The sequence below is a fragment of the Strongylocentrotus purpuratus genome, unplaced genomic scaffold (assembly GCF_000002235.5).
Source record: "Strongylocentrotus purpuratus isolate Spur 01 unplaced genomic scaffold, Spur_5.0 spur5_scaffold_12, whole genome shotgun sequence".
NCBI classification, from domain to species: Eukaryota; Metazoa; Echinodermata; class Echinoidea; order Camarodonta; family Strongylocentrotidae; genus Strongylocentrotus; species Strongylocentrotus purpuratus.
The window spans coordinates 8,933,342-9,005,430 of NW_022145597.1; the positions used below are offsets into that span (position 1 = coordinate 8,933,342).

Genomic DNA, 72,089 nt, shown 5'->3' on the forward strand with positions numbered 1-72,089 from the left:
AGGGCACACTTGTGATAGCTCATTGTCTCAGCTACAACATATCCGAAGCTCAGCGAAAACGAAGCTAAAACAACGTAGATTTTGCTCGCGAAAGACAGGAGTGTAGAATCCAGTTTTGAGAAAAAGTCATGTCCCATAGAGAATACACGCAAAATGCGAAAAATTGACATGCCTCCTTTAATCGCAAAAATACACCATGATACTTTTGTCAAAAATAAAAATTGTGAACATTACATTTGTAGAAAATTGTCTCAGCTAAAACATATCAAAATTAAAAAGAAAATTGATCCATATTTACAGAGATACAATCAATTTTCCAAAAATATGCTGACGTCATAATATGCAAATTAAAATTTTGAGTTTGGAGGCCATTATGATGACGTCATGAGTTAATTGAGGATCAAATGAGACATGAAATCATATCTCCGACTCATAATCTATCAAAATATGACAAAATATTAGGAGTTTCTATCTATTCTAAAGAGTTACAATGGATTTTATATAGGCATGTTTTTGCCCATGTATTGTGGATAAAGATAACGCAAATCCGCGCGTGCTGTCAACTTTGACGGACGCTCATTGCGTTAATAAACGGTGAACAAATTATCAAAATGCTTGGAAAAATGTACCGAATATGATGACAGAAAAAAATCGGCGATTCTATGTTGCAAAATGCCAGTACGCGCGAAAAACGCGCGCGCATGCGCGTGTGCGTAATTTTTTTATCAAATGCTCCATATGGCCTGAAACGTATGCAAAAAAAAATTGGGATGATTTAGAGCATTTTAAACTTTTGCGCGCGCGTAAACGCGCGGACGAGCGCGCACGCGCGCATTTACGCACGTTTATTGACCTCAACTTGACCGGACGGATATTGATCTTAATCATGATAAATATGAATGAAAAATTATTATTCGTTATAAAGATATGATCATTAGTTGATTTTCACAAAATGGCGCCTGGATGACGTCACGATGACTTTGAGTCTTTGAAAAGTCACGCAGTTCTAAGTTAGACTAAGATCTATCATCATTGAAAGATTCATAACAATGGCTTTGTTCAGTCTTGAGATATCCTGCGAACAAATTCGAGGAAGAATAATAATAAATAAATAAATAATAATAAAAATCTTGACGAAATCAAAAGGTGATACGTCTACGTACGTATCACCTAATAATAAACTAGAGTGTACCTGCCAAAACTGTCTACTAGCGTATACATTTCCTTGATCCTTTTATTTATGATCTTATTGATATTTGAATAATGGAAATTAATAATCTAACTTAAGTCGTAAAAGACCGCTCCATGACAAATTAAGTTGAGAATGATAGTACACGTAGTTTCAAGCTCTTTTCTTATATACACTCTAAAAATTGATAGTTAAAGCAATAATGATAGTGGTGATGTTAATGATAATAATTGTAATAGTAACAATAATTTCTGGATTGATGAAGTAACACCCATAGAATAGTGTTTCTTAATATTGTAAAATAAATTTGATAGTCAAGTTTGGGGCTTGCAAATATGGAGGTTATTAAGTAAGCAGTTCTGCCAATATTGTGTTTTTACTTTGCCCGAAGACATATACACTGTAGCTGGGAAAATAGCATTGAGTATTGTGTCGATAACACAAGTTTCGGGGTTGAAATTACCGATATTGTATATACATTGTATATACACTTTTCTCACAGAATATGACATATTCTAAATCAATTTACACAAAAATGTATCAATATATGCTCTAGTTCTGTTGGAGAGGCACCATTACATATATATTTGACCATTGCATATAATGAAATACGCTGCAAACTTCTGGATAAGAATTTCTGTTAATAGTTTCAAACAACAGACCGAGTATATCTGGTCAAAATAAAGTTCGAATCCAGTTTATTCAATAAGGACATGTTTTATGTAAATAGTTGGTTAAGTCAAGGCCTAACCAATCACTACTCTCATAAATAGTTATAAGTAAAGTAATAACAGGTACATGTACATAGAAAAATATACCTACCTATACATGTAGGTTAATTCACACATGACAAATTGTCGTGGACAGAACAAGTGTTATGTTACAACGGGGAAAAGCACAGGAAAGAATGTATTTCCTACAAAAAATGGATAGGGGATATAGGACGATTTTGAGTTTGTTTTATGTTTCGATAGTACAGAGTGCTATTTTATTTAATTATATTGTATGATTTGCAGGTTGTAGAAAATGATTGAAATTCGAAATTTCAAACACCATTTTCCCAACGATCTTTTTTATAACACAACAGTCTATTAGGAAAAATGAGTATGGTAAACCGGTCACTCAAAGATTTTTTACTTTTTTAAGGCACTTGATGATCATTTTGAAGCGCAATTTTTTAAGGGCTTCAATATTACACCATATCACAGATGCTGATAAACGTAGGGCCATGCATCTCAGATTTGGCATTGTTAAACAATTAATGCCTTTAATGGTAAAGCGCTATATATATATATATATATATAAATACAAAAAAACTAGTATTATTATTACCATTATTGTTGTAGTTTAGATTCAAGATTCAAGATTCAAGATAATTTATTGTCTGATTTAAAAAATACAGAAATTCGTCCTTCACTGCATAGTGACATACATATAAACAACATAAACAATATATAAATACATTCGAGGATACAAAGAAAATACAACAATAATAATAACAATAATGGAATAAGAAAACTGACATGTAAATTAGAAAACTGGCAATATAAGATGATAAAGCGGACCCTAATCAAATAATTAGTTGAGAGCGTACAAGTGACCAGGCATCTATTTTTCCAAACACGTAATTTACTAATGACTGGTCATTAGTGAATATTCATGACCGGTCATTAGTAAAATCATGTTATTAAACATTATTCTATAACACAAATAAAACATCATCTTATAAAACAAATAAAACATCATCTTAGAAAACAAATAATACACATCATCTTGTTCGGGCATTAGTAAAAGTACTAATGCCCTCACTGCTGTGTATTATTTGTATAATATAGTAACTTACTTTGTGGAGGTGTCATTCGTGCATCTAGCCTTCTTAAAAATCCTGCGTTAGTTCTACAAAAAACAAAATGTGATATGAAGAAAAAAAAGTTGACAAAAATAAAAACTCTCCCCCGCTCTATCTCTCTTTCTAATCCTCTCTTATCTCTACTCAACTCCTCTTGAAAAAATATTTGGATATAATTCGGACTAACAATTTAACAGCTGTTAATAATTTGCCCGTGATAGCATTTGGTTGAAATTGAATTATTAAAGCTCCAGGGCTATGAATGAAATACAATTTGTTGATAATAAGAATGAAATTATGACTTTTCCATTAGGCGAAGAAAATGAACGAATCTAATGTTTCTCCTGAGGAAACGTAAGAAACGATTTAAAGCTCATAGAAATAGAAAACCAAACATAAATGTAAACAAGAACAAAACCAAGATAACTGCATGGGCTTTTTGCATATTTGTCATCCTTCCCTTTTATTAATTTACGGTAGGACAGATTGTTATTTAATAACCTCCGAGTCTGAAGAACAGGTTTCTCAAAATCACTATTGTCTAAATGAGTGACATAATAGGCTACTGGCTAAGTATTTTGATATTCTTCAAGAGCCAAGCAAATCATGTTAAACGAGTTATGTACGAAGCCCGAAATAGCTTGGGGAGAAACCGATAGGAAATGCCCTACGAGTATGACAAGCAGGGGCGGATCTAGCTTTTTGCCAAGGGTGGGGGGAGTTTGACCCAGTGGCGGATCCAGGATTTTCCAAAAATCGCGCCGTTTTCCTTTTCCCCCTTTTCCCTTTCTTTTTTCCCTCTTTTTTCTCACTTGGCCGCCCAAGGGGGGGGGGGGGAGGGGGTTAAACCACCGAACCCCCCCCTAGATCCGCCCCTGACTTAAAGGTAAAGACCAGTATTGGTAACGCCCCAATTTCAAAAAATGAAATGGAAGCTCTCATTACCAATCATGTGAAAGAATATGTTTTGACTAATACACGATGATAAAAAATTTGCCGGGAAACCGCCTACTAATTCATATATTTGGTAAATTTATTTCTCTCATGGTCGTGTGAGAGAGATAGGGTAGTTCCATATACATCTTTCTGTGTATAGTGCTTGTAACTTTACGAAGAATGGGCCAAATTTCTTATCATTTTGATGATTCCAGAACCTTGCAGATGCTAGGTGCTAGATGATCAACCTTTTCTGATCGATTCCACAACGTTTCTTTCACAATGCAATCGCATGACCATTACTGGTCTTTACCTTTAAGCTGTATAATCATGTTACAACAGAATGTATCCCTAACCTTTCACCCTGTGGCTGCTGCGATGGTCCAGGTTCTCCCTGCTTTTGATGAGTATCTTCTCCCTCTTCATCTGGAGGTCTATGGCCAACTTGACGAGGCGGGTTGGCCGAGTACAAGCTACTGCGGGTGTATATGTTGGTGTATGCCATGCCGTGCCGCCTCTAGGTGAACCTCTGCCTCTGGAACCTCTTCCTCGACCTGGCGATCTTTGACTTGAAGAAGTTTTAATGCTATAAACGTCTGGTCCATTAATGTATTTGAAGTTCTGTTCACATTGGGTGTCTTCTTCTTTGCTTCTTCTTTGTTGATTCTTCAAGCCTGAAAGCCTGACATGTGTTGAGTTTTTTTTATTGATGTACCTGCTGCATGTACCTGCTAGCTGTGGACTAGATTTTGCTCCAGCCCTACGATTACTACCGGCCTGTTCTTCCGTTAGGTTGCGCTTACCTCCCGGTCGAGCAGTTCCCAGCGATTTCGTTGACGATAATGTTGAATTTTCAGCCCGATTTGACGCTCCTTTCTGTTGATCTTGTCCCCGATTTCTTTACTGTGCTGTGTGTGAGTTAGGGATTCCCACCGTGCACCCACCGTATACGAGAAACTCCTGACTGAAAATGTCAAAAGATCTAAAAATAGACATTGGTTTTCCTCAGCTGTGTCGACATCGACAATGTTTTAGTAGTTATTTTTAGCAGATTACGAAAGCCATGAAGCTCTTCAGTATTTTACTGTGTAAGACCAAACCCTGTGTCAATAGACCTTTTAAACTTATTTTAAAGAAAAAAAAGATGGATACGTTAATTTTACCTTTAATTATATTAAAAAAACGGACCCCACCCCTGACCTCCCTCCACAAAAGTAACACTTTTTTCTTTCTGTTTTGGCTCAAAGGGGCCGGCCGGCCGGGGGGGGGGGGTAGGCAGTGGCGGATCCCGGGGCCCGGGTCCCCTCCCCTGGGAGAAAAACAGGTAAAAACACGTTAATTTTACCCTTTTCTGGAGATGGGCCCCCTCCCCTGGCGCTCAAGGGGGGGGGGGGGGGGGGGTGCGATTTTTCAATTTTTCGAGGGCCCCAAAAAAAAATTGTGCTCAATTTCCGGACATAACAACAAGTCATACAAATACATATACATATAATAATAATAATAGTGGATTCTTGTATAGCGCTCATGTTAGTCAGATTTGACCCTCCTGGCGCTCCCGATTATTACCCTGGCTTTAGCACGGCTGCCATACGGCGCTCTAGCATTTAAAGGAATAAATTCCTACCAGGTACCCATTTACTTCACCTGGGTGGGTGCCAAAGGACATTAGTGCGGGCGGCGGGACTCGAGCCGCGAACCTTGTGATCGACAGTCCGGCGACGTATCCACTCGACCACAACACCTCTACAGTCTGGATTCCGAGTATTGTAGTTCATTCTGTGCCAACAGGTTAATATAATAACTCGTCACTATATAGGTCCCGAGGAAAGAAACATCATATAATAAATTTAAATATATTTGTAAACCGGTCTATTGACCGTGTTTATAAGGTAAACAAATCTATGCCTAAGAGCCTCGATACGCATTATTTCATTCACATGGTACGAATGATTGTTTTTCAATACCGGTAAGCGAGTTCGTAAAGAAAAGAAATTGTGCTCTGGACCGCATGACCCCAAAATATCCACAGATCTTAGACACGATGGATACTTCCCACCTGTGCATTTTAGAATAACCATTGCCAAAGTGATGGAGGTGCTTCATGAATACCTTTTGTTTGCCTCTTGAGAAGAATACTTCCACCTGTGTATCAGATAAATGTACTGTTGGTGCATAAATGAATACTGATTGCATAACTTTCATGAGCACGATCCGAGTATTCGTCTCAATGGTTTTACATTTAGGGTACGAATGACCTATATCTGCCCAGGCACAAATCCAAATTACGAACTGTATAGTCAGAATGCAAATTGCATGTATTACTTGTTATAGGCAGAGCATGCATAATGGCGGATCGGTCCCTTTGCTGTTCTTGTCCATGAAGTCGGATCTCGTCGAAGGAAAAACTCGCAAGATAGAATAATGGGAAGAGATAATACGACCCACGCAAGAATGAGTTAGGTAAACATTCCCCTTTCACTGGTATTCAGCAGTCTCGAAAGAGCTTTGAAGAACCCACACAACTGTACACAAACACCCCTTACACTTAAAAATCGAAAGTATACATACCACCAGCACTGACGATCAGTGAAAAGAGAGCATGAAGTTAGCAATTGTCTTGAGTTGGCCTATTCCACGTCATCAATTTGTGTACCGGCTCTATTTAAATGGTAAGATCATTATAATAGATTTTTATTTGTTTTGAGCTGCATAACTTATCATGACAACAAACCAATATATAGGAATGAAAATTAAGACGATCGCGTAGATAGATGTTTGAAAATCAACCTACGGCGATTTCAATAGCGTTGTCCATCACCAATAGGCCAATTTAATGCACAAATCTTTGTTAATTCACTTGTTTTTGATAGCTTCCTCACATTTTATCCGTGTATAACCTACCATTTAATACAATCATTTTCGACGTCTTTACAAAGACTTGATTATATAATGTCATACTTTGCCGGGGTACATTTCATATTATGTTCTAATTTCTTCATTTTTGTGAATTCTGTTTTGTGAAACGTGAGACAAATACACTTGAAAGTTAAAACTTGAATGTTACGAGCAATTATTGTATTTCAATAAGGGAGTTTAAAGATAGCAGATGGTACAAATGACCCCAAATATCAACAGATCTTTTACACATGGAGAAGTTTCACTTTGAGCATATTAGAATAATAACTGCCAAAGTCCTAGATGTGCTTCATGAATACCTTTTGTTTGCCCTCTTAAAAAGAATACTTCCACCTGCTTATAATAGAATGTACCGTTGGTGCATAAATGAATAATGTTACATAACTTTCATGAGCGCATATCCAGTATTCATCTCTGTGGGTTTTTACCTTTGGGTACAAAATGACCTTTATCTGCCCATGCGCAGATTATATCTGTAAACTCCCTTATAGTCAGAATACGAATCGCATACATTAATTGCTAGTGGACAACCATTATGCTCTTTTGATCTAATTCATGATCTTCTGAAGGAATGAGGATCTTAATTCTTACATAGATTATGCACAAATGCATGAATTTACATTTACATATTTTATACTTAACTCGTTGTATGTACATTTGCATTGTGTTTCGAGGAACAGATCAAAATGGAGATACATAATGTATCCCGTGCCATCTGTATATTTTGATGTAAACTGGTTATAATATATATATTCTTTCATGACGTTGAATTACAGTCGGCTGTATACCAAATAACAGCAATCACATCTATCGTGTTGTATATATTTTTGTTAATATAACCATTAATATAGATAATGATTATGAATAATACCCATGTATATAATTGACAGGTAGACAGACTTCTATATTACGGTATAGTCATGCTTTGGCAAATGTCATTTGAAAATGAGAAATTTATTGTGTTTATAATAATAATAATAAATGATAGTGGGTTCTTGTATAGCGCTCATGTCAGTCAGATTTGACCCTCCTGGCGCTCCCGATTATTACCCTGGCTTTAGCACGGCTACCATACGGCGCTCTAGCATTTCAAAGAATAAATTCCTACCAGGTACCCATTTATATGGATCTAATTATTTTTTTATTACCACTATTTTCTTTTTTGTCTCATTTTCTGTCTGAAACTCATCCAGATCACAACCATTTAACAACATGCGGGGTATCAGGAAACTGGTATGCAGCAAAGCCTTTGCTCTAGGTGTACTCTGCGCCTATGGCAGTGTGGCTGCGGTCTTCTTGGCGATTGGAAGGACGACACTTTCTTGTGGATATGGTGGGAGCAACATCCATATCCAGGAGGCAGCCAGAACGTCGTTGTTCATGACCACAATAGATGATGATGGGGGTGATAAGAACGAAGGGACTTCTTCTGAGTTGAACAGCGAGTCTATGTTTATGGATGATGTCGAGGAAACCGAATGGCTAGAAGAAGGTCTTGATGATGTCACAGATGACAGTACGGGATCAGTGAGTTCCATAGGGGAAGGGCGGTCAGTGATAGATTATCAAGATACAACTGCTGTGAAAGATGAAAGTGGTGATGCTAATGCAACCAATAGAACAGATGATATGGTTAGCGAGGCACTGCTATTGGCAGCGGTCATTGAAAAGAATACCACTTTGGTGAAAGAGTGGCTGGAATACACCTCAAACATGACTACAAGATCAAGGCAAGTGATGGATGATTCCAATCCGACAACAGTCAAGGTCGCAGAAGCCACTCCTGCGAAAGAACGACTCGCCAATGGTGTAACTACGACTGAGGCATATGTGCGTGTGGTGGACAATTCGGTGGTAGAACCCACTGTGCCGATAGAACTGCGAACAGAAAAGGCGGTGACGATAGAAACGCATAACGGTTTAAACACTAGATGCGGGAGGGAAAACCCTGTGACTCAACACCGACTAGACTGTAAAAGACGTATCCCCAAGGTCATAGGTATCGGGATGGAGAGGTGCGGGACAACCGCTCTTTCGTTCTTGCTTCGGATACATCCAGACATCGTCCATACCAAACCAAAGGACGTCTATTACTGGAACCACTTCCCCGACCGTAGTCTAGATTGGTACCGCGACCGCATGCCGATATCCTCCAAGTACCAGGTCACCATGGAGTACACCCCTTCTTACATCCTCAGCCACGAGGTACCGCATTTGATCAATGAGGCGTTTCCTGATATGAAGTTCATCGTCATGATTCGGGACCCATTGAGCGTGCCATGTCGTCTTACCTGTACATGAAACACAGCAGACGTCTAGAATACCTCACCTACATATCACCACAGCCAGGTGATCCCGCCAACCCTTTCCTCGGCCTTTCCTTCGAGGCGACCGTCCTCAAGCAAAACGGGGATGTCTTTGAGGACAATGCAGTAATTGAGAACGCCCTCTACGAGAGCCATCTTCGACGATGGTTTGATGTCTTTCCAAGAAAGCAGTTTCTCATCATTGACGAAGGTGTATTCAGCAGGGACCCTGTGTCCATTTTGCAACAGGTGGAAGACTTCATTGGCATTTCCAAGTTCTTCACCAAGTATTATTTTTATTTCGACCATGATCGGGGAGTTTTCTGTCAGAGAGTACCAACGAAACGTTGCTCCAAAAGATCCATAAAGAATAATCATCCGCCTATTCAGGAAAATGTTCTGAAGAAACTCAAAGACTATTATCAGCCTTACAACAGCCGGCTGGAAAAACTATTAAATCAGACATTTCCTTGGACATAATATGTGTAAATAGAACACTGAATAATAGTGAATGTACCACATAATTTTGGTACATGATCTGAGACGAACTTCTAGACGCTCTTAATTAAACGCTAAAACAAAAATAAAGAGTTGTTCAATAGTACATGGAGACTTTAATACATTTTGGTGGACAGACTAAATGTATCCGGCTTAAGAATGACGATGAGACATTTGCTAGATGCATTTTATTTTCAAAGATTAATAAATGTTTTTGCAAATTGGATCACTAAAACTATACGCTTAGTGAGTAGTTTCCCTTTAACATGTGACTTTGCCCATAACTCGTTTAAACTGTGTATTGTGAGAATAACGTTTTTGTTATACCATAAACATATCAAACGATCAAGACCTTTGATGAAGTAGGACAAGGACCAAAACAAATTGATTGGAATTTCACTAGATTTTATGTTTTTATGATGTTGAACACTCGTAAAATGATTCCAAAGAGATAACCATTGCCAGTCAGAGGCATGACCATGCAGGACGCGTACTCTGAATTAAAACAGTATTTTGTAAATTCATGATGATGATCATTATTGTTAGATGAACAAAGGGTAAATTTGCGCATTAAAAAAAGAATTATTGGAGGGAGAAACGACCATTTTATAACACTTGAACATAAATATTGGCACGTAAAGAGACAGTGAGTGTGAGAGAAAGAGAGAGAGAGAGAGAGAGAGAGGGAGGGGGAGAGAGAGAGAGAGAGAGAGAGGGGTAAGAGAGGGAGAGAGAGAGATAGAGAGGCAGATATATAAAGGGAAATAAAGACTACGGAGAAGAGAAAGGGGAAAAGGTTGTGGAGGGGGGGGGGGGGGGGGGGGGGGGGGGGGGGGGGGGGGGGGGGGGGGGGGGGGGGGGGGTGGGGGGGGGGGGGGGGGGGGGGGGGGGGGGGGGGGGGGGGGGGGGGGGGGGGGGGGGGGGGGGGGGGGGGGGGGGGGGGGGGGGGGGGGGGGTGGGGGGGGGGGGGGGGGGTGGGGGGGGGGGGGGGGGGGGGGGGGGGGGGGGGGGGGGGGGGGGGGGGGGGGGTGGGGGGGGGGGGGGGGGGGGGAGGAGGGGGGGGGCACCAGTCTTACTATTTGGATGACTGCCATTGTTTAAGAAGGGCGTGGGGTTGGGGCTATTCATCTTCTTCCTTTTTGTTTCCTTTCCTTTCCACCATTCCTTTAATTTTTTCTCTCTTATTCCTTTTTGCACCATTCGATGGGGGAAGGGGTAGGACCTACTTGCCTTTTGGACCTACGACACAGGGATGAGAGAGATAGAAATATAGATAGAGAAAGAGATAGGGATACATATATTTAAAAGAGAGATAGAGAGAGAGAGAGAGAGAGAGAGAGAAAGAGAAAGGTAGAAATATAGATAGAGGTAAAGATAAATATATATTATAGAGAGAGAGAGAGAGAGAGAGAGAAAAGAGAAAGCAAGCAAGAAATCTGCTTTATTGCTTTATTACAGGGGTGGATGCGTCTAATCCTATTACCTCTCACCAATGCTGTGTCGTTGGCCCAATTAAAAGGTCAAGGAATATAGGATTGGTTGGAGCAAAGTCCTACTACATTGTATTTTCCAACTTCGGCAGCACTGGGCTTATATCTTTCCTCTGCATTGCACTGCGTAGAGGACAACACAACACGACACAAACCAAGATGGAGTTCGGGAACAAGGTCATCCTTTTCTTGCTGGCGGCCATCCTTTTCATCGGCATCGGGTTGGGGCTTGGTCTCGGTCTCGGTCTCAGTAGAAGGGCGCCAAATGACTTGGCGGGCGTACCTGAGCCTACAGAAGGGCCTGAAGAGCCCGTTCAAGAGGCCTTGCAGAGGATTGATTGTTACCCCGATCCCGGAGCCACCGAGGAGACGTGCGAGGCTCGAGGGTGTCGATGGAGCTTTACCGACGTAGAGGGTGCCCCGTGGTGCTACTACCCGAAGCAGGTGGACGTACCGGGTACACCATGGTGAGGCTACTCTGCATCATCACTCTTTCCATTTTTTCCTTCTCCTCCAACTCTTTCTCTCTCTCTCTCTCTCTCTCTCTCTCTCTCTCTCTCTCTTGTTTTGTCTCACTGTCTCTTTCACTTGATCTCCCCCTCTCTCTTCTTCTCTCACTCTCTTCCTCCTCTCCCTAGGGATCGAGAGGGGAAGAGAGAATTCTTAGGGACCCCACTGGAAATAAGCTCTCGAGCTTTCGTGGGTTATCCTGTTCAAGCTGACTTATTTTTGATTTGTTATTATTGTATATTGTTGTATGTTGGAAGCTTGTAGAATAAAATTCAGTCAATCAATCCCTCAATTATATCTTTATCTTATGACGTCTTTCTGTCTCATCGCTCTTTGCTTATCTATCCAATCATTATCTGTTTCTTTCTCTGAAATCTGTGTCTGTCTCCCCCCCCCCCCACTCAGTGTTATTTAGGGTACGCATATGCTCGTACCCTCTTTTTGAAAGCACCCCTATCTGAGGACTGCCAACATTTCCGAACCCCCCCCCCCCCTTCGCGGGCTTTTCGCGGGCTTTTCCTGCCTTGGAGACCCCCCTAAATCAGGAAAAATGCTCAATGTACCCCCCCCCCCCCTAAATTCGGAATAATTTCTCAGGAGTCCAAAGAGATGAGAGAAAAAAAGAAAGAAAAACACCCCCTTTTTAAAGAAATCTCCGGGTGAAAAGTCAAATACACCCCTTTTTTTTACAATTCTCGGGCCGGACTTTATTGCACGAAAAGTACCCCTTTACCGGACATTTTGGCAACACGCATGCGGTCATTCCGACCTCTGAGTGGGGGGGGGGGGGGGCGTGTCTGTCTGTCACATCTCGAGCATGGTTTGTCGAGCTGTCTCTGTCTCCCATCCCTTCTCTGTCTTTCTTCCTTCTTCTCTCTCTCTCTCTCTCTTTCTACCTCTCTTTCTTTCTCTGACATAATAATAGACGTACGTGGTGTAATCTAACCCAGAATGATTAAGGGCCAGCTTAAAAATGCTTAATGCCGTGATTTCAACTAGATACAGTCATCATAAATGTTTCTTTCAGTGGATGAAGATCTACAGACTATCCTGAAAGGTAATGAAAGATTATACATCTTTTTAATTAAAAGTAATGGTGATTAATATGTTTATAATGAAAGTGCTCTTCTTTAATACCCGCCATGATCCATAGCATTCTTCATACTTAAAAAAAAAGTACAGTTCCCGCTAGTCCAAACTATATTCGCCATATTCTAGGTTTCAGCTGTTGTCCGGAACAGTTTGGGCTTTGAAGCGGTTCTCCAGCGAAGGGCTACACCAGTCCGCTATGGCAGACCAGTCGTGAGGCTCTTGTTCCAAGTCGAGCTTCAGACAGACAAACGCGTCCGTTTCAAGGTTGGTGGAAAATTCGAAGCAAGATACATTAATGACCCTTTTTGGAAATGAAAAAAAAAAAGAAATAGATGAAATATATATCAACGGAAAGCTTATAACCCATAGATAACAGTAATTTCAATTATATGCTATTTTCGTGTCTGTTAGGGGAGTAACAGCTCTCTGAAAACTCGAAATCCTGAGCTTTGAAAATGTGAAGTTGTCGACATCAATACTAGCCATAGCTATCGACTTGATATTCACAATGACTTTGTATTAATCAAGCACTGCTCCTCACCTCGCTATAGTCAAACAATAAAAATAAAAACATATGAACAAACAAAATATAAACATATTTAAAGAGCAGTCATAAAATATAACTCATGTGCAAAAAGTAACAAAGCAGCGGTCACATTACGGCAAAAATGAAAGAAAAAAAAAAGGTCAAGTTGTTTCAATTTGAAATTGTAATTGTTGATGAATGTAAATATAATGTCAATATTGTAACTGTCTTTAAAGACCTACTCGTCATTTTATAGCCGTTGTCACTTTTATTGTAACTGTAATTGTTATTTTACAATTATATCTCCTTGTTCTCGATATCGCAAATTATACTGATGTACAGCATTGACTTACTTTAAAAAAAAAATTGGTCTCGGATGACGATATACAATAGTGGATAAAGACTAAATTCCTTTAATGAAATTTGCTTATTTACAATTTCTTACATGTTTGCAACCCTTGCATGACGTCATAGCTCACCGATATGGACAATGAAAGGTACGAAGTTCCGGTGATCGACTTCGAGGGCCCTGATCAACCCGCCGACGATCTCGACTACGAGTTTATCTACGCACCTGATCCATTCAGTTTTAAGATAAGGAGGAAGAGCAATGGGGCTATCATGTAAGATTTTTTTGTATTCCCTACTACTATTACTACTACTACTACTACTACTACTACTACTACTACTATTACTACTACTACTACTACTACTACTACTACTACTACTATTACTATTACTACTACTACTAATACTACTACTTCTACTACTACTACTACTACTACTACTACTATTACTACTACTACTACTACTACTACTACTACTACTACTGCTACTATTACTACTACTATTACTGCTACTACTACTACTACTTCTACTACTACTTCTACTACTACTACTACTACTACTACTACTACTACTACTATTACTACTACTATTACTACTACTACTACTACTACTACTTCTACTACTACTTCTACTACTACTACTACTACTACTACTACTACTAGTACTATTGATAATATAATGATAATAATAATAATTATGATAATAATAGTAATAATAATAATAGTGGGTTCTTGTGAAGCTCTCATGTCTGTCAGATTTGTCACTCCTTGCGCTCCACAATTATTACCTCGGCTTCAGTATGGCCGCCATTATTAGTTGGAGAATTTCAAGGAATTACTTCCTGCCAGGTACCAATTTATCTCACCTGGGGCAAGTTTGGCAAATGTAGATTTTTTCATTTTATTCCATTCATTTTTATTGAATTCTATTGGGGTCGTTCCATAATACCGAAAGCCCAAGGACCGACGACCCACGAAACCGACACACACGAGACCAATGTTTCAAAAAGGCCAAAAGACCGACATCCCAGGAGACTGACAAAAGATTGAATATATATGACTGTTTGTATGTTTGTATGTTTGTTTTACCTGATTGCAAAGAAAGCATGCGTATGCTTGTAAGTAAGCAACAGGGGACCGACGGCTTTTAGTCCTCTCCGAGGGACTTAGTAAAGAGGATTAATACCTTACCAAAGGGCACGAGCGCATCGACTTGGTTTCGACCTCCCGGTTAATGACGGAAAAAACTATCAAAACAACTACCAACAAAAGACGCCCCCATAAAAAGAGCAAAGCAATAACGACAAAGTTTAAAAGTCTTGTTAGTTTTAAAGAGGTAAAACAAGTTGGCAACTTGTGATATCTCGTGTCGTGATATCGGGGGGGGGGGGGGGGAAGTGGGCAAGTGCCGTAAGTGTTGTGTGAATGTTTGTCGTAGTAATTACATGCATAATAACCACACGATTTAAGCGCCCTTTTGTGTGTACTTGGTAGGATTCCTCCAAAAGAAGCCGTGTATATAGTAATGCAAACAAAACGCCTACCACAAACTCCAGTCGTTAAACTCAATAAAGGGCTATATCTTACGAGCCGATGGCGTTCTATTATTTCAGGATTATGTATTTGAATTGTCAGTCGAGTTTGTCAGAATTATGCGTTTGACTATACAAGACGATTGCAAAGACCTTCGAAAACTTTTCCAACAACCAGTAACATCAATAGTCTTGTGCATCACACTTTGAAATGTGCAACGAGGCATTACGTAATCGACCATAATGCCGACGGTAAATGCTATCGGGTATTGAATTTTTCCTGAAGAAAATTTTCAATCATACATGCACCCTAAATAAAACTACTGCAAATATGTTTCTACACATCCTCTGCATGGTAACAAATGTATTCCGTCATCAATAACGAGGAAAATAAATTTTTTATGTACAGAGCAAATAAATTGAAAAGGAGCTCGCAAGATACGTCACAGTGTTGCCAATTTGTGTCTGATTGATCATACGACTATACAAGCATAACTTTCTTGTTTTTAATCGGAATTTGCTCAAACTTTTACTGACCTGTTCTTCTCATTTTCTGCTTTTATATAAGCCAACTTGATATCAGGGTTCGACTTCCCATTTCAGTTGTTTTGTAGAAAATCATTGCGATCATGTAAGTGATATGTCTGGTATTGATAGCTAATAATATCCATAGTCATTTGGAAGCGCATCGAGACGTTATATTATCATAATGTGATGTGCGCTATACAAGAACGGTATACTAAATTATCATTATTACATATATTGTCTTTAATTAGAATAAACGATATTAGTTCTCAAGAACAGAAACGCACTTCCAAGACTGACTAATATAATCATAACGTATTGCAACCTCTTGTAGTATACATTATAGAAGCTACTATAATATCATTGGACTTTATCTCTCTTTACCTCTTTCATAATAAAAATGCTATTATTATATCCTGTCTTATAAAGATAACTTTTGACCGTGTTTATCAAAACCATTATCAACAAATGATGAAAGGTCTCGTAAGAAAGAGGAGACCTTTTTACCCCAACCGCAATTTATTACGATATGGCTTATCATGCAAATATCTAAAGTGCAAGTTTGATAAGGAACCAAATATTTCGTACCCCCCCCCCCCCGACCCACCCCCATGATTGGCCACTGATGCGATGGGATATCCTTATTCCCTTAGAAGCATTTTCATGTTTTTTTTTGTTTCATGAAACACCTCAACCAGTAGTAGATCATCGTTATCGTCATCGTCGTCACCTTCACGATCATCATTATCATTATCATCATTATCATCACTATTAGTATCATCAACACATGAGCGATCGTGATACATCGTATACCCCCCCCCCCCCCCCCACACACACACATACACCAGTTTAATCCAATTATTAACTCTAGTAAGTTTATTCTCCCTCTTTCTTAAAGATTCGACACATTAATAGGAGTGTGGGTATATGAGGACCAGTTCCTCCAGATCTCCACCCATCTTCATCTTACTGTGTATGGCTTTGGAGAGCACAGCCGTCACCACCTCCTCCTCCACCTTCTCCTCCCCGCACCTCATCCTCCTATCGTCCTCTCCTACGACGACGACCACCGCCACCATTACCAACTCTTCTTCCCCCTCCTACTCCCTCTTTCATAATCACCACCACCGTCATCATCATCACCATCACATCGTCACCACAGTCAGTATCATCGACAGATAAACCGTCGCTACCATATCCTCTAATCCACCCCTCCAATATAAATTGCGAATTCCCATGGTTCTTTAAGCGCATTAACCATATTCTCACTCTTTCTTAAAGATTCGACACATCAATAGGGGTGCTGGTATATGAGGACCAGTTCCTCCAGATCTCCACCCTCCTCCCATCTTCCAACGTGTATGGCTTCGGGGAGCACAGCCACCGTCGCTTCAGACATGACCTCAACTGGAAGACATGGGGCATCTTTACTCGAGATCTCGGCGTAGGGGTGAGTGGTCTAATGGTTCAATTACTTGACTGTATTAAATCAAGAGGTTGAAGGTTCAAATCCAAGCTAGGCATTAATTATGTTGTTCGGAAAAACATTAGTCCACATTTGCCACTCCCTACCCAGGCGTAAATAGGTCCAACACGAGCGCTACATAGTCTTGGTCGCCGGCCATGACCGGGTTAGCCTTAGAGGCCCGAAATCACAAAGGAGGTTTGTCGACAAACCTAGGTTTATGTGCGTCATAATTGTTTCATGAAGCGTTTTGACACGTTTCAAACCTTGGTCTGAAACCCATCGAAACACGTCATATGACGCACATAAACCTAGGTTTGTCGACAAACCTCCTTTGTGAATTCGGGCCATACCAACAGGCAACGATTAGGCATTGTTTGCTATATAGAGGGCACAAGTAGCTAAAAGTAGTGCAGTGGGGCTAAAAACCTATGCTTGAATACTAAAATAGTGTCTATTTTTGAAGTTCACGAGACCCCAATCATGCTATTTGTAAAAAATAAATAGCTTTTCTTAATGGAAGCGTATACTAAGACAGTACTCGTTGCAACGTTTGACATTTAATATTCTAAAAATATCGAATTCGAGCCATTTTGCTGTTCCTCATTTGCAGTATCAAAAGCTTTACCACGACAAGGTGACTGTTTGCAATACCAAAATGTAGACAAAGTATGGACTTGACTTTGTACACGGAAATGACACGATACCTAAAATATTGGACTTCAACAAAACACCCCAAGGATAGAAAACACTTTGTATTGTTGATGCATAAAATGTTACAACACCTATTTTACAATATCTTTGTCAAGGAGTCCAGGATCTATTATGATTTTATAGGCCCATGTATTTACACGGGCCTATAAAGTAGACCTATCAAAGTATAACCGATTCTTAGGTAGAAACATTAATTAAGGAATGAAACAAATACAAATATGTGTGGACTCAATGATGGGGTGGATTGGGGAATTAGCATTAAAATACACGTCTTGCCCTTTCGTTTTGATAATGATAATGATAATAGCCTAATAGTCCACTCCAAATTTTATTAAACCGAAACGGAAATTCTTTTTGCCCAATTGATCGTGAGCCCGGCAGCCACTGAGCAGCGCCAGATCGACGTTGCTCTCTCCTTTATTGTTGGACGACAAACAAGGTAGCAACAACTCCCATCTTTTAACGTCTTTTGGTATGACGCGGCCGGGGTTCGAACCCACGACCTCCCGGTTGTGAGGCGGACGCTCTACTGACTGAGCCAACACTCCGGTTTTCTTTCGGGAATAAATAATTTGTTTATATGATCAGCAGTCACGCAATAATAATTACAGCCAATAATTACAGTCCATTTACATTTCGTGCTGGTACGTATATATCAACTACATTTGCAAACTTGTGATAGTAATGAATAGAGGCTATTCTATACCTGTGATATTTAAGAACAATGAAAATGAATATATCATTCCTATAAAATTGTGACTAAAGAAAGCGAACTTTCATAATGTACCCAAATGTAATGCATATGTCTTAGTAAAGTACCTCGATATAAACTATTCAATTCACCTGTTACAAGTTATTGTCCCAATAGCCAGAATGCGAATTGCATACAGTATTTGTTGCTAGGTAGGACAATCATTGTGGTTTTCTCTGCCTGACAATACATAATATATGCAGTTTGCATTATGACTATATGACTGCAAATATGTGTCATTTATTAATTATAACTGTGATTAAGTTATGATAAAACTCTCGGTTTCGTTTTTTCTGGGACGCACTATACATTACCGTATACCCGGATCCATTTGTGTTATTGTACCCTCGTTTAACTATGTTCTATTATGACGTCATAATTGGCAGGGAGATGATAACTTGTACGGAGCGCATCCGTTCCACATGGTGGTAGAGGAGGATGGAATACACACGGAGTTTTTTTCGTCAATAGCAACGCCATGGGTAATATCAATATCTGATTTGACTTTATTCGATTTGATATGATATGATTTGATTTGATTTGATTTGATTTGATTTGATTTGATATGATATGATATGATTTGATTTGATTTGATTTGATTTGATTTGATTTGATATGATATGATATGATTTGATTTGATTTGATTTGATTTGATTTGATTTGATTTGATTTGATTTGATTTGATTTGTTTTGATTTGATTTGATTATGATTTGATTTGATTTGATTTGATTTGATTGATACCGTTTGTATGATTCTGATTTGATATTATATGATTATGATTAACATTTGTTGCCATGCGATTTAACATGATTTAATAAAATATAAGAGCTTAAGTTCATTACATCAATCGAATGGATCTGACGTGATCACGCTCGATTTAATTAGATCTGATTTCATTTTGATGTCATGTTACACCAGGCGCGGATCCATGGGCCGATTCTACCGCCCCCTAGCCTCCCAAACCGGTAAAAAATAGGATAGTAACGTAAATTTTACCTTTAAGAAAACACCAAAAAACGCCCCCCCCCCCTGCGGCATCAAAATATTTGTGCTTCTCTGACCGTAATTAAATGCCTAAAACTCCTGAGCTTCCGGGGTTTCCGCCCCCTGAACCCCCCACACCAATTTACGCTCGCTACCCTCTTCCTGATCGTAATTACTTTAGCCCCCCACTTTGATAAACGTTCCGCGGGGCCTGTGTATATAATATATACGCATACAACGCTGATCTTGCTGATGTCTTTACCGTGACATATCTTCTTCTCCCCTTGCAAACGAGAAAGAAAACAAGGTCATTAAAAGGGATTAAGCGACAAATAATGATTGTGATTCAAATTGATGCGTTTATTTGTTTGAATAAGCACTGCTATTCACCAGAATCTTCTTTGTAAAAACAACTTTTATAAATCTCAGCCATACTTACTGAGATGAGACGCTCCATTCAATTTAAAATACTCATTAAAGAATACACTTCTCCTAATCTGAAAGTGATCTTACAACACAATGGCAGAATTGCATGGCTGAGATTTGTAAAAGTCGTTTTTACAAAGAAGATTCTGGGGAAAAGCATTGCTTATTCAAAAAAAAAATCCTTGCATCCATTTGAATCACAATGATCATTTCGTCGCATGAGCCTTTTATTAAATAACCTTGTTTTCTTTTTTGTTTGCAGGGGGAGAAGAAGCTATGTCACGTTAAGAAATCATAAAGATCAGTTGTATTATGCGTACATGTATATTACATATGATAACAGAACAAAATGTTGATTATCAGAATGTCATTTTGGAATACCTCTACACAAATACCAGATCTTACTGTGCCGATACCACATTATCTTTAGCCCATATCAGTATTAGTAAGAGCCAATATAAAGTTATTATTCTTTATTCAGTTCAGTATAATGCTTTTCCTCAAAAATAGTTTCGCTATTTTTTTTAGGGTTGAGACGCTAAGAAATGGTTTCAAAATGTACATTATACAAACCCTGAACCATTGCATAATGATGGTGGTTTTCTCTCTGTATTTATTTTAATCATACATTATCAACTACATATAAAAGCAGCAACAAAAAAATTAGGGTTATCTGAGGTAGGTGAAAGTGAGAGTTAAAAAGATAGTCATGCTAAAACGGAGCTTCACCCCCCCCCCGAAAAAAAAAAAATTAGTGGTCCCCCTCTCCATCATCCCCCCCCCCCCCCCGCTTTAATATTCACCGGCCGGCTGAGTAGGCGCAAAAATATTCCAAAAAAACTGGACCTCCCCCCAAAAACAATATATGTGCTCTTATCCACCCCCCCCCGCTCATTCGCCGTTCGCCGGCTGGCTGATTCGCCGCTAAATATTTTCTCAAGATTTGGGCCCCCCCCCCCCCCTCTTGCCGCCGGCTGGATCCGCCCCTGTGTTACACGGTCATTTGACATGATCTAATTTGAAATTTTTACCGAAGAAATATACAAAATTCGATTTTGTATGATATGTACTTACTTCATATGATTTGGAAAGTATGATCAGAGGGATTTTGTGATATACAATCAATATGATTTTATTTAAAATGTCGCAAGGGAAAAGGGTTGACGTGGTTCTTTTGAAGACGAAATATTCTTTGAACATATTCTCATTCTGTAATCAAGCAGTCTTCTAGATTGGTGAAACCTTTTCATGTTCTTGTACTTTCATTTGATTTACTTTTTGGTTTAATTTGTTTTAATTATCTTTTTACAGAGGTTGCCCTTCAACCCACACCTGCTTTGACATACCGAACAATAGGCGGCGTCCTTGATTTCTACGTGTTTTTAGGCCCCACCCCTGAAAATGTCATTAGTCAATATGGAGAGGTATTTCAAGTTATAAACACATTATCTTAAAGGTACTATGTCCCATTTGCAGGCCCAAAAAATGAAAAAAGTTAAATACCAACTGCATTTGAAAGATAATACTAATTTAGAACTTCCCTAAAAAAGGTGGGGCTTGAAAATGTCTTCAAGTGGAAAAATAACGACTATTAGTTGTCAAATCGACTTTAGGGCTATAGAGCCCCAAAGTAATAGTCTTGATTTTCAGACAATTGTTCCGAATGGTCATACGTTTTATACTGCGCAAAGATTCAATCACTTTAATCTTTGCCATCACAAGAAGTGGGTTATTGATGTAGACAAATGCTCATGTACCCTTTACAACTCTTTTCATGTATGTTATTACCAAAGAAGAAAAAAGCCAGTCAGTCACTCAATAGTGTCTGACAGTGAAGTCTAGCAAGTTAACGGGTTTCCTTGCATAATTTGAATATGAGGACACTGCTAACGTTTAAATTTCACAGATAGGACATACATGACATATTCATAATTCCTGCAAAGTTCTACAGCATTTGAGGTTGGCTGCAAAAGGGACACAGTACCTTTAACGGACGACTGAAAAGACCTTTGATAAGTTACATAATAACTACGAGCGAGTGTAGTAACTGAGGTTTGGGGGAAATTGCTCCTAGTCGCCTGAAATTAGGGGCACGTTTAATGATGAGAGGAAAAGGGGACACTTCTCGAGAGGGATAAGACACTTATTAAAAAAAGGAGCACTTAATTGAGAGGTAAAAAGTAAAAGGGGCACCTTTTCTATGTAAAAATGGGCACTTCTTACAAAGTTAAAGGGGCACTTATCGGAGATGAAAAGGGAAAGGGGCACTTGTCAAAACAAAAGGGGCACTTTTTCGATGTAAAAAATGAGCACTTCTTACAAAGTTAAAGGGGCACTTCTCCTATGTAAAAAGAGCTACTTTTGGGATACTTGAAAAAGTACATGTAGGGGGCTGTGCCCCCCCCCCCCCTGCCCCCAGGAGGGCCGCCTTTGCCGTGCCCCCATATCTACGCCACTGATTTCTTATCCTATCTCTGTTGGTAAAGGTAATTGGACGGCCTGTAATGGTACCGTACTGGTCACTCGGGTTCCAGCTTTGTCGATGGGATTACGGATCGCTGGACAGGGTCAAGACTGTATGGTCAGAAATGATCGAGTCGCAGATCCCTTATGTAAGTTATTTGATTCTTCTTCTGTTTTTTGATAATACACTGCAGCTGCCCTTAAAGTTGGACTAATTTTTCTTATCTCTTTTCATGAATGTCTTGTAACAATTATGATTTATCCTTGATATGAATAGTTTATATCTTCTCAGAACTTTATTGATACAAAAGAACAAGAAGAAGAAGAAGAGGAAGAAGATGCTGACGATAAAGGAGGAAAGAAAGTGGGAATTATGAAAATATAATAAAATGAAATTAAATAATTATTGGTCTGGGTCATGAATCCGTTTTCTCGCTACAGGACATCCAATATGGCGACATCGACTACATGTTGGATAAGAAAGACTTCACCTACGACAAGGATGGCGCTTACGCTGGTCTTCCTGAGTTCATCCAGCAGGTCCACGATCATGGTCAACATTACATCATCATTCTCGTGAGTAATGGTCAAGTCCGACATAATTGGTCATTAGGCACTTTTAGATTTACACGACGAGAACGTGGACCTCTACGTGTGACATCCTAATAAGGCACTGGCAGCGACGTCACATTGCCTTAAAAGGATGTCACACGTAGAGGTCCACGTTCTCGTCGTGTAAATCTAAAAGTCCCTATTATTTTGATGCCCTATCCGTGATGGTTTGATGGTTTGTTTTAATATAGGTGACTGCTAAGAAAGCATGTGTATGCTTGTGAGCAGCCAGGGGACTCGTTCCCTCTCACACCCTCTCTCTCTCTTACTCTCACCCTTTCTTTCTCTCGGTTTTCTCTCCCCGTTACCTGCCCATCCCTCAATCCCTTCTCGCTGTCTGCCTATTTCTTCATTCTCTCTCGCCCCTCACTATAATTTTCTCCACCTCCTTATTTCTCGCTCCCTCCACTACGCCTCTCCACCAACCCTTCTCTCTCTCTGTCTCTGTATCTCTCTCTCCCCCTCTCTCTTTCTCTCTCCCCCTCACTCTCTCTCTCTCTCTCTCTCATTCTCTTAAAGAATAACAATCTGTCTTTATTATAGCGCTTAATACGAAATACCGTCTCTAAGCGCTTTACATACTGTATATTATTACCCTGGTAATCTGATGCATTCACGCGCAATTTGCACCATCCCCACTCCCTGGTAAATATTCATATCATTGTGATCAGCGTGAGGGCACTATTGCAATTAATAACACCGCATTTCATACCAGGTCCCCATTTCTCTCCTGGGTATGGAGTGGCAAATGTAGATTAATGCCTTGCCAAAGAACATTAGTGCCGTGTCGGTGATCGAACCCACGGGCTTTGTATTTCAAGTCTAGAGCTTAAACCACTCGACTACGACACCTCTAAGAAGAGTTTTGATGTATTATTTCAACATTATATTTCCCCCATCCAGGATCATATCATAAAGAAGGAAGCGGGATACCACGCCTATGACCGTGGTCTCGACCCCAACGTATATGTGCTGAATCCAAACAGATCTGCCCCTATCGTCGGAAACGTAAGGATTTGTTGGTGTTGTTGTTGCTATATTAGTTATTGATGCGGTTGTTGTCGTCATCGCTGACAGTCTTTTCGCTCTGTTTTATAACAAAGAAAAGGTTAACGTAGACGTTGATGTGTCGAGTCCCTACCTTTTCACCATTTATCATCACAATTTAAAAGATCAGGGTATGGCAAACAGTTTGCCTTGTAAGATACAATTGATAGTACATGTCATAAAAAACGCCTAAGTCCGCCGATTAAAATTGTTACATGACATTATTATATCGATTATCGAACCCATTGCAATTATATCAACAGCGAAGAAAAAGAATAAGAATAATGAGGAAAGTAAAGAAGAAGGAAAAGAAGAAAAAGAAAGAGAATAAGTAGGAGGAGGAGGATAAGAAGAAGAAGAAATATGAGGAGAAGGAGGAGGAGGAGAACAAGAAGAACAAGAACAAAAACAAGAACAAGAAGTAGGAGGAGGAGGAGGAAAAGAAGAAGAAGAAGAAGAAGAAGAAGAAGAAGAAGGAGGAGAAGGAGAAGAAGAAGAAGAAGAAGAAGAAGGAGGAGAAGGAGAAGAAGAAGAAGAAGAAGAAGAAGAAGAAGAAGGAGGAGAAGGAGAAGAAGAAGAAGAAGAAGGAGGAGAAGGAGAAGAAGAAGAAGAAGAAAAAAGCAAAGAAATTGTCAATCATTCACTTGTGTGTTTTTTATGCACAGGTGTGGCCAGGAGATAGCGTTTATCCCGATTTCTTTAACGAGAATTCTCAGAAATATTGGACGGACCTCTGCAAAGATTTTCACGACGAAATTGAATATGATGCGCTCTGGATCGTAAGTCTCCATTAAGATAATTCCCATGCTTTTCTCCAGCTATGAAATCAATGATTATAACATCATTATTCTGGAGACGAAACTCGTCTACCGCTAGGATGCTCTTATAAATCATAACATTATGACGAAAATTGTATTCCATGTAAACAATAAAACCACAAGAGGAACTGCTTTTGAAAAATCGGCCTTAGGCAATTTCAATAGCCTTGTACGTTACCGATTGAAATGTGCGAACATGACAATGAATTATTACGTAATCTGAACATGATTTCTCTGGGATGTACGATAGGATATTGAAATTGCTCTTGAGTTGATCGTTCGAAAATAGTTGCGAAAGGAAAGCAGACTCACATGGGTATGTTATACCGTAATACCGTAGTTGTAAGATTAAACTATAATTATAAATATGATGAAAGATTAGTTTTTGATAATAATCCCACTCATAATCATTTGTGGAAAAATGCTGTAGCTTTAGCGTGGAAAACAGTCTCCCTACATATTTTTGGCTAAAATAATCTGTAAAAATGAGTACAGTCGGGGGGGGGGGGGGGGGTACAAAATGGATTTATTTCATAGATGGCCTCAGGGAGTGCATTTTAAAAACTCAACTCTGTCCATGTTCAAATATACCACTTTGTTTATTTTTCTTTGCCATGACTGAGAAAAATAATTTCATAAGCTATAATTTTTACACGAATATTTCCTTGTTATCTTGATCGTTACAAATGAATTCCTATCCTTATTTTTGAACCTCCTCTAGGACATGAACGAGCCTTCAAATTTCGTAAAGGGATCCATAGATGGATGTGATAATAATAGATGGAACTATCCCCCTTATTTACCAAGTGAGTAAATGATATTTGAAACAAAACATTTGTTGATAAAAAAAAATATTAAAAAAGAAGATAAATTACACGATAATGGATGAATAGATTAGTTTTAATTTCTTTCTATACCATTACTTTATGATTACTCATTTAATGATGCATACTTGATTTGAATAATATTAACCTATGGTAGAACCCAGCATAGGATACAGCGTACCGTTTGAAAGCTTAAAGAGAAGGTTGAGTTCTGGGAAGAGGTGAAAAATAATTTGTGAGCATTACTCATTCTTATTATGCAAGTTTGGAAGAACATCAGTTAAGACATGTTCCCTGAAAAGCATGGCTCTTCAAATGCCTTCATATTCTAAATATGCATGTAACATCGTAAAAATCGGGGGGCCGGCTTTTTATGCCACGTGTTTGTGTAGTCCCATATACACCTTTCTGTGCAAGTGTTTGTAACTTTACCAAGACTTGGCCAAATTTCTTATCATTTTGATGATTCCAGAACCTTGCAATACACACAAATTCTTATATGCTAGATGATCAACCTTTTCTGGTCGGTTCCACACCGTTTCTTTCACAATGCAATCGCATGACCAGAACTCAACTTCATCTTTAAGAAGAAGAAAAAGAGTCCCAATAAATTTCTGACAAAACAGATTATCAGAATTCTGGGTTACTTGTGTACATCAAAGATCAAGAGAGAGAGAGAGAGAGAGAGAGGGAGAGAGAGAGAGGGGGTGGGGCTATCGGGACCCCGTGACCCCCTCTTAATCCCCCTGTGCCCCCCCCCCCCATTTTCATGAATATTCCTTCATACGCTCATGGTAACCACCCGCCGCAAGTTTAAATAAAACTAATGTCTTTAAATGAAATAAACATCGATATCAATATGACATTTTTGTTTTGCAGAAATCACGATCGATGAAGGTAAAATATTTACCAAGACTCTATGTATGGATGCACGACATGGCACGGGTGACCATTACAACCTACACAGCCTCTATGGTCACACGATGGGAGTAGGAACATACGAGTAAGCCTTCACTGTTCCATATTGGGTTTTTTGTCGTTGATGTTTTGTTTTGTTTTTGTTTTCTTTGTTTTTTTGTTTGTTCATTGGTTGAATTAAATCATAATTCTCTATCTTCAGGGCAAGGAATATGTTTTATTCAAAGATTATTATCATTATCATTTAATGAACAGCATTGTTTGAGTTTTAAAAAAAGAAGACAATTTTGTTTGAATAATTTGAATGAATGGTGGTGGTTATTTTACCTGACTGCTAAGAAAACATAAATGCTTGTAAGTATTAAAGCGTTCTTATGTATACTGCTTTGGATGAAAAAAGTAAATGTACGAATTTAGTTTTGACTTGTAACTAATTCAACTTCTGGATGATGTAACTGTATTAAAGTTTATCTGTACTAGTTTATAAGAGGGATTAGACCGCCCGGCAAGGTCACTGGACAGATGGTTGATGATCTCATCAACTCAGCCCTTAATTAACATAAGAAAAAGAGGATCATGGGGGACTAATGGTCACCGATTAGCATCGTTTTCTATATAGAGGGAGCAAGTAGCTACAAGTAGGACAGTGTGGCTTTAACTGTGTTTTGATTTGTACTACTTCTGTTTTGATTTAAAAAAAAAATAATGCACACAAATGGTAAAAGGGGAGTGACATAGCCAGGGGATGCCCCAACACATTTTTGTTCCCTACTCATCATTCTGTCAAGAATTAAAACAATCCATAATTGAAGGCAAACTTTAAAAAATAAAGATTTTTACAGATTACAAATTGCGTGTCTTTCTTTCCTTCAAGAGCGCTGAAAACGGTTTTCCCTGAGAAGCGTAGTCTGGTGTTCAGCCGCTCTACATTTGCTGGTACTGGCAAGGCCGCCCATCATTGGCTTGGAGATAACCAGAGTGTCTGGGGCCATCTGCATTGGGGTATTACAGGTAAAGAAGTGACATAGGCGTGCTGGTTTATTGCCGTTTGGTCCATATGGGTTAATAATCATTTAATCATGAAGAATAATAACCATTAAATGATTATTAAACCTTATTGATAGTAGACAAATGGGCATGAGAAAAAATAGGAATTAAACCGACTGGAAATTAGACTAAATGAGCAATATACCAAATGGTTATTAGCCTAAATGGTCATGAGACCAAATGATAAGTCGTCGAAATGGTTATTTGACCTTGTGGGTAGTATACGGGCTGGGTGTGGACCAAATGGGAATAGACCAATTGGGTAGTAGACGAACTGGCTGTAGACCAAACGGCAAACATTATGGCCCGAATTCACAAAGGAGCTTTGTCGACAAACCTTGGTTTTCGTACGTCATATGACGCGTTTTACGCGTTTTTTTCAAACCTGGTTTGTAAAGAACAAAAGGAGGTTTGGCGAAACAAAAGGAGGTTTGAGCTCAAACCTTGGTCTGAGCTCAAACCTTGCTTTGTGAATTCGGGCCTATGTAACAATTCATACCTTAGATGCTGCTTGTAAGTGTCGGCTTGCATGGTGATGTAGATATACAGTAGGCTTGCGGGTGCACCATGTGAGAGAGAGAGAGAAAGAGAGAGAGAGAGAGAGAGAGAGAGAGAGAGAGAGAGGATTGAGGAGTCCTGAAAAGGACTCTGACTCGGTAATCTTTCTTGGGGGTGTGTAGTCCTGAAAAGGACTGTTTGTTATCTTTCTTAGCTTATAGTTCTAAGGAGAACTATAGCGCTTGGAGAGGATGAGTGGCTCGACGTTTCGAACAGGTTGACTATCTTGACTATCCTCTCTCTCACATGGTGCACCCGCAAGCCTACTGTATAAATTCATACCTTGACTTTTTAAAATATTAATTTACTCCAAAGTAGGCAGTAAGTAAGCACTGCAATTTTTAAAAATAATTGCCAATGGAGGCAAATTTTAAGTGGACTTAAAGATTTTGATTCATCACGATTTCGCATGTTGAACGTGCTCTTCTGTCGATAACTGAAAAATTACTATTTCTTCTCGAAACACATAACCAGAGCTATGATAACAGAAACTAGCATATCCATAACTATCACAGATAATGAGTACAAAAAGAGCAAGAAAATGCTATTAAATGCATCTTTAAATAAAATTCACTTCTTAATCATGAAGGTGATAGACAGTAACCATAAAAAATGTAAAAATCTAATGACTGTAATCGCAATGTTCTTTTACACTGTATGACTTGAAATATGAAACAAGCACAATACACCATTGTTATCATTGCCAACATTTGAAAGTGGTATATCAACAAGACAAAGGAAATATGTATTTTATATCTACATTTTAATTTTCTTGGTCAGGTATGCTGGAGTTCAACATGTTTGGAATGCCATACGTGAGTAATTTTTATGTTTTTTTTTTCCTTCGCTATCTTACTTCCTAAACAATGTAGTTAAACCTGCGTGTAAGTCATGTCTTTCGGTACCTGTACTAATCTATCTCTGAAAAGGATAACAACTATGTTCTTGGGTCAACAATTTGTTAGTGTTCAAATCTCTCGGATGATATCGTTAATGAATATGATTTAAAGCTTATCTGCCATAGTTTACAGGAGGGATTAGAGCGCTCTGCAAGGTCACTGGACAGGTGATTATCTCATGAACTCAGCTCTCAGTTAACATAAGAAAAAGAGGATCATGGGGGACCAATGGTCACCGATTAGGCATTGGTTGTTATATAGAGGGCGCAAGTAGCTACAAGTAGTGCAGTGGGCCTTTAAGGCGGTTCTACGATACACGGACCATCGACAAAATAATAATGCTCTGCGGTCAAAGCCATACATCAACCGAATTCCTAAATTCAACCCTGTACCGAAAGCTATATCTCACACTACACTATACTAACATTTACTCGAAACTAACTTCAAATTGTTACCCTAACCGTATATCATTGACGAAAATAATGCCAGGGGTATTCGTCGGAGGAAATGTCGGATTACTTAGGAGTAGCTGCTGCTAAAAATATAAAGACAGTTGGTCCTCCCAAACTGTAAAGTATTGTTTATAATAATTTTGGTGAAGAAAAAAATATCCCATGTAACATTTGTATGTTTTTAAATTAGACGAATAAAAAAAAAATGGAATTGAATTGAATTTCGGGTTTTATTATTCGACGCTACGTGACTGTAATGAAATCTGAAATCTGAATCTGAAATAAGCTCAGTTCAGAGACAGAAGGGCACTAAGTTTGTGTTCAGAAGTAATGACTTAACTTATAAGGTAACTCCTACTGGCTCTATCAAACGGTTTTTTATCACGTTCTGTTGATCACGTATGAATATCAGCGTTTTAAATTATGTTCTTCATAAATAAAGCATATATTATTCTTGCCTTAATTAGATTTCTATAACTTAGATGTGACCACCGTAAACGAAGAATATTTTGAATTGAATTGAATTTATTTTCTTCAGCAACATTTTCTTCAAATTCCATTTTAGCGATACAACACATACAAAATATAACAATAAATTGTATGAACGTGTACACAATAATAATGATAATAAAAATGTTGACATTAAAACAAAATGTAACTCCCGCCACTCATCCTCTCCAAGCGCTATAGTTCTCCTCAGAACTATAAGCTAAGAAAGATAACCAACACTCTTTTTCAAGACCATACCAAACAGTCCTTTTCAGGACTACAAACCCTCAAGAAAGATTACCGAGAGTTCTTTTCAGGACTCCTCAATCCTCCCTCTCTCTCACATGGTGCACCCGCAAGCCTGCTGTATAAAATGTAACTGAGAACACCCTACCACGAATTATTTATTAAGAAATCATTTTTGTTGCCTTATTCAGAGTGGTGCGGACATCTGCGGTTTCTGGGGTAACACGACCTATGAGATGTGCTGGAGATGGACCCAGTTAGGAGCGTTCTACCCTTATTCTAGGAATCATAATGCTATGGGGTGGTATGTAAGTAAAATGATTAACGATTAATAAATTTAAATCTAATTTCTCCTCTTTCTCTTCCTCCTCCTCCTTCCTCCTCCTCCTTCCTCCTCCTCCTGCTCCTCCTTCTTGTCACCATACTCTATCCAGGTTCCCAGCCGATACCATGGTTTAGGATGTTGACCGTAACAAAACAACAACATCTGGTTAACACTTAAATTTGAAATGTCATGAATTATTTTAAATATAGTTTAATCAATATGAATCTGTTTACGAATATTAACGGTTTGTGATGTTAAATTTTCAGAAAAAGAGTCTATGAATGAATGAATGAAAGGCTGCTATCGACTTAAGCATTCTTGCTTATTTTTACTTACCTCCATACTTTCAAGCTTTCAATTATGCATTTGTATTTGTGTGCATTTAAGTTTTCACTCTTTTTGTAAAAAAAAAATGAGTTTGAATTCCAACCCCAAAAATTGTCTTAATAATGACTGTGACCATTCATTAATGCTATGCCATTATCATTCTAGTTCCCTCTAGAGCTATCCATTTCTCGCCCACTCCATCTCACCTCTTTCTTTCTTCCTCTCTCTCTCTCTCTCTCTCTCCTCTTTCTCTCTTTTTTTTGTACGTGTAGTAACAGAACACGCAGTCAAGTTTTATTTAAATTGTTATCATAATAACAATGTTTAAAGAAACATCTCCATCTCACCTCTTTTTTTCTCTCTCTTTTTCTCTTTCTCTCTCTCTCTCTCTCTCGCTCCCTCCCTCCACTCGCTCAATCTTTCCAGTCAATTGAAGCTATACTGTAAAACCCTTTTGTCTCCAAAACGAGTACTGGTCAATTTGTCTTAAACTGAATTCTCTCTCATTTTCGATATCATCGACCTCCACAGCCCCAGCATCCTCCTGTCTTCGGCGAGGAGTTCGTTGAGATGACGAAGAACATCCTATCAGAAAGATACCGGCTTCTACCATTCCTCTACACCCTGTTCTACCAGGCTCATGTTGACAGCTCTACTGTAGTGAGGGCGCTCGTCAACGAGTAGGTTTTTTTTCCCCCTTAAAGGGAGTGTATCATGGCAAATACTGGTTAACGCCGTCTACGTCTTCTTTTGGACAACTGCACGCAAACGAATGGACTTTATTAACTGGGTCAGCGCGCGCTAAACTTGGTCAGTGCGCGCTAGCGTTGGCGAAACAGACCGAAGTTCTCATCACGCTTGGGTTTCGCATATGTTGCACGCACGCGGATGATGCGGTCGCATCGTCTGTAGTCGTATTATATCCGGTTGACCCCGGGTAGGGCCACGGGAAAGACACATAGTCTCGTCATGACAAACTCCCTTTATATTTATGTTAGACGTGTGTCATTATACAAATAACGCACGTCCCAGAGTGCAATAGTATAGTATTAATGACTGCTTTGAGAGAAATAGTTGTTTTATTACGCTCAAGGGAAGGTTAGAATTGTGCTATTCCCCGAGGCTTGCCGAGGGGAATAGCCCAATTGTAACCTTCCCGAGAGCGTATGAAAACAACTATTTCTCGAATATTAAAGCAGTCATTAATACTTTTATATGCCGAAAAAAAATAGACTAAAAAATAAAAAATAAAAAATACTTTTTTTTTTGGTCGAAGATGAGATTCGAACTCTTGCGTACAAAAGGTGATGTATCTAAAGTCAGCGCCTCAGACCTCTCGGCCATCGCGCGCTATTCACATGCTCGGTAGTTTTGTACAATATATACATTAAAATGGATTGAAACCGGCTTCGCGTGTGATGAATGCTTCGCAAAAGCTCCATATACGGACTCTTCTTTTACTTTTGCAATGCATATTGGCACGAACTTAGATCAAGATCTATCGGCAGATGTTGTTTTTTTGTTTTTGGAAGTTTATTTTCGTCTTCATGTCAACAATGCAAGATAAAATTGTCGGTAAGATCGATCGAGATTCAATTGTATTGAAATTACCGACCAATCCTTCGCACACATTACGGTATCCTCCATCGCTCAAACCATTTTTTAACATGTAAACCTATGGGGTAACCATGGAGGCTGACCTATTTTTTTAATAACCATGGTTATTAAAAATATTGAAATGTTTTAAGCATGGTTACCGGGAATTTTACAGGAACAGTTGAAGTTTATGAATGCAATTCGACCAATCAGATGGCTGGATTTCTTAAGTGAGGTATATAACGGTGAATGCAGTACGCGCGAGGTTTCTTTAGATTGGTGCCGCTCTGTGCAACGAGCCGCTTGCGGCGAGTTGACAGTGCGAACCATCTGAAGAAACCGAGCGTTTACTGCATTTACGTTTTGCACAACAGGGTCAAGTGCGTTATTTGTTTTATAAAATAGCGACACAAATAGCAAAAACGAAACTTTAGATCTAATAAGTTAGAGTCTACGAGAGTTCGATCTAGATCTAGATCTAGAGTTATGTTGGTTCTACTTCTAATTAGACTAAGACCTTGCAGGCTTACCAAAAAGTCAATGGGATTCATTGCCTTGATTAAAAATAAAATCCATACAGTGGGTCTAGAGACGAGTCTACATCAGACAGCTGAAATTCCTGGCTTCATTATAAAATCCAAAAGTCAAAACAGGCCTAAATCCAAGGCAAAAGTAAAATAAAAATTTGCTTTTTAATAATACCCCGCTGGCTGCTCTAGCTAGCTAGCTACGCGTACGTTGCGCTGGGGATCATGGTGGCGCGTACAATATTAGCTACGCGTAGCCTACAATAATTGCAATGCAACTCGAGGGAGCGCGTACTACACGTACGCGCGCGCACTGGATCTCCATGGTCACGCGTACGCACCGTGCAATATAACTTTTTACTGCGCTTTTTCTGCACTCATTTCTGCAAAATCGTGCTTGCATCAAAATTTTTTCAATGTCATGTGACGCGTATTGACCAATCACGATGCTTAAAATACTAGAGCCATTTTATAATTCACATCATTGTGATTTACCATGATTTATGTTAATACTGTGTGATATAACGTTTGAAATTAAAAGGATCAATAAAGCATGAAGAAAAAAAAAAACACAAATAAAAAACACGAGTAGGTTCAGGGCCATCTATACACAGAATTGGTGGGAAACTTGGTTTCAGTTGGTCAGAACATAACGCATCCTCTTTTGTTTTAGACAAGTCATGATGATCAGTACTTCACAAGTCGTTGTATTTATCATTTGATATTTAGCATAACTGAGGATGTGCTCATAGTCAATATGTCGCACGAATTCACAGTTTGCCTAGAACCTTTTCAAAATAACTTTTTCAAAACAAAAAAAATCAAGTAATATCGTAATTGGTTACCCTTCCACCGCCACCTTCTTCTTCCTTCACCCTTTCTCCCCTTCATCTTTCTCCCACCTCTTCTTCCTCGTCTTCCTTCTCCTTCTTCCTCCTTCTCCTCCTCCTCCTTCCTGTCACCATCCTCTATCCAGGTTCCCAGCCGATTCCATGACTTGGGATGTTGACCGTCAATTCCTATGGGGGCCATCTTTCATGATATCAGCCGTTTTGGAAGAGGTAAAAAACTTACATCTTTGTCCATGTATTCAATACAAAGTAACATTAACAGACAAGGGGGTGGTCAGAAAAACACAGAACAGTAGTCAAGGAACTAGCCGATTTAGTTTGTAATAATTTCCACCACCGCTATCTCCCCCTACTGGCTGCATGCCGAAGATGACGGGACCCCCGAATTTCTACGCCCGGTGAAAAAAATCTTACGTTCTTAGGAAGGGCGTACGAGTTCGTTGATAACGCCATCATTGGCGGATTGAAGCGAGTGTAGGGAATATTATAGAGATGCAAATATAAGAACCGGCCAGATTCCAGATTCTGGACTAACAATATAGGGGCACATGATTAAAATATACCGGGTTGGGTTTTAAACGTGGGGCACGGGCAGGCTATGCCCAATTTTAATAAATTCACCACTGCATACAAACAAAAAATAAACACAACAGCAGCCTGCAAACATCTTCATGATTGAAAGAGTGAGACGAAGAAAGAAACACAATGATAACAACTCAGAATTTTGTTTAGAAAAGAATAAAGATTATGAATTTTTATGTTTAACTACGGTATAGAGTACATCGCTCCAATGCCATTTGTCGAAAAGTTTACCTTTATATTTTCATAATATTTGTAAAAACAGGGTGTGACAGAAATCGATGCCTACTTTCCCCGCGATGCTCGTTGGTACGACTATTATACGGTAAATATTATTATGATATCTTTTTTTTAATTCAATATTATAGGATTTTCGACTACTGATTAAAACAATGAGGAATGACATGATACAGTGCTTGTAAATTCCGAAATATAGCGAAAGATTTTACGCTGAAATATTGTTGAGCCAAACATCAATGAGGTCCTTTCGTCATCAATTGATTTAGGAAGCTGTTGGAAAAGATTATCATAGAAAATCATCTCAAACATATATTATATTTCAGGTAGGGTAGGCCAACAGTGAGCTTTCAAATCTATCGCAGTGACTTTTTTTAGGGTACAAGACAGTTAGATGTTTTTATTGTTTGAATGCTGCATGTAATAATACGAGTGAAAATGATTATTAGAGTTACTTTTTTCTCTTCTTCTTTTTAGCCCTTTCCATCTAATTTTTAAATTTCTTTTTATCCCACCTCTCTCTCTCTCTCTCTCTCTCTAACTCTCCCTGTAAGTATATCCTTCTCCCTCTCACCTATTTTTTCATCTCTCTGACTGTCTGTCTGTGTGTGTGTGTGTGTGTGTGTCTCTCTCTCTCTCCACTCTCCCCATAACTATTCTCCCTCCCCATTCTCTCTCAACATTCTTTCCCCTTCTCTACCTCCTCTCACTACTCTTTCTCTCTTCATGATACCAGGGTGAGGAGATGGTGAGAGAGAGGGGGCAAGTAGCTACCCTGCCTGCACCCATGGACACCATCAACCTGCACGTACGAGGGGGGTATATTTTACCTCTTCAGGAACCGGCCAACACCACTGTCTTTAGGTAAAGACCCCCCCCCCCCCCCACCCCACTCAAGCAGATTTCATCGTTTGATAAGTATTTGTCAGTCATTATTCCAATCCTATTTTGATGGAAATAATTTATCCAGTTTCATCGAAGCGTCATGTTATCATTATCTTGATACATTAAAGATCAAATACTATCGATAATAAATTATTGCCCATAAAGTTGCAATAATTTTCTTACTTCTTTTCATGAATTTCTTGTGACAATATATTATGATTTATTCTTAAATCTTTATAGATAAATTATCTTCTCAGAACTTTATTGATCAAGAAGAAGAAAAGATGATGATCAGGGCCGTAGCCAGGGTTTGATGTTGGGGGGGGGGGGGGCACATACATGCAGGGCTCAAATTAATTGTTTGTCCACGGGGGCTCTGCCCCTCAAAAAAGAGCCCTCGTGAGCCTTCTCACGGGGGCTCTTTTAGTACTGACGGGGGCTCTTTTTTATACAAATATCCATTGAATTGGTACCTATGATACTCCTCAATTATTTGCTATTTCATCATTATCATTTCAATCAGCATTTTCCCTCTTACAAATTTACAAGCTACACAGCTGTTACTGGCTTGTGTATACAATATATACGCATACAACACTGATATTTATGATGTCTTTAACGTGACATATCTTCTTCTCCTCTTGCAAACGAGAAAAAAACAAGGTCATTAAAAGGGATTAAGCGACAAATAAAGATTGTGATTCAAATTGATGCGAATATTTGTTTGAATAAGCACTGCTATTCACCCGAATCTTCTTTGTAAAAACAACTTTTACAAATCTCAGCCATGCTTACTGAGTTGAGACGTTCCATTCAATGTAAAATACTCATTAAAGAATACACTTCTCCTAATCTGAAAGAGATCTTACAACACAGTGGCAGATTTGCATGGCTGAGATTTGTAAAAGTCGGTTTTATAAAGAAGATTCTGGTGAAAAGCATTGCTTATTCAAAAAAAAAAAATCCTCGCATCGATTTGAATCACAATGATTATTTGTCGCATGATCCTTTTATTTGCAGAGGGAGAAGAAGCTATGTCTCGAGAAATCATAAAGATCAGTTGTATTATGCGTATATACATAATACCAGAACAAATGTTGATTATCAGAATGTCATTTTGGAATACCTCTATACAAATACCACATTGTCTTTAGCCCGTATCAGTATTAGTATGATCCAATATCAAGCTATTATTCTATATTTAATTCAGTATAATGCTTTTCCTCAAAAATAGTTTTGTTATTTTTTTAGGGTTGAGACGCTAAGAAATGGTTTCAAATGTACATTACACGAACCCTGAACCATTGCAAAATGATGGTGGCTCTCTCTCTCTCTCTCTCTCTCTTTATTTTAATCATGCATTATCAACTACATATAAAGCAGCAACCAAAAACTTAGGGTTATCTGCTTCACTTCCCCCCGCCCCCTGAAAAAAATAAAATAGATTAGTAGTCCTCCTCTCAAGCATCCCCCTCCCCCCGCAGCCCAAGGGGGCCGGGGGGGGTTAGGGTGGGAGGAGGGGGTTAAACCCCCTAACCCCCCCGTAGATCTGCCCATGTTATCATATTATTCCACGACATCTTGTTCTCTTCATCTTCCTCTTCTTCTCAATAGGGACTTTTAGATTTGCGTGGACGTGTTACTTCCTTTTAAGGCACTGGTAGTCACATGTGACGTCCTTTTAAGCAATGGCAGTGCCTTAAAAGGAGGTCACACGTTGCAGTCCACGTTCTCAACGTGCAAATCTAAAAGTCTTAATATTGATTTACTGGTCGAGGTTCATTATTTGCTGACAACGAAAAACTGACCATGTTTCTGCACGCTAATCTTAGTTCCATTTCATTGGTTTAAGGTTTGAAAATTGAAACTCAATATTATGTTAAAGTTATAACAGAAAAGATAATCTTTATTTTATAATGCCACCGGGGCGATTTTTAATTTTGCAATCGCCCCCGTGAGCAACCTGACGGGGGCGATTATGTAGCTCACGGGGGCGAATCGCCCACCGCCCCCGTGTATTTTGAGCGCTGCATACATGTAATCGATCGACGTCCTGGGGAGGGGTCTAAAAAAGTTCAACCGATCTTGGAAATTTTGGGGGGCGCGTGCCCTCCCGTGCCCCCACGTGGCTACGTGCATGATGATGATGAAGAAGAATTAAACAAAAAGAAGGAGAAGAAAGAGAACAAGAACAAGAACAAGAAAAAGAAGGAAAAGAAGAAGAAGGAGCAAAAGAAGGAGAAGAAGACGAAGAAGAAGAAGGAGAAGAGGAAGAGGAAGAGGAAGAAGAAGGGAAAAGGTGGAATAAGGAGAAGAAGAAAAAGATGAAGAAAAAGTCATGTCGTGTTATTGCTGAAGAGATAATTTGTTTTTCTTTTTTTCTTCTTGTCAATATTTCTTGTTCAGTCGCTTGAACCCTCTCGCCCTCTTGGTAGCCCTGGATGACAACATGCAAGCATCGGGTGATTTCTTCTGGGATGATGGTGAAAAGAGAGGTATATTTATCTAGCATTGAGAGAGAGAGAGAGAGAGAGAAAGAGAGAGAGAGAGAGAGAGAGAGAGAAGGGGGAGAAGGGGGGAGAGAGAAAGAGAGAGAGAGGGGGGGGGGGGGAGAGAGAGAGAAAGCGAGAGGGAAGGAGAAGGAAGGAGATATAGAGTGAGAGGGAGAGAAAGCGTGGGGGGAATGGGCGGGGAGGAAGAGAAATAAATAGACAAATAGATAGATAGAGAGAGAGAGAGAGAGAGAGAGAGAGACAGAGAGAGACAGACAGACTAAAGGGAGATATGTCAGAGAAAAACTAAAGATAGATAAAGAAAGGGAGGGAGTCAGAAAGAAAAAGAAAATTTATTTGTGGGTTTTAAAAAGTTAACTGTTCTTTAATATTTTCCTTTTTACAGAATCTTACGAACGGGGATTGTATAGTCTACTAAAATTTACTGCCACAAAAGTAAGTTATCACCACTGCGTTTTTCTAGGGTAGTTTAATTAAGATCCAGTGTAATAACAGTTTAGTGTCATACAAATCTTGAGAGCCAATCGAGAGCCATTACATATGGTAAAATATATACATATCAATCTTTAAGTTAGGAAAAGAAATCATGTAATTCATACCAAATGGTTGTTTTGGGCTTATATTACCAATAAACGGACTGTGTGTGTATGTGTGTGTGTTGGGGGGGGGGGGGGCGGGGCTCCCAAATGCCCAAAAATGTACTTTGACTTAAAAATATAACAAAACATAAATGAGTTAATAGAATTGATATCTTGACATTCAGCCTCAGATAAAATGTTCAATTGTTTTATTATTTACCGCATTCCATAGGCGAATCTTCAGGGTGAGCTTCGTATGATGGTAGATGTCGCTGGTTACACAGATCCGAATGACCTGTACTTCCATAGCATCAAGGTCTATGGTGTAGCAGATTATGTGGACGGTGACGTCACTATACATCCAGACGGCTCAGCACCGTCCAAGGCTACAGCAGTAGACTACTCTCCTCAAACGAAAGTAAGGGCACATTTCTTGATAAATGATTACAATATTTTTGAGATTTTCGGACAATTTTGCAGTTCTTAATGTTTGAATAGCTTCATTTATGTTGCACATAATCCACACCAGGGGGTTCTCAACGAGCCTACAATACTTGTACAGTGGCTTTAGCACAGCTGCCCTAAATCACTGAAGGCATTCAAGGGATAAGTTCCTACCACGTATCCATTCACTCCCGCCCCCCCCCCCCCCCCACTCCGGGGTCAGAATGACCGCATGCGTGTTACCAAAATGTCCGGTAAAGGGGTACTTTTCGTGCGACAAAGTCCGGCCGAGAATTGAAAAAAGGGGTGTATTTGACTTTTCACCCGGAGATTTCTTTAAAAAGGGGTTTTTTTTTTTTCTCTCATCTCTTTGGACTCCTGAGAAATTATTCTGAATTTAGGGGGGTACATTGAGCATTTTTCCTAATTTAGGAGGGTCTCAAAGGCAGGAAAAGCCCGCGATAAGCCCGCGAAAGGGGGGGGGGGGGGTTCGGAAATGTTGGCAGTCCTCAAATAGGGGGTGCTTTCAAAAAGAGGGAACAAGCATATGCGTACCCTAAATAACACTGACTGGGGGGGGGGGGGCATTTACTACACCTGGATGGAGAGTGGCAAATGTAGATTAATGTCTTGCCAAAGCTAGAACTTTAGTTTGTCGGCGGGACTCGATCGAACCGCAAATCATGTGATCCACAGACCGATGACTTATAAATTATGGTTATGATGCGTGAGGAAGAATGGACCACCCTTAATGCCCGTCCGCACTAGTTTGGTCAAGAGGGATTAGACCTCCCTGCAAGGTCACCGATAGGTGGTTATCTCATCAAATCAGCTCTCATTGAACATAAGAAAAAGGGGATCATGGGGGACCAATAGTCACCGATTAGGCATTGTTTGCTATATAGAGGGCGCAAGTAGCTATAAGTAGTGCAGTGGGACTTAAAAAACACAGAATTTACAATGGAATGCGTGTATCTCAAAAAATGTAGGCCACAATCCGTAACATACTGCTGTAAATGACATTGTAATAATTTAATGAAAATAGACATTTGAACAAAATCATTCTACAAAATAATATGGTAAGGGATTGTCTCATCGTTTTTGGTTGTAATGTTGTCAACCTATTACTTAAAGTTTTCCCTTTTTATTTCCTACAAATAAGTTGCTTTTAATTTCATTCAATTAAATACATAATAATAATTTTTTCTTCCATTTTTGCCAAATTAAGAAAATATTCAAGTAATGCAATGTGTACATATAGTCACAATAATTAACTGAATAATTTGAAAGAGCATATTAATACAACTATGTCTATGATAAAGAAGAAGACGAAATTCCAACTAAGCATTGTCTTGTATAGGGTAGCCTGTATAAAACAATGAAATGTAAATATGAGAGCGAAAGAATTATAGACGAATCAAAGGAAATAGAGGGACAAAAAGGGAAAGAAACTTGAAGTAAAGAGTTGGGAAACGTTCTCATAGTAGACTAACTGAGTTCTAAATATAAAAAGGTTTTCTGGAAAAGTAACCTTTCAACTCTCTCTCTCTCTCTTTCTTTCTGTGACAGGTACTTCACATCCGAGCTCTGCAGCTTGACATGATGACGCCCTTTACAGTTCAGTGGGATTTGGAATAATAAGTTAAACATGTAATCATGATATAAATGATGATAAGCTTAAGAATGATTTCACTAAATGTATCGTGATGAATGTATACGAGAGAGAGAGAGAGAGAGAGAGAAAGAGAGAGAGAGAGAGAGAGAGAGGGGGAGGGGGGGGGGGGGAGGTGAGGAAAGGGGTGAAGAGGAGAAGAGGTGGGAAATGAGGCGGATGACAGGAGGAAGAAGACTTCAAATGGGAAGAGGAGGAGGAGGAGGGGAGGTGGAAACTAAGGCGGAGAAGAGGAGAAGAAAGAGGGAAATTGATAGTAAAGAAAGGAAGAGAAGGGGGAGGAAGATGAGAAAGTGGATGGAGAAGGAGAGTGGACAAAGGCAGAGAAGGAGGACGAGGAGGACGATGAGAAAGGGTGGATAATGAGGCGGAGAAGCGGAGAAGGGAGAGGAAAAAGGAAAGAGAGGGAGGAGGAGGAGGAGGAGAGTATACTTTAAGTTGATTCATCCATAAGCTTGTAAGTTTTCTTCAATGTTAGTCATTATATAAACGCTTACTCTGAATGATTATAAGTTGTTATATTATTATTTTTCTTCTTAAATTAACTAATGGGCAAATCAGACACGTCAGAAGTATCACAAACATACCCGACGATTATCCTTTTTAGAGTTGCACATTCGAAACATGAAAATCCCAAACTGTAGCGAACAAAAATCCGATGAGAAAATTGTATCATTCTAATTTTGAAAAATCATCCGAAAATTACCTTGGTCCCCGTCCGCTCTTACACTGGTAGGTATATACTAATCTAGGCTCTTCGTTGGAATATTTGCATTTCACTAATTTTCCAAGCGCTTTTTACTTATTGCGTTTCCTGGAAATGAATGAAAAATAAGGCATAATTAATAGAATGTTTCACAGTGTATTATATTATCGTTATTATCTCGTATGCCGATTTATATGATGCAATATTTTGTGAGCGGAAAGAGTTATAATTTGTTCAAAATAAAGTTTGTCATCAAAGTACAATCGACTCAGTTGCATGTGAGGAAATCACTGTATCTGTCTTCAGTTCGTTAATTTTTAATCGCACTCAAGATACAGCTCAAACGTCATTGCTAGTTACCTCGGAAAATAGTATGCATAAAGTAAAATTCCGAAAAAGCACGCATAGTACCCGGGTTTTATGGGGAATCTTTTCAACATTTTGTAAATGCATATCTCTTGTTCAGTGGCGTAGACAGGTTCGTACACCTGGGGGGGGGGGGGATGACTCAGGGGCGGATCTAGCTTTTTGCTAAGGGGGGGTTGACCAATAATGACGATGCGGAGCATCGTCCACGAGCCGCGAAGCGGCGAACCGATTTTTGGGGTGTTTATTTGAACTCCGTAAGTGATGTTTTCCTGGCATCTATTAACACAATGGAGACTATAAAAAGCAGTGCATGATAACGTCTTTTTAAATCAAGTAACAGTTAAATACACAGTTATATCCAGAGTTATCATGTGTTTGGTTAAGTTACCACATGAGTTGAATATCTTCTCACAATATTTGCACTTGAAAGGGTTTCTCTCCAGCGTGCGTTCTTTTTTCTTCTTTTTTTCTTTTTTTTCCTTTCCCCCCTTTTTTTTTGGTTTGTTTTTTGGGCCGCCCAAGGGGGGGGGGGGTTAAACCCCTAAACCCCCCCCCGTAGATCCGCGCCTGATTAATCTTGTGGTTATCTTGTGGTTTCCAAACCACAAGATAACCACAAAATACTTGTAAGATTTTCTTTTTTTACCGTCTGAATTGGCTTTCACCGTGTGAATGCGGCTAATAACAATAAACACAATTACAATAATGAATAGGAATATTATTATCGTCATCATAATTATTATTATTATTAATATTATAATTGTTATCATTATTATTATTACTATTATTATCATCATTATGACTTATTAAGTAATCAAATATCATTCCCCAAAACCTGGGGGGGGGGGGGATGATTGTACATGCCATCCCCCCACCTTGTGAGGTGGGGGGATGCATCCCCCTCATCCCCCCCCCCCCCCCGTTGTCTACGCCCCTGCTCTTGTTCGGCTGTGCATTCTTCTTTTTATAAAAAGTGTAGGGCTGCTGTGCAGAGCACTGTATAACAATATTACACCGGTGCTCACCAGTGCATTTTTGAAACTTTCACTTTTGACCCTGCCCCTTATTTTGATGTACTGCTCATTCCAATCCTCTAAAATCAAAATAATACTTTTTAGGCCGGATTATTGGGAGCAAGTTGAAGGTATCCTGAAAAGTGTTTGCGAATTAAAGATCATGAAGGAAAGTAAAGTAATATATTTCGATGCCCCCGGTCTTAATAACCACAAAATTTCACATTTTAGAAGCGTTTTTGGAACCCCCTATATAGAAGGCTCTTTTAAGTGCCAGTGTCTTTACATAAATACCGGTTCAGATTGAATTCTCTGCACATGATAAAAAAAAAACGTGTTCAACTTGTATATTTTGAAAAAATTGATGTAGAAAATTCATGTAATTTCGACGACTGCTTGATTTGGTCATGAATTCGTGTAATCCAACATCTTTTCAATATTTCTGTTGCCTCTTTCCTTTACAAAATCGTAACCACAAATCCAGCCAAAATTGACGTTTTCCTCATTTTGCTCATTGATCACTGATTTCTGAAGTAAATTAATATCATTTTGCTGAAGAATCACACACATCTGTCTTGTCTTAGTTAGTTAAATTGAGTTTATTTTTTTGCAGTTGCTCGTAATAACCTAAACGAATTTGACTGATGATATGACAAGTTATAATAAAGGAATGGAAAGCCCAATATAAAGCGATCTTGACTGCGCTGCGCATTTTGCTTTTCTAAATCTTTCAAATTATGAATGAATTAGTTACAATAGAGAAAGAAAATTTTGAAACCCCAGAGCTGGTCCTAGGTCATTGTAAAACTGAAATCAAAATAAGTTGCTAAAAGTATTTTTATTTTTTTTTTTTATAAAACTAATCAAAGAATGACAATGACGGAGGAGGGCAATAGAAATACGACACTAAGGACTTTCAATGATCCAGTTTCTCAGACAGAAAAGCGACTATGATTGACAAATTACCTGCCCACATTCATATCTTAAAGATGATATCCATTTTCCCCATCCATCACCAGATCCGAAAATCCTCCTTGAATTATAAAGATAAAACTGGACAGAGGCATCAATAAAATCTAAGTGGAAGTTTACAGTTTCGCTTTACAAAGTGATGAATAAGTTACAACAGAGAAAGACAATTGTGAAACCCCTAGAGCTGATCCTAGGGTTTTGTAAAACTGAAATCAAAGTTAGTTGCTAAAATTATTATTCATCTTTTTCAAAACTCATTAAAGAATGACAATGACGGAGGAGGGCAATATGAAATACAAAACTAAGGACTTTCAATGATCCAGTTTCTGAGACAGAAAAGCGATTATGATTGACAAATTACCTGCCCACATTCATATCTTAAAGATGATATCCATTTTCCCCCATCCATCACCAGATCCGAAAATCCTCCTTGAATTATAAAGATAAAACTGGACAGAGGCATCAATAAAATCTAAGTGGAAGTTTACAGTTTCGCTTTACAAAGTGATGAATAAGTTACAACAGAGAAAGACAATTGTGAAACCCCTAGAGCTGATCCTAGGGTTTTGTAAAACTGAAATCAAAGTTAGTTGCTAAAATTATTATTCATCTTTTTCAAAACTCATTAAAGAATGACAATGACGGAGGAGGGCAATATGAAATACAAAACTAAGGACTTTCAATGATCCAGTTTCTGAGACAGAAAAGCGATTATGATTGACAAATTACCTGCCCACATTCATATCTTAAAGATGATATCCATTTTCCCCCATCCATCACCAGATCCGAAAATCCTCCTTGAATTATAAAGATAAAACTGGACAGAGGCATCAATAAAATCTAAGTGGAAGTTTACAGTTTCACTTTACAAAGTAATGAATAAGTTACAACAGAGAAAGACAATTGTGAAACCCCTAGAGCTGATCCTAGGGTTTTGTAAAACTGAAATCAAAGTTAGTTGCTAAAATTATTATTCATATTTTTCAAAACTCATTAAAGAATGACAATGACGGAGGAGGGCAATATAAAATACAAAACTAAGGACTTTCAATGATCCAGTTTCTGAGACAGAAAAGCGATTATGATTGACAAATTACCTGCCCACATTTATATCTTAAAGATGATATCCATTTGTCCCCATCCATCACCAGAGTCGATCATCCTCCTTGAATTATAAAGATAAAACTGGACGGAGGCATCATTAAAATCTAAGTGGAAGTTTACAGTTTCGCTTTAGAAAGTGATGATTTATAAAAGACACTTCAGTTATTATATACCACCTTATTTAGATGATCTCTATCTCATTTCGCCGAGAATGTGTATTTAAACGTAAATAGTTTGGAGTGCATGTTCAGAACCATATCCAATTTACAAACCCACCATCCATTGCGAGGGATCTTATTCTGGAGCGTCAAACTACAAACCCACCATCCATTGCGAGGGATCTTATTCTGGAGCGCCAAACTACAAACCCACCATCCATTGCGAGGGATCTTATTCTGGAGCGCCAAACTACAAACCCACCATCCATTGCGAGGGATCTTATTCTGGAGCGCCAAACTACAAACCCACCATCCATTGCGAGGGATCTTATTCTGGAGCGCCAAACTACAAACCCACCATCCATTGCGAGGGATCTTATTCTGGAGCGCCAAACTACAAACTCACCATCCATTGCGAGGGATCTTATTCTGGAGCACCAAACTACATGAGTTGTGCAAAGTTAAAGATAAAGGTGAGTTCTGGTAATGCGATTGCATTGTGAAAGAAAAGGTGTGGAATGGTTCAGAAAAGTTATAGCATGTGAGTATTGGTGTGTAATGCAAGGTTCTGGAGTCATCAAAATCATCATAAATTTGGTCCAGTCTTGGTAAAGTAACAATCACTGTACACATAAAGATGTAAATGGTACAACACAAATGGTGTCGGGCTAGTACTACCTGACTTTCTTATCTTGCTATGCTCATTACTCAGCCAGTATACATTTTCTTCCAAAATTATTTGACACATGAAATTTATTTGTAATCTTGAACATTCAGTGAAGTTTCGTTAGATTCTGTGAGACTGATTCATTTTTTTTTTTTTACCAGAACTCAAGTTTATTAAGGTAAAATGCTCAAGAGTCTTTTTCTCCATGCAGCTTATTTGAAATGGTACAATTTTACTCTCGAAGTGTGTCGCCTCATTTGATAATACGTTGTGTGGTCAGCTTATGAGGTTAAAGTTAGCCGAAGTGAACTTGAAATTGCAGCCTTAAAAATATCTCATACGAACCCAAACAAAACGACAAAATTAGTAGCTAGTAAAGAGGCAGTACTAGTAGCAGTAGTACTCGTATAGTAGTAGCAGCAGCAGTAATAGTAGAAGTATTAGTAGAAGCAGCAGCAGCAGTAGCAGCAGTAGAAGTAGTAGTGGTAGTAGTAGTATAAGATGATGACGATGATAAAGAACTAGAAGTCAACATGCACGAAGCTCTTCTACCAACGTCGCACAAGCACGTGACTCCTGCATGCTATATTAAATTGTCGAGGGTGCAATCGCCTATACAGCAAACAAACGCAAGATATTAGAAATTAGTGAAATAAATTGACCCTATATGTTTTTCTTTCAGACAGAAAACCGAAATCCGGCATTATGGCCTTCGAACACCATGTACTTCTTCCGTTGATCATCTTCTCCTGTATCCAAACGCTGCATGGAGATGCTGTTCCCATAACACCTTGGGATCTGAAGAGATCGCCCTGTCGTGAGGGCGTTGAGCTTAAGACAGCCGATTGTGATGACAGAAATTTGGATTCTGTCCCTCAAAGTCTTCCTGAAGACACTGAAGGTTTGAGCATAATGAACAATATTCTATCATCTCTCTTAAACTCTTCGTTTGAAAGATACCCGCTTCTCACCCACTTGAACATTGCCGGGAACGACATTAGGATGATTGAATCTAGGACCTTTTACCCTCTCAAAGAAATGCAGGATCTCAATTTGTCTTTCAACCGTCATCTTGTGCTTCCTGACACAGGGCTCTTCAGGTGGGCTAAGAAGCTGTCCATTCTAGATTTAAGTTATTTAAACTTGATATCACTCCCCAACGATACGCTAAAATGGAGCCCGCATTTAGAACGTATAAGACTGGACTACAATCATCTTACTCTAATTCTTTGTGACAGGGTTAAGCGCGTTGACTTAAATGCAAATAAACTTACACACATCACCAAGAAAGCTTTTGAATTTTCATGTCATTGTGAGACTTTGGTTCTAATTGATAACCCTATCATATTAGTCGATCCCGATATGATCGCATCATTGCAGGTCAAGTCACTGTGGGTCGGGTCCGTTCCTCTGTCATTCGAGGTGTTGAGAAATATATTCATTGGCATCTCACGGTCGACTATAGAGCAATTTAAACTCGTCGAGTGCTCGACTGTTAGTGAATTTCCAACAGATTTCTTTCATCCGCTGCACGGTCATTTTCTTTCAGTGCTAAACTTCTCTAGCAACTACATACACGCCCTCTATCCATTTGTCTTCTCGAATTTGACGCGTACTAGATTACTTGATGTCAGTGACAACTTTATCGAAACAGTCGAACCAGATTTTTTTGAAAATATGCAGGATATCAGGGTTTTAAAATTGAAAAACAATAAAATAAAATATATAAACACCAATAATAATTGTTCATGGAAAATAGGCTTAACTGAGTTGGATCTTTCCTTTAATTATCTGACTGAAGTTTCCCAATTCACGTTTCCCGGTTTGCAAAAGTTAAGATTTTTAGACTTGCACTCGAACAAAGATCTTACAGTCGTGGATTCCCTATCATTTATGGGATTAAAACAAATTGAAACTATCAATTTGTCACAATGTAATATCGTTAGGGTTCATTTTGTTGCACCAGGCTTAAAATCTCTTTTCCTTAACAATAAGTTAAATTTACCACCGAATATGTTTTTATGGGCTGGGAAGTCCTTCAAACATCTACAATCACTTGTGCATTTGAACCTCAGAAAGACCGGGCTTATCGGGTTAAATCTTTGGCGTTCAAATATCTCTCTTTTCGATGGACTGGTTAGTCTGACGACTTTGGATCTGAGTGAAAATTCTTTCGACCTGTCGATACTTCGTCATGTAGATGCTATACCACCGTGGGTGTTTAAACCACTAACTGCTCTACAAAATCTCAGTTTGGAAGACTGTCAAATTTCATTGCTTCATCCATTAGCTTTTGAGGCGTTAAAATCCCTTCGGGTGCTGAACTTAGGGGGAAACAAAATAAAGCAACTTCCTACTGACATATTCAAACATTTAGGACAAACGACAAACATTGATCTCCATAATAACTGGTTGGCAAACCTCGACAAAAATCTGTTTTTGAACAATTGCAGGCTGACAACACTTTTGTTATCAGACAACAAATTAACAAGACTCAACCAAAGTACTTTCAAACTGATTGGGCCTTCTCTTACATCTGTCGATCTTTCAAGGAACCCAATTGACTGCAACTGTGAATTAAGTTGGCTTCTCGACTGGATTGGCGCACCACTTGTACTCATGAACAAGAATCAAACTATTTGTTCGTCAGCATCTTTAGAGCCTCTTCGCGAGAAACCGCTGTTTGATTTTGACTCCAAGAAGCTTTGTAGCCCTAATATTGCCCTCTATTCTTTGACTTCCCTCGCCACCATGTCCTTCGTTGTCATCGTCGTACTCGTATTTCACTATCGATGGCAGTTGAGGTACAAACTCTTTCTCTTGAAATTAGCAGCCGTTGGGTATAACGAGATGCGAGACGCTCGAGACCCCAATGATTATGAGTTCGACATGAATATCATCTTCTACGACGATGACGAAGAGTGGGCTGGCGAACGTCTCCTACCAACTCTCGAAGAAAGACTCCCGCAGTTTCAGAGGAACGTCTTTGGTGACAAAGACCTCGTGGTGGGTATGCATTACTTGGATTCGATTGACTACGTGGTGAGCCGGAGTTATAAGACCGTCATTCTACTAAGCAGAGCCGCCGTGCGCGATCGCTGGTTCATGCTCAAGTTCCGCACCGCGATGGACCACGTGAGTGATACTCAGACCGAGTTCGTAGTCGCGGTCTTCATCGAAGACATCCCAGATGATGAGATACCGTTCTTGGCGAGGTTGTATCTCAGTGACGGCAGACCCTACCTCCATTGGACTGAGGACGTGAGGGGACAGGAAAATTTCTTTGATGAATTGACGAAATATCTTACGATTAATCTCAGAACCAATGACTTGATCCCTAACGAGTAGAAGAATGTGACAATATGATTATGTGGCCGTCGATGGTAAGCAAGGGTAGCCTCAATATCTTTTTGGGATGAAATATTAGAAGAAAACAAATTTGAATGTGTAGGAAAGTGCAACTACGCACATATTCTTTAAACAATTACATTTCCTATAAAACCCTTGTGATTTTGAACCTGGTCTTTGAAAAGTGTGAGAAATATCATATTTAGAATTTCCGGATGATTGCGAATGTTTCACCTGATTCTATCAATATTTTCTTCTACGACATGTTCTAACACATTGCGTTACGAGGCTTATCTCTGTGGGTCTGCGACAGTGACTTAAAACAGACAAAGTAATCCTTGAAGTATTACAGTAATGTAGTATTATTCCAACTTTACTCGAGCGCACCTTGAAAAATAGAACCATAAATGAAACAATTCTTTTATTTATAAGCATTTTGATAAATCTTGTTGTTCTTGATATTTTCAAGCGGTTTAAGACAGGATTATACGAACAATGACAGCCGTCTCGATTTAATTTTAAAAAATCGTGTTCCTTCAAATGTTACGTAGCGCGTATTGGGATGGAATAATAACCCTTTCGTAAGTATACAGTATTTATCAGAACTTCAACCTGGGCGTCAAAAATATATTAGGGGGCCTACTAGGGGTAAGACATTATTCAGTATTGTAAAATATAAAGCATATAATAAAATAAAAATGAGATGTATAATAATAATAATAATAACAATAATAATAATAATATTTTTTTTTACCCAGGGTATCCCCAACATTATTAATACTGTTCTCCCTGAAAACCCTGCAATCATATGATAACCCCGGCTTAAGCCGAGCTACCATGACAATTAAGGCTCTCAATCATGCAAGGAATTGTATTAAAATTAATGTATGGATTAATGTATGGATTAATGTATGGATTTATGTATGTATTAATGTATGGATTAATGTATAGATTAATGTATAGATTAATGTATGGATTAATGTATGGATTAATGTATGAATTAATGTATGGATTAATGTATGGATTAATGAATGGATTAATGTATGGATTAATGTATGGATTATTGTATGGATTAATGGATGGATTAATGTATGGATTAATGTATGGATTACTGTATGGATTAATGTATAGATTACTGTATGGATTAATGTATGAAATAACGTATGGATTAATGTATGAATTAATGTATGGATTAATGTATGAATTGTTGTATAAATTGATGTATGGATTAATGCATGGATTAATGTATAAATTGATGTATAAATTAATGTATGGATTAATGTATGGATTAATGTATGGAATATTGTATGAATCAATGTATGGATTAATGTATGGAATAATGTATGAATTAATGTATGGAATAATGTATGAATTAATGTATGAATTAATGTATGAATTATTGTATGAATTATTTGTATGATTTTTTCAAAGGGGGGGGGGGGTTAACATTTTTTAATCGGGCCGAAAATTTCGCTACGACTCAGCCAGCCGTTGAAGCGGGAGGGGGGGGGGGGGGGGGGGGTAAGAGGACACTTTTTTGTTTTGATCCCCCCAAAATCGCAACAACTCAGCCATCCGCTAAATAAGCGGGGGGGGGGGGAGGGGGGGGGGGTAAGAGGACACTTATTCTTTTTATTTTTTTACTCGAAATTTGAAAATTTGACATTTTGCTCTGTTGGATAAATTAAAAAAAATTACCAAAGGGGGGGGGTGAGGGTTCTCAAAAATACACACATAAAAAATACCAAAGGGGGGGGGTTTAACCCCCTAACCCCCCCCCCCCCTGCGTACGCGCCTGAATTATTGTATGAACTGATGTATGAATCAATGTATGAACGAATGGATAAATGTATAATGAACTGATATGTCTTGTTCACGCACTGTAGCCTCATCAGTTTCAATATTTCATTTTATGTTTCCATGCTCCAAATAAGGTTTGTCGTAATAGATGGATATGTCTGGGTTACTAATGTCCTTTCGCAAGATATTGATCTACATTTGCCACTCTCCACCCAGGTGTGAAATGGGTACCCGGTAGGATGCGAAAGCTAATGTGCTTAGATTAGCAAGTGTGCGCATGTAAAAATGACGCCTGGCTGGAATGCTTCCCAGGGAGTGGAGAATGTGCATAAATTAAGTGCAGGTAAGCCTGAATTCGATGACCGGGGTAATAATATATATATCTGTAAAGCGCTTTGAGAGGGCCTTCGGTCCTGAAAAGCGCTATATAAGAACTCGCTATTATTATTATCATTATATTCAAATATTATCATTGATGATCAATATTAATATTTTAAAGACTTAACAATAGATTTTTAAGAGAGATAACTTATTGGCACTTATTTTCTTAAGATAGCGAATGAAATTTATAAATGATATGTAAGTTACAACTAAATGTAAAGTAATTAAACATTATTAAGAGGATTTCGTGTATACACGTTGTTCAAACCCGAAACCTGTTCTCAGTGTGTGTGCGTGTGTGAGTGTGAGTGAGTGTGTGTGTGGGTGAGAGGGGAAGTAACCCATCCACAAATGCCCCTTGGGGGCCGTCCTGAACCTGAGCTTTCAAAACGTCCTCCATATGGGCCCTGTTGCACAAAACTATACCATTGGTGGTAACTTGCCGTCAATTATAACTACCATGGAAACCTCGATTTTGATTGGCTGTTGAGCCCTGTTACCATGGTAGTTGCCATTGATGGTAAAGTTACCATCAATGGTAAGTTTTATGCAACGGGGCCCTGGATGACAACAAAAGAGTACGGTGTATCATAGAGTAGGGGGAGGAAGGAGGGAGGGAGGGGGGGGGGGGGGGGGGGGCTTGTATAAATCGATAGGACCTGCCCTCATCAATAGACGTCCCTTAATCATTCTACATTCTAAAAAGACAACAAACGGTATAATACTAATGGGAAGAATATGGAGAAAAAAAATAGACATTTAAAGAAAAATAATCGTACATGATCGTAATGTAATCGTAATGTGGCCTACCACATAATGATCATGTAGGATATTTTTTCAAACGTCTATTTTTTTTATCTCATCGTTATTAGTTTTAATGTTTTTGACCTAGTAATTCAAGTGTTTTCCTTTTTATTTCTTTATTTTCCACCAATATGTTGCGTTAACTTTCATTCAATTAAATTCAAAGTAACATTTATTTTCTCAAATTTTTGCCATATCGAATAAAATAGTAATACAATGTTACTTAATCACGATAATGACATAAATAATTAGAAAGAGCATATTAACTCAAGTATAATAAAGAAGAAGGCGTGAATCCAAAATTAAAGATAAGCTTGTGTTTTGGTAGAAGATTCTTTATAATGACATTCTTTCGCAAGGTTACACTGTTCATTCCACTTCGAAGTGTCTTTTTGAAGAGGAATATTGCCTATCGTTGGGGCATTTCCCCCAAATACTTATAAGTAGATATATCGTTACAACACCAAACAAAGAAAATCAAAGAACAAATATATATCATGCCCCGACGATAGACAATATTCCTCTTCAAAAAGACACTTCAAAACTGATTCGAAGTGGAATGAACAGTGCAACCGTGCGAAAGAATGTCTCTATAATAATGTTTTATTTATAAATATAAAAACCAGTTATAACACTAGTATATTCGATTCTGTAATATTTATACCGTTTCAATTTCGAGACATATAGTCTAAAATTAAACTTTAAAAATTATGAATTATTATTTTATGAGAAAGAAAAACAAAACAATAACAATAACTGAGTCAGTAATACAAAAAAAAATCACTTTTAAACGCAAAACATTGATAAATACATACATGTTTATAAAAAGAAGAAATCAAAGTTGCATAAAGTCACACTACAAATTATATTTAATTGGGGAATGCAATAGCATAGTAACTATTCAGAAGAAAGCTTTTAAGTCTCCTTTTAAAAATTTGTATCGAATTACACTGTATAATATCATTTGAAAGAGAATTCCACAGTTTTGGACCTGTAAAAACAAATGTCTTTTGTGCAAAAGATGTTCTATTTAATGGTAGATGAAAAGAGCTCGCCTGGCGAGTGAGGTAACTATGAACCGAATCATTTCTTACGAACGTATCATTAGCAGGCAATGGTAATTGTTTAATGTTGAGCTTGTACATTAACTGTCCAAGCTGAAACATATACAAGTCTTTAATTTTCACCCACACCCCGATGTTAAAATAGCTTAAAACCGGGGTCGTCATGCAGGTCCAATCCCCACTCGCCAACCATCTATTAACGATGGGTAACAGGGGCGAGGTTACTCGTTCAAGTGAGAGCTGGTACCGGTATGATAATTATTCTCTGCGCCGCCAGTGCCTAAAGCACGGATGTACTTATAGACAGTAGCTTACCAGGGTTTTTTTTAAAAAAGGGGAGGGGGTATTTTGTCTTTAAAAATTAAAGCCGACACCAAGTACCTTCAAAAATTTCGAAGCCGAGACCAAGTTGTTTCAAAATTGAAAACCCCTCTCAGAGGGTGGGGGGGGGGGGGGGGGGTTCGTACATTTTTGTTCGACTCCGAGACCGAGTACTATCAAAATGTTCAAGACCGAGACAAAATACTTTCAAATTTGTAAACCCCTCGCAGTTAGGTTTAGTGTGGTCTAGTGTTCATTCTATTTTTTCAGATACCCCTGAAGAAAAAAAATACGCAGTGCTCACACTACCCCCTCCCCCACTTTTTTCCCTAATAATTTAATGAAACGTCAACGCTTCCGCGCTTTGCGCGGGAGAGGGGAAATTGAATTAAGAAAAAGATTAAAAGTCGAGAACGGTACAATATTATTAACCCATCGTCTTCTTTCTCTGATAATTTAATGAAACGTCAAAACCTCAGCGCTTCGCTTTGGAGGGGGGGGGGGGGGGAGGGGAACTGAATTCAGACAAGGATTAAGAGTCGAGAACGGTACAACGAATCGTCTTCTTTCTCTAATAATTTAAAGAAACGTCGAAGAAAAGAAAAAAGCAAAATAGGGCGTTTTGGGGTCTTAAGAAGCATGAAAACCCAGGGGCTTCACAGGGCTCTGTACCCCTGAACTCCCGACGGAGCGTTGTCCCTGGACCCCTAGCCGTTTAAAAACGAACCCCCTAATTGAAAACTCTGGTTACGGGCCTGCAAGGTATTGCTCAAATTGCCAATTTGAGATTTACACAGATTTCATATTAGATTTAGTGATCATAACTGTCAATTTTGTTTTAAATCATTGTTGATAAAGTGTGATAAAATATGATGATTTGACAATTTATCTGTTAGTACATCTTAGTGTTTTATGTCTGTGATGTTGCCGATTTTTAAAAATGTTATTATTAATATGAAATGCAGAATAATAAACTTAAAAATAGGTATAGCACACCAAAAATCTTTTACCGTTTTGAAAACAGAAGCCAACAAAAAGTCATATTTGCCATTTTTGCGAATCTGCAGATATAAAAAAGTTGTGAAAATAACTAAGTCCTCCTAATTAATGTGCGCATATGTTATCAAATCAAAACCGAACATGATACATCAGTGAAACCTATGTATATCAGACAGGTATGGAAATATATTTCATTTGAAATTTACAAAAATCATGAATATTCATCAAATATGAAAGTTAGTTCATTTCAGCTAATTATATATTGGCGCACTCATTATGCAAATTAGGAAGGTCAAACTGTTCATTTTTGGGGCATTTTTTAAATCATATATTCATAGATTATATTTACACCAAATATTAACCTTAAATTCCATTTTTTTTTGCAATGCCAATAAAATATGGCGATGGAAATTAATTGGATCACCTTCACAGCTATTTCCTCATGTGTTTCACAAATTATTCAGAAAAACCGATCATATGATAAGAATTTGTAGACTTCAGCTACATCACAGTATATTTGCCTATTTAAAAGATGTCAGATTTAAGGATTTATGATGATTTTCCGAGAAACCATTCAACAGGCCATAATATTCCACAGACTGACTGCTGTTGTGTGTGTGTGTGTTCGCGGGGCAGAATGTTTGCGCAGGAAGTGTGATCACCCTATTAAAAATCAAATATATGAAAACAAATCAAATAGATCTTCGTTTAGCTTTCACCAACCCGTCTCCACGATGTTCTTTCTTGCTTCTCAACTTGCTACCAAGTTTGGACTGCCCTCTAACTCCTGACATAGACCTGACTACGATGCAATGTCCGACGAAGGACTCCGCGGTAGATCCTAGCATCCTTGTCCAGTTAGACTGTAAGAAGCGGCTTCCTCACGTCATCGGGATCGGGATGGCAAAGTGCGGGACCGGAGCCCTGTCGTTCTTCCTGGAAAGCCACCCTTCTCTTGTTCATTCTGTTCCCCCAGAGATTTCCTATTGGAACAAGAATAAAGAGAAGAGCCTCGAGTGGTACCGAGACCAGATGCCAATCTCCTCCAAACACCAGGTAACAATGGAGAAAACGCCGTCGTATATCTTTGAGAAAGACACGCCGGCGAGGATCAAAGAGCTGATGCCCGTGACCAAATTCATCGTCATGATCCGGGATCCGATTGCCCGAGCTGTGTCCGATTACCTCCATCAACAAAGTATCGCACATCCGAGGTTCTTTATACCGCGGATAGTTAAACCAGGCAATGAACCGGATGTTTACCTCAATACAACCTTTGAAGGGTCCGTCATTAAACCGAATGCTGAAGTCAACACGGATAATTCTATCCTTTCACACAGTGCATACGTGGTATATCTTAAGAAATGGATTGAGCTTTTTCGTCGACATCAGTTCCTCGTCATAGATGACGATGAATTTGTTAAGAATCCTTTATCAGTTTTACATCAGGTAGGCCATTCTTAAATACTCCTTCTCCTTGTCTTTCAGTTCCATATCTCTATGTTTCTATCTCATTGCCCCACCCCTCTCATTGCCCCACCCCGCGTCCACTCCTTTCTATTTCTGTTTTCTACAGTGCCTCGCCTTCCCCCAGGTTTATTTGGCATACAATCACAGTAGCAACCAAATACAGAAAAGGAAACAAAAAAGAGGCCATCATTACATGTCATATTCTAAAAGTATTATGAGACTAACAATATTTTGTCCATTCCATATTAACTTCTTTTGCCAGGGACGTCGATTGTGTTTGTGCGTGTCTGTGGGGGAGGGGACAGTTTGCCATTCCCAAGTGCCCCATGGGGCCGCCCCAACCCGAGCATTGTTAAACGTCCACCATCTTTGGATCGCAAAGGAGGGGGAGGGGGTGTATTTAAAGATAGGGCATTTGCCCAATCAGTCGACGCACCTGCCCTTAACCTATCTAACATTCTGAAAAGAAAATAATCGGTATCATTATCATGATTAATAGAAAATATAAACTCTTTTATTTCTTTTCTATTGTAAAAACGATCATCATCAATAAAACATTCTTCTCCCTTGCCTCCACCCTTCCCCTTTTTAATTTAAGAAGTAATTTGAAAAACATATCTATTTAGCACTATCTTAGATTAAATAGATATACACGGACTGGGCTGATAAAGAAAGATATACGGCAGGAAATGTATTTATAAAATATCTTTATCGTGCATCTTTTTTGTTTTCAAGTGTCGGTGCAAAAAAATGGAATAAAATTTCATTCCTTCTGTTTGGCTTATCTGGAATTACCATTGACAGACTTTAGGTCTTTAGGTTAAACTTTACTTTAGAAAAGAGATGCTGGCAAAAAAAGATTATTTTTTTCATGCCGAGACACACATCTTTCCAAGGACAAGGAACATTAATGTAAAAACACAAAACAAGAAACATGTTCTTAAATGTTAAAGATGGCCAAGTTTTATCAATATCATTTGATATTTCCGTTTTTTAAATCAGCTTGAAAGAACTGGTCATTCAAATGTATTCCTTATGATCAAAGCTTTGGAACATACGCAATCTCAAAACGGATGGAAAAAAGGACAGATAGAGAAAGAATGAAGGAGAAATAGGAGAAAAGAAAATGGAGTGTGCAAATCTAAGGAACAAAACCAAGATCAAATAAGAGACGACGCGCAAGCACTGAAGCAAGTACAACACAGGAGAAGTAGATGGAAGGAAGAGGAAAGGAAGAAAGGGGAAGAAGAAGAAATGAGAAAAAAAACAAGAACAAGAACAAGAAGAACAAGAAGAACAAGAAGAACAAGAACAAGAAGAAGAAGAAGAAGAAGAACAACAACAACAACAGCAACAACAACAACAACAACAACAAGAACAAGAAGAACAACAAGAAGAAGAAGATCAAGAACAAGAACAAGAACAAGAACAAGAAGAACAAGAAGAACAAGAAGAAGAACAAGAAGAAGAACGAGAAGAACAAGAACAAGAAGAACAAGAACAAGAATAAGAACAAGAAGAAGAAGAAGAGGATGATGGTGATGATTAAATTGTATTATGATCTATATTCTTAACACTTAGCAAGTTGTCAAATAGTTATTCAGAATCAAGTAAAACAAGAAAGCGAGAAGAAAAGCGTGGGAAAATTTCCACATGAGTTATTTGAGTTTAAAATGTTAAATTGTTTCTTTTGATGTTTGTATTTCCAAATTTGTTCATATCCGCTTTTTTCTTATAATCACTTTCAATAGACCATTTTTGTATAATGTAATCTAAGTCAATGCATAACTTTTTGTTAAGTGCCATGTTACAAGTTATTTCATTCACCTCTTACAAATAATTCTATTTCAATACTCAGAAATGCTAATTGCACAGATTACATTGTTGCTAGGTAGGAGGCAAGCCATAATTTTTCAACCGATGTGTAGCGGTACCCTGGTGTGTGGCAATACATCTTTTGGGGTGCCACGGGAGAAATTTAGGTACTTTGAAACCAAATGGAATAACGTCTATTTTGTGAAATACCAAACATTAGAAACCATCAGAGTGCGTTATTTCATGAGGAAATACCATTTAAGTCTAACAAAATGTATTTCTTCCTCGAACACTTCGCTTTGTTACATTATTAATACAAAAGTTGATTTCAGGCGGCGGAATAATGTCTGATTACTTCCATAGTTTGACAACGAAGTGCCCGAATATCTTTCTATTTGACAGCGAGGTGCCCGAAGATATTTTGTTTCTTTTATTGAGAACATATGTGCATCATGTACACGGCACTTGAAGAGTTTCTGAGTGATACACAATTAATATTCCGTGATGAATTTGGGATTAGGGTGACGCGAAGCTTTTATTTCTGAAAAGGGTGCAGTGACTGAAAAAGGGTTGAAAACGCTTCTCTATAATATGCCTTTCGTTCTGCATGATAAGCAAATGAGAATGACTCAATGAATATGTGTTCCATTTCATGCAAACTACATGTACGTAAGCTGAATAATATTCATTCAACGACGCAGCTTCGCGAGAGTGCTCTATTTATGTTTAAAATATTTGTGATCAATTACTCGTATGTTCCATTGTTGAGTTTTAATTCTAACACAACAAGATTCTAAATGGTGTATTATATCTCGTAGAATTATAATACAAACTAGAAGAGTTGTGTTTTAAGTGACCATTTCGCTCTCAATAGCTGTTGTTGTTGTTGCGATTAATGGCGTTTCCATCGTCTTTCGATGATTTGCGCCAGGCAATGTGAGAGGGCGTAGTTACTGATCCTTTCTTAATACTTTTACTGTTGGATCGACGATAGCCTAGTGGCGTTGTGTTGTGCAATTAACGATGTCAGTAAATTGTTAGTAGTTATTTTCTGTATTGTTATTCGGCTTGTTATTTTAAAGAATTCATTAGGAAGGCAAGGATGAAGTGGTTGAATATTAGTTGCGATCAGTTTATTACGTTAGGACGTTAGTTTAAAGCCCCTCTCCGTATAATGAAGCTCTCAATAGTTTGGGGTCTTTCACTATATAGCATGCTCCTTGCGGTGACATAATAACGTTTGCCTATCAAGTAAACGTAGATGGCGGCAATCATGCTTTGACCGATGCGTACTTTGAAGCTAGCATCCGTTAAAGGTAAATACCAGTTATGGCCATGCGATTGCATTGTGAAAGAAACGTTGTGGAATCGATCAGAAAAAGGTTGATCATCTAGCATCTAGCATCTGCAAGGTTCTGGAATCATCAAAATGATAAGAAATTTGGCCCATTCTTCGTAAAGTTACAAGCACTATACACAGAAAGATGTATATGGGACTACCCTATATCTCTCACAGACCATGAGAGAAACAAATTTACCAAATATATGAATTAGTAGGCGGTTTCCCGGCAAATTTTGTTATCATCATGTATTAGTCAAAACATATTCTTTCACATGATTGGTAATGAGAGCTTCCATTTCATTTTTTGAAATTGGGGCGTTTCCAATACTGGTCTTTACCTTTAATAGGGACTTTTAGATTTGCGTGGACTGATACGTGTGACGTCCATTCAAGGCAGTGCATTAAAAGGACGTCGATCGTAGCAATCCCCGTTGTCTTTTTGCGAATCTAAAAGGCCCTATTGTATAGATTTACTTACCTTTGAATCTGGACCATTTCATTTCAAGCTGAGTGTAGCACTCGGAAAATGTCAGATTCTTATAGCCCATTACATGTAGTATCAATTGTATATATAATAATAATTGTTTTTCACTGTCGCTACAAAAAAGCACTCCAGCAAAAGTGATTACGGTATTGCAGTTCCGTTGATCTAGACTGATCAAATTACATGTATTACATCCACTATAAATCATTTCCAAATCCAGCTCAGGTACGAAAAAAGCAAAAAAAAAGCAAAATGTTGTGTTCATGTGCCCCTCTCTCTACAACTACTATAAAGACACCTGCATAACGGGAGACCCCCCCCCCCCCGCACATACACACATACATCGTCAGAGATTTGGGACTCAGAAGGCACCCGAAAACGTGAAACAAAAATTCGTAAGGTGTGATTTATAACATTGATAATTATGTAGATCCCCATATATAAAAAAAACTTAATGAAAAAAAGAATAAAACACTAAATATTAATTCAATCTCACTCGTACAAAATGCGTTGGGACGGCAAAATATGATGAATGCTCAAACAATTTAATAAAAAAACTTTCACAGAGTTGATTGTCATCATGATTGTTATCACAACCACCACTGTCCTATTTTTGTCCATCATTTTAAAACACGATCGTGCAGACTTTCGAGAAATCCACTCCAGAGCAATTTCAATAACCTTTTCTGTATATCCCATAGAACTCATGTACGGGTTACGTAATGCATCATTGTAATGTTCGCACCATTGAAATTGCCTACAGTTGATTTTTCGATTTGTGATTTATATACCTCACTCACACCGCCAAAACGACTCAAGATCGACTCCAAAGTTAAAGGGAGTGTAGCATGACGAGACTGTGTGTCTTTCCCATGGCCCTACTCGGGGCCAATCGGGTATAGTACGACTACGGACGACGCGACCGCAGCATTCGCGTGCGAGCGTGCAACATACGTGAAACCGAAGCATGAGGAGAACTTCGGTCTGTTTCGCGAACGCTAACGCGCGCTGACCAAGTAGAGATTAAGTCACTGACTACCGTTAATCAAGTTCATTCGTTTACGTGCAGTTGTCCAAAAGAAGACGTAGATGGCGTTAACCAGTGTTTACCATGCTATACTACCTTTAAACCGGCTGATTTGTGGCCATTCGGGGTTATGTTCATGTTGGTTCGGTCTGGTGTCGGGTGGTGTCGGTATCGGTGGTGCGAATGAGGTATTAAGGAGTCGAGGAAAATTTAGTTAGTTCGTAAAACATCATTTCTGCGTAGAACAGAATGCAACTATCACACAGAACTACGAATGTGCACATGACTTCCGAAAATACACCACTACTACATAGTAAGTATTACTACTGCATGTACTCCTACTCCTACTCCCCCTCCTCCTCCTTCCCCTTATCCTTCCCCTTCTCCTTCTACTGCTGCTGCTGCTACTACTCCGACTACTACTACTACTACTACTACCACTGCTTCTACTGCTACTACTGCTGATGCTGCCACTACTACTACTACTACTTCTACTTCTACTCTTTAACTATAATAACTTCATCATTCTGATTTGCTTTATAATATTATTATGTATCTTCAATATAATTACCTTATATATGTCCCCAGCATAATCCTTGGACCAAAACTTCTCAATTTCATTCATTTCCTCCACAAGTTGATGTTATTACCACTAGTAATGTGATTCATAATCATTACTGTTATAACGTGTATAAATATCGTCATAATTATTGTTATCACTTGATTGGCACTATTTTCTTATCAGTATCATTGTTATAAAATCATACTTAATATACATTGTATGGGTTATTTACAAATATTTCGTATTGATAAATGCGCAGCTCTTCTACATTATGTCACCACTTAAATATAACGCGCTAAGTTATGTTGATAGAAAAAGAGATACATGTATAAAATTATGTAAAAGTAATTCTAGGAGATAATGAGAGAGAGAGAGAGAGAGGAAGAGAGAGGTATAGAAAGAGAGAAAGAGAAACAGAGAGGGCGACGAAAGCGCTTCAATATGATTGCAGTGTATGATTATATGAACATATAAATTACATATTGAAATGCATAAACAAACAAATCAACATGTATATCAAAGACGTAAAATAAACAATGTATGACATTAGGATATTTTGGATACTATAAATTTTGAATAAAATTCAAGCCCAAACTCCTGAAATCATTTCCTTTCCAATTAGGTGTATATACCAATATTCTTATTACATCATGTCATTTTTACTTACATGTTGCCCCCCCCCCCCCTCATGGGGTATACAGCTTAGGGTTACATCAATGTAAAGCGCCTCCTTCCCCTTCCACTCCCTCTCCCCTCCCACTCCCCCTCCCTCTCCCCTTCTCCCTCCCACTCCCTCTTCCCCTCCCTCTTCCCCTCTCTCTCCCCTTCTCCCTCCCACTCCCTCTTCCACTCCCTCTTCCCCTCCCTCTTCCCCTCCCTCTCCCCTTCTCCCTCCCACTCCCTCTTCCCCTCCCTCTTCCCCTCCCTCTCCCCTTCTCCCTCCCACTCCCTCTTCCCCTCCCTCTTCCCCTCTCTCTCCCCTTCTCCCTCCCACTCCCTCTTCCACTCCCTCTCCCCTTCTCCCTCCCACTCCCTCTTCCCCTCCCTCTCCCCTTCTCCCTCCCACTCCCTCTTCCCCTCCCTCTTCCCCTCTCTCTCCCCTTCTCCCTCCCACTCCCTCTTCCCCTCCCTCTCCCCTTCTCCCTCCCACTCCCTCTTCCCCTCCCTCTCCCCTTCTCCCTCCCACTCCCTCTTCCCCTCCCTCTTCCCCTCCCTCTCCCCTTCTCCCTCCCACTCCCTCTTCCCCTCCCTCTTCCCCTCTCTCTCCCCTTCTCCCTCCCACTCCCTCTTCCACTCCCTCTCCCCCATATGGAAACGTTGTATCATCCGCTCAATCTGACTTGCGTGCATAGAACAAATAAGCATTTTTCCATGAAAAAGTGAAGTTTTCTAAAATGTGCGTTTCTTTCCAGCATTGGGGCGCCCGGAAGTCACTCGGGTAACATTTCATAAAGTATAATATAAAAATACTATATGCAAATTTTCTGTACTTTTGTCGGAAAAAATACATTTATCCAGCACAATGTCGTCTCTTTTTGTGTTGGAGAAGAGCAAATAGCGAGTTTCAATCACACTTTGGCCGCTCTCGCAAGCTGTCGCTCTCGTTTCACTGTGGTCAAGAGACTTTGGGGCAAGCGGTTAATGAAAATACTAATCGATAGCTTTCTTCTGGTATCAAACTTATTTTGATTGAGCGTATAATTTTGTCGGAATAAAGGAAACAAAAATGCTCGACCAACAACTCATCAGCGTCTCAATTGACCTTTTGACCTTGAATTCCCTGATGCAAGCGCACTAATGACGTGATCTTTGCTAAATCGGTGTCTTTTATCGTAAAATGCGACACTTCACAATGTTTATACATCTTTTTTTTAATTATTTGTAAGATATAACATATTTTTTCTGATATCACTGAAGTTTTGGGTTTCATTTAATGAGTAATTTTAAAATAAGAGCCATTTTATTGTTTTAATTTACTGGATCGTACCATTAAAGTTGCAGGGTAGAAAGATGCATTTTCCAACCGCGCCAAATTTAATTTACGTTCCGACATTATGTTAAATGGGTTCGTGTTGTTAAGAATCCACTGCTTTTTGCTCCAACAAACGTCCACATGCGGAGTCGTTTATCAACTAAATTATTCAAATTTATGGATGCGTCCTAGCTTCCCAGGTGTTTGTGTTGCTGTTGAAGCATTTCATTCACCTGCTATCATTCTTTGTACTCCAATTGCCAGAACGCAAATTTCATTTTGGTTTTATAGTTTCATCGGAGTCGTTTATCATATATATGTATTCAAATTTATGAATGCTTCCTCCCCAGGTGTTTGTGGTGTTTATGCATTTCATTCACCTGTTATTATTCTTTGTACTCCAATTGTTAGAATACGAAATGCATTTTGGTTATATAGTTTCATGCAATAAGTAAGTCAATAAAAGAGTATGTTCTGCACAATAAAAACAATGTGTGTCCCTATTGTACAATGTAATGTGTCCCCTCATTTTGTAATAGTTAATTTACCCATTCAGATAATGGAACTACCTGCCCGATGAAGCCATTGGCCTGTGACCCCTGAGCACTCAACACCGTGTGGGAGTCAGTTCGTGCTCATATTCTTTTATGAGACAAATACAAGCAAACGTTTCCATATGTCTCCCTCCCACTCCCTCTTCCCTTCCCTCTCCCCTTCTCCCTCCCACTCCCTCTTCCACTCCCTCTCCCTTCTCCCTCCCACTCCCTCTTCCCCTCCCTCTCCCCTTTTCCCTCCCACTCCCTATTCCCCTCCCTCTCCCCTTTTCCCTCCCACTTCCTCTTCCACTCCCTTTCCCCTTCCCACTCCCTCTTCCACTCCCTCTCCCCTTCTCCCTCCCACTCCCTCTTCCACTCCCTCTCCCCTTCTCCCTCCCACTCCCTCTTCCCCTCCCTCTCCCCTTCTCCCTCCCACTCCCTCTACCCCTCCCTCTCCCCTTCTCCCTCCCACTCCCTCTTCTACTCCCTCTCCCCTTCTCCCTCCCACTTCCTCTTCTACTCCCTCTCCCCTTCTCCCTCCCACTCCCTCTTCCCCTCCCTCTCCCCTTCTCCCTCCCACTCCCTCTTCCCCTCCCTCTCCCCTTCTCCCTCCCACTCCCTCTTCCCCTCCCTCTCCCCTTCTCCCTCCCACTCCCTCTACCCCTCCCTCTCCCCTTCTCCCTCCCACTCCCTCTTCTACTCCCTCTCCCCTTCTCCCTCCCACTTCCTCTTCTACTCCCTCTCCCCTTCTCCCTCCCACTCCCTCTTCCCCTCCCTCTCCCCTTCTCCCTCCCACTCCCTCTTCCCCTCCCTCTCCCCTTCTCCCTCCCACTCCCTCTTCCCCTGTTCCCCTCCCCTTCTCCCTCCCACTCCCTCTTCCACTCCCTCTCCCCTTCTCACTCCCACTCCCTCTTCCACTCCCTCTTCCCTCCCACTCCCTCTTCCCCTCCCTCTCCCCTTTCCCCTCCCACTCCCTCTTCCACTCCCTCTCCCCTTCTCCCTCCCACTCCCTCTTCCCCTCCCTCTCCCCTTCTCCCTCCCACTCCCTCTTCCACTCCCTCTCCCCTTCTCCCTCCCACTCCCTCTTCCACTCCCTCTTCCCTCCCACTCCCTCTTCCCCTCCCTCTCCCCTTTTCCCTCCCACTCCCTCTTCCACTCCCTCTCCCCTTCTCCCTCCCACTCCCTCTTCCACTCCCTCTCCCCTTCTCCCTCCCACTCCCTCTTCCCCTCCCTCTCCCCTTCTCCCTCCCACTCCCTCTTCCACTCCCTCTCCCCTTCTCCCTCCCACTCCCTCTTCCCCTCCCTCTCCCCTTCTCCCTCCCACTCCCTCTACCCCTCCCTCTCCCCTTTTCCCTCCCACTCCCTCTTCCACTCACTCTCCCCTCCTCTCTCCCACTCCCTCTTTCCCTCCCTCTCTCCCTCCTCCAGGTGACGCCTAAGACCTAATAATGATAATAATAAATTGCATAAATTTCTACTGTACAAACTGTTTATGTATGATGAGGACGTCAATTGAAATTGTGCTTATGACGTCCAATTTTTCTATGTACAATTTTACATGCTAAAATGTTATAAACATAATGATGTATATTACATGGAAATAAATAAGCTTCAAATCATTCCAAGCTCAAATCCGAAGGTCTACGTTTGACAGACTTAAAGGGAAATCCACACTTGATAGCAAATTAATTGAAGCAGAACAGTTAGAGAAACAGGTTTTAATGAAACTATTGAAAGCTTGAACAAAATGGAATAAATAATAAGAAATTATTTCTGAAAGCGTAGATCATATTCATGATGACGAGTTAATAACATATCATAACTGCAACCCCAGTAATACTGTTACTGCGCTGGTATTTTTAACATTTTTTTGGTACTTATTAATCTTCCTTTACACATTCACCAACCCGTTTCTATAATGTGTCTACTTGCACACAACTCAACTTATTACCGAGGTTGGACTGCCCTCTAACTCCACGAGAAGAGCATGCCCAACATATCTTCCAGTTGAGTATTGTAGGGCCGGAAGTAACTTCTCAGTTTTCTGATGACGTCATCGTCAACGTTTGGGTGAGGTCTCCCTTTTGTAGCTCCCGCACAGACGGTACCCAAACCGCGCTGTTTCGACTTGCAGAAGAAGCCTTTCTCCTCGTCAAAGTAGATGATCTTTTCGTTGAAGTAGTTGGGAATACCTAAGAAAGACTCGACCTGGAATCAAAGGGTGGGGTGATGTGTTGAGGAGAGACATGGGAGAAGAATGTTCATTGATGATCATTACCTTTAGAATATCAAAATAGACTGAGGAGTTGTTACTAAATCATGGTAATTATAGCGATTATTTCCTGTAGAATGTAGAATAGTTAAGGGCAGGGGCGTCGATTGAAAGGAACAAAGGTCCTATCGATAGATACACGCCCCCCCCCCTCCTCCCCCTGTTCTGGATCCGCTCTTTGATACACCGTAATCTCTTTTTTTTGTCACCCAAAGATGGTGGACGTTTTGTAAAGCTCAAGTTGAGGGCGGCCTCCTAGGGGCACTTGTGGATTGGAACCCCCCTCCCCCCGAACACACACACACACTATCGACGCTCCTAGTAAAATAAGTTAATATGGAATGCGAATAAACTATTGCTTGTCTCATAATACAGTGTTAGAATATGACATGTAACGATTGCCTTTTTTTTTTTAGCTGCTTGGTAATTGGATTCCAAATAAACCGGCGGGAGAGGCCCGAGGGGCAGGCACGTAGCCACGGGGGGGGGGGGGGCACGGGGGGCACGTGCCCCCCTAAAAAAATTCCAAGATCGGTTGAACCTTCTTAGACTTCTCCCCAGGTCGTCGATCAATAATATTACATGTATGTGCCCCCCCCCCCAAACACCAAACTCTGGCTATACGGCCCTACCGAGGGGCACTGTAGAAAATTGAAGAAACGGAAATAGAGGGGGAGGGAGGAGGCAAGATATAGATACATAAAGACTAGACTGGAGAGAAGGGGCATTTAAGAATGGCCTACCTGTTGTAAGACTGGTAAAGGATTCTTAACAAATTCATCGCCGTCTATGACGAGGAATTGATGCCGAGGAAAAAGCTCAATCCATTTCCTAAGATATAACACGTATGCACTGTGCGAAAGGATGGCATTATCCGTATTGACTTCACCATTCGGTTTAATAACGGATCCTTCAAAGGTTGTATTGACGTAACACAGCGGTTCATAGCCTGGTGGAACTATCCGCGGTTTAAAGTACTCTGGAAGACCGATATTTTGGAGATGGAGGTAATCCGAAACAGCTCGGACAATCGGATCCCGGATCATGACGATGAATTTGGTCTCGGGCATCAGCGCTTTGATCCTCGCCGGCGTGTCTTTTTCAAAGATGTACGACGGCGTTTTCTCCATTGTTACCTGGTGTTTGGAGGAGATTGGCATCTGGTCTCGGTACCACTCGAGGCTCTTCTCTTTATTCTTGTTCCAATAGTAAATCTCTTGGGGAACAGAATGGACGAGAGAAGGGTGGCTGGCCAGGAAGAACGACAGGGCTCCGGTCCCGCACTTCTCCATCCCGATCCCGATGACGTGAGGAAGCCGCTTCTTACAGTCTAACTGGGCAAGGATGCTAGGATCTATCGCGGAGTCCTTCATCGGACATTGCATCGTAGTCAGGTCTATATCAGGAAATTTCGTCCCGACGCCTGCAGAATTAGAACCATCGCGCTCACTTTTAAGATGGCTGCTGTGCGCCGTGTCTCGTTTAAAGTTTTCCGCTTTGGTCTGGGTTATTGAACCCTCAATGAATTGTGAGGCATAGCTGGAAAAGCAATAACACATACCAAATATAAAACTTCCAAAGATGATACCAGATACATAGGATCTTAGTGGTCCAATGTACGTTGCCATAGTTACTTTATCACGTCACCCAGTATAACGTTTAGATTTGAAGGATTACCAACTAACCGGTCACCATATAATCCGGCTCCTTGACCTCCTTGTAAGATGGTAGATACGAGGTTAACGGTATGGGAATCATTCAGACAACGTGTGGATAGTATTTACTTGATGAAACAGGTTCATATATTTCAAAAATATTTGAACTTCCCGTTCTCGCGCAATCCGGATTCCTCACATATTCATGTAGAAACATTCGGCTATCGCAAACCGTCTCAGTATTCACTAGTCATCCATATATGTATGTTTTGCAAAAACGTCCCAACTTCCATCGTTATCTGAAGAGAAAAAAAGAAAATACAAGGGTGCTCTAAAATCGTGCTTCCATAATCATTAGCTAATTACCTAAAATTAAATTAAATTGTAATAATATGGTTTTGAGAATTCAGGAATCGATTAGATCAGTTTTCCCTAATTTGTATCAATAACAATGGTTTGTTTTCACTCAAACTTTCAGATTACCTTTAATATTGTACATCTAAAGGTGTCGTGGTCGAGTGGATATGTCAGCGGACTGTGGATCACGAGGTCCGCGGTTCAAGTCCCACCGCGGCACTAATGTCCTTTGGCAAGACATTGATCTACACTTGCCACTCTCCACCCAGGTTTTAAATGGGTACCCGGTAGGATGCGAAAGCTAATGTGGTTTGATTAGCAATGGCGCTTGTAAAATGGCGACTGGCTGGAATGCTCCTCCAGAGAGTGGATAATGTGCACACCTTATGTGCGGGTAAGCATGAATCCGATGACCGGGCGCGTAATTCTTTTCCCACTTGAGCTCGGGACCCCCAGTATGAACTCATTTGCATACAGCCAATCAGAGCTCATCTTGTCAATAACAAGCTTTACGCGTGCTAAAGATGCGCGGCGAAATTCAAAACTGTGCGTAGCTCTGGGCTTCACACACGTACACACAGCGCCTTGCCTATATCAGCGTGCATGGTGTGCGTGCATAAGCATAGGCTTGCAAATGTTTCATTTCAGCTCTAACATCTCTACCTTTACCAAATTTATCTACACATATCAGCTTATTAAATTGCTGTAAAAAACTGTTATTTAGCACAAAGTTACAATTACTCTATCACTCAAGGATATGCATTATCGTCACGGTCGTCGATGCCACTATATATAGGGACTAATTTCTAAAGATGTTATGGTTGAAACATTTATTATAGATCTACACCTCTAAAAGACTTTAATAATATCAGCTTAGAGTAATTTAAATTTAGATCAAACGCTAAGTAATAACTTTACACGGCAATTTCATAAGCTGATATTATATTAGAGCCTTTTAGAGGTGTAAAGATCTATGATAAATTCTCAACCGTAACATTTTAAGAAATGAGTCCTTATAATATATAGTGGCTTCGATGACGAAAAAAGCCTATCCTTGATTGATAGATTAATTGTAACTTAGTGCTCAATAACAGTTTTTCATAGCAATTTGATGAGCTGATATTTGTAGATAAATTTGCTAAAGGTAAAGATGTTAGAGCTGAAATGAAACATTTGCAAGCCTATGCCTTTGCACACACACCATGCATGCTGATGCTGATATAGGCTAGGCGCTGTGTGAACGTGTGTAAAGCCCAGAGCTTCGCACAGTTTTGAACTTCGCCGCGCATCTTTAGCACGCGTAAGGCTTGTTAATGACAAATACCGTGTTTACACAGTGATCCGCATCGAGGGTTGAAGCCGGGTTGAAGCCTGCAGTTTTATGTGTGTAAACGGGATCCCAGTGAGGATTGAAGCCGGGTTGAAGCCGCCGCTTGAATCCACCAGAATTGCAGGTCTCAATCCACCTCGCGACTTCAACCCTGCAACTTTATGTCGTGTAAACGGGATCTGATATGCCTCGAGGGTTGAAGCCATGTGGGCCGACCTGAGCAGCCAATGAAAATGGTAGTACTGATATGCGCGCATAGCTTTCCTTTAAGCGCAACCTTAAAAGTATAAATAGGCCGCGCGTATATGTTACTGTTGCTGAAGCTGACGTAGGTCAAATTTACCGCATTGTGACATCATTGTAATCCGTTTCGAGGGTTGAAGCCGCTTTTTTTTTCCTGCTGTGTAAACACGATCACATTTGCGCGCTTTAGAGGCTTCAACCCCCTCGCGGCTTCAACCGGCTTCAATCCTCGAGGCGGATCACTGTGTAAACACGGTAAAAATGAACTCTGATTGGCTGTATGCAAATGAATTCATACTGGGGGTCCCGAGCTCAAGTGGGAAAAAAATTACGCGACCGGGGTAATAATATATATCTGTAAAGCGCATTGAGAGGGCCTGCGGTCCTGAAATGCGCTATATAAGGACGAACTATTATTATTATTATTATTATTATTATTATTAAAATTGAAGTTTCTACCTTATAGCATCATTTTCTCATCTGATCAATGTTAGCAAGTTCCTTTATTGTTGGACTGTCCTTTAGTATGGATTTTGAAAAAGATAGCAAGTACCATATAATATATTCAGTTATTCTTGCTTTTTATTCCAATATGCAAAAACATCCGATCGTACACGTTTATATTATCGTCCTTAAAGGTATAATACAACATTTTGGTATGGGGTCATGAATTTTGTTCAAATGAACATATCGGAAGCATATGCGATCCTACAATATTCGATGATCGTTGCGCGGTTGAAATGGAGTCTAAAGTGATAAAATTGTAAATAATTAACTCTTTATGTTGTATAGCTCCCTCTCAAGGTCAAGATATTCATTTGACTTGAACAATTTTTCTTGACTATAAATCGACCGATTGGCTATTCCGTTTGGAAATCATATATCACAACTACATATTCTAAGATTTTCATGGTCGCAGCTAACATTGTATGGCCATAGGTGCAATTTGAAATTTATCAACATTTACCGGCGGGAGCACCAGGAAATTTTAATAATCAATTTTTCTCGAAAGCAGAAGGTTTTAGAAGCTAAATGTTCTAGTGCTTATAATACATCCACATGGGCATCCAAATATATAAAAATTGTAAAGAATCACTATCCAGCCAATTTTCAAAATTTACCAAAAATTGTATTACCTTTACAAATAAGATATCATTTATGACCACAATAAATTCGTCAATAGTCCATTTTGTTTCAACAGCTGCACGGATCATTTCAAATAGAACATAATTGATATTCGTGGTTGCAGTCTTGCAGAGAGGCAAACATGTTTAGTATTTCTTCAAGCCCAATTCTAAGATATGATTTACAAAGGTATATGGATTTTACTTATATAATAGGGTACCGTGCACATTTATATGAACGCCTTTATTGTTAAGGTATACATGGCATATTATTGTAACTCAAAGAGAAAGTGTCAACACTTACCGAAAATGCATCGGGTACAAATCTGTGATAGAAATAAAAATCAAATTACATCCTTCTGAGATCTCCAGTGAATTGGTCACTTCTAAACTGCGCGAATTTTAGATTTTAACCTGAGACCGTGAGCGTAGTTGTTGCTTTCACTTGTATTCCCTTCATGCAGTCCCCACGCAGTATTGTGGAAGCTATACTCTTTAATACTTATGTGTGCGTGTGTGTGCATAGAGTTTGCGTGTGCTACCGTAGAACGTCGCACAACGGTGACCACCAAGAGGCTTCCCTTTATTTACCATGTTTGAATTCGATGTTTTTTTTGGCAGGGTTCAGGAACAATCGAAAAAGACCCCGTTACGTAACCTTCCCCTGTAGAACATGTAAAAACAAACAGTTTTACCAGTCCTCAAAGGAGCACTGTTGAATTATGGTAAATAGTGAAATAAAGCGGTCCAACGTGTTCGATAGATGATAATAATATTACTAAGGGTATTATATAAACCCCTCAAAAAAGTTTGGAAACTCAGGTTTAATTCATTCATTATATCTCTCTTGTCACGTCATAATAATCGCTATGTCCAGTATAGTAAGAAATTATGTTTATTCCTCTTTAAAATGATACCGTATTTGTTATACTTTCCCGTCTTTTTAGTTTCCCGGCCATGGAATGAGCAGTAGGCTACATCAGAATAAGGGGCAGCAAGGGTCAAAAGTGAAAGTTTTAAAAATGCATTGGTAGGCAGGGTATTAGGCAGTGCTCAACACAGAAGCCCTAGTTACACTCTCCAGACTGACCAAAGAATGAAGAATGCGCAGCTGAACAAGAGATATGCATTTAAAAAATGTTGAAAAATTCCCCATAATGAAAACCCAGGGACTATGCGTGCTTTTTACCTTAGAGCCGCCATCGTAGTTATGTGACATTTTGAAAAATG

At 39.4% G+C, this 72,089-nt stretch overlaps 5 protein-coding genes across 5 annotated transcripts; 4 read left to right on the forward strand and 1 right to left on the reverse strand.

Annotated features, from left to right (window-relative positions):
* Positions 1–6,629: 6,629 nt before the first annotated feature.
* On the forward strand, positions 6,630–9,191 carry LOC115918549. Its single transcript, XM_030982587.1, has 2 exons — positions 6,630–6,643; positions 8,084–9,191. The coding sequence occupies exon 2, from the start codon at positions 8,103–8,105 to the stop codon at positions 9,189–9,191; it is 1,089 nt and encodes a 362-aa protein (XP_030838447.1). The 5' UTR covers positions 6,630–6,643; positions 8,084–8,102.
* A 3,800-nt stretch (positions 9,192–12,991) lies between these two features.
* LOC582502 (sucrase-isomaltase, intestinal) lies at positions 12,992–40,944 on the forward strand. Its single transcript, XM_030982588.1, is given in 23 exon segments — positions 12,992–13,050; positions 13,787–13,935; positions 16,998–17,166; positions 19,033–19,087; positions 19,090–19,128; positions 21,369–21,481; positions 22,544–22,669; positions 22,962–23,096; positions 24,036–24,140; positions 24,845–24,958; positions 25,719–25,803; positions 26,701–26,824; positions 27,614–27,750; positions 29,125–29,159; positions 30,622–30,738; positions 31,614–31,762; positions 34,182–34,266; positions 34,901–34,960; positions 35,609–35,736; positions 38,164–38,252; positions 38,656–38,705; positions 39,081–39,266; positions 40,862–40,944. Coding segments are annotated over 22 exon segments (2,310 nt in total). The 5' UTR covers positions 12,992–13,050; positions 13,787–13,795; the 3' UTR covers positions 40,931–40,944.
* A 5,714-nt stretch (positions 40,945–46,658) lies between these two features.
* On the forward strand, positions 46,659–49,335 carry LOC105447428 (trophoblast glycoprotein-like). The gene is made up of 2 exons (XM_030982589.1): positions 46,659–47,053; positions 48,029–49,335. The coding sequence occupies exons 1-2, from the start codon at positions 46,659–46,661 to the stop codon at positions 49,299–49,301; spliced, it is 1,668 nt and encodes a 555-aa protein (XP_030838449.1). The 3' UTR covers positions 49,302–49,335.
* A 6,095-nt stretch (positions 49,336–55,430) lies between these two features.
* On the forward strand, positions 55,431–56,167 carry LOC105436926 (heparan sulfate glucosamine 3-O-sulfotransferase 3B1). Its single transcript, XM_011662985.2, has one exon. The coding sequence runs from the start codon at positions 55,478–55,480 to the stop codon at positions 56,132–56,134; it is 657 nt and encodes a 218-aa protein (XP_011661287.1). The 5' UTR covers positions 55,431–55,477; the 3' UTR covers positions 56,135–56,167.
* Positions 56,168–65,286: 9,119 nt separating this feature from the next.
* On the reverse strand, positions 65,287–71,369 carry LOC115922610 (heparan sulfate glucosamine 3-O-sulfotransferase 5-like). Its single transcript, XM_030981771.1, has 3 exons — positions 71,164–71,369; positions 66,894–68,104; positions 65,287–66,086 (listed from the first exon to the last, which is right to left on the reverse strand). Exons 2-3 carry the CDS (start codon positions 67,776–67,778, stop codon positions 65,847–65,849), a joined length of 1,125 nt encoding a protein of 374 aa, XP_030837631.1. The 5' UTR covers positions 67,779–68,104; positions 71,164–71,369; the 3' UTR covers positions 65,287–65,846.
* Between the last annotated feature and the right edge of the window lie 720 nt (positions 71,370–72,089).

Bases quoted from the DNA above. Each gene is read 5' to 3' on its own strand.
- LOC115918549 (XM_030982587.1), top strand. From the start codon at position 8,103: ATGCGGGGTATCAGGAAACTGGTATGCAGCAAAGCCTTTGCTCTAGGT.
- LOC105447428 (XM_030982589.1), top strand. From the start codon at position 46,659: ATGGCCTTCGAACACCATGTACTTCTTCCGTTGATCATCTTCTCCTGT. The intron at 47,054-48,028 runs GTGGGCTAAGAA...TTTGAACCTCAG, and splicing joins CCTGACACAGGGCTCTTCAG to AAAGACCGGGCTTATCGGGT.
- LOC115922610 (XM_030981771.1), bottom strand. From the start codon at position 67,778: ATGGCAACGTACATTGGACCACTAAGATCCTATGTATCTGGTATCATC. The intron at 66,087-66,893 runs GTAGGCCATTCT...CTTTGATTCCAG, and splicing joins CTTTACCAGTCTTACAACAG to GTCGAGTCTTTCTTAGGTAT.
- LOC105436926 (XM_011662985.2), top strand. From the start codon at position 55,478: ATGCAATGTCCGACGAAGGACTCCGCGGTAGATCCTAGCATCCTTGTC.